Source organism: Metopolophium dirhodum, chromosome 7 (assembly GCF_019925205.1).
Source record: "Metopolophium dirhodum isolate CAU chromosome 7, ASM1992520v1, whole genome shotgun sequence".
NCBI lineage: Eukaryota > Metazoa > Arthropoda > Insecta > Hemiptera > Aphididae > Metopolophium > Metopolophium dirhodum.
The window spans coordinates 34,041,790-34,113,878 of record NC_083566.1 but is presented as its reverse complement, the minus strand read 5'-3'; the positions used below and the strand labels follow the sequence as shown (position 1 = coordinate 34,113,878).

General features: G+C 33.9%; 1 protein-coding gene across 1 annotated transcript; it reads right to left on the bottom strand.

The window, feature by feature from the left end:
• Positions 1-25,247: 25,247 nt before the first annotated feature.
• Positions 25,248-44,552, bottom strand: LOC132948600 (polycomb group protein Psc-like). Its single transcript, XM_061019139.1, has 9 exons — positions 44,018-44,552; positions 38,952-39,091; positions 35,083-35,179; positions 34,827-34,979; positions 30,034-30,094; positions 29,803-29,901; positions 29,147-29,227; positions 26,715-29,023; positions 25,248-26,020 (listed from the first exon to the last, which is right to left on the bottom strand). Exons 2-9 carry the CDS (start codon positions 39,061-39,063, stop codon positions 25,969-25,971), a joined length of 2,964 nt encoding a protein of 987 aa, XP_060875122.1. The 5' UTR covers positions 39,064-39,091; positions 44,018-44,552; the 3' UTR covers positions 25,248-25,968.
• Positions 44,553-72,089: the final 27,537 nt, after the last annotated feature.

Here is a 72,089-nt window from a genome sequence, read left to right as displayed (position 1 = left end):
AATATCGTGTAATGTGCAATAATAGTCTATCGTCGTAGGTTATATACACATCGCCTGGTCACCCGCGCGGTTGGATTCAAATCAAACGGACGAGAGGCGCGAGCGGACGGACTCGTCGTAACAATATCGATGTGTGTCGTACATGCGCATCTGCAGACTGTAGGCCACTGTTGTAAGGTTAGGTTCTGCGACGACTTACAGATCTGTTGCAGGCGCGTTGACGGCTCTGCAAATGAAATCAGGTGTTGATTGAACGGTCGGTTAGGTTACCGGCTCCGTAAACTATCGGCTACCCTGACCTGTAAACCGCAGATAGGATTTTGCATCTCCGACTACTTACGGATCGGTGAAATTATTATAACGATAAGAAAATCACATGGTTTACTATGGTTCAATTTTTTCGGTAACCACGGTTGTCAACAATTTGATATTTCTTTATGCAACACTGGCATGGTTTACACAATCGTTAAAACCTCGGTAAATTACAGAGCCGGTAAACAAATGTACAGGGCCGGGTTTTTTCATGCGACCCGGCCCAAGTATGAATAGGAACACCAAACAAATCTGTGCGATACGCGTACGTGGATATAAATCATAAACGTATGACATTGTATTATGTAAGAGGTATATACGATCCAGGCCACGTGATGCGCAGTAGTGAATAGTAATGCGGTAGTTCAATAATCGAACTGTATATTTTATGATGCACTGTGTTTAATTCAAATTGTCGATAAAAAAAATTACAACATACATGCTATAGGTACATAAAATGTCAAGTGAAACTGAATAATATGCGATGTACATATTTTATAACAATATATTATGCACGATGAAAATAATCGTGCGGTACACCATATACATACACGCTGCAGGGTCTGTGAACTTGTGCATTTGCATATTATATTATTTTTTTTCTCATTTTATTTTACCAAAATATGCGTATGATGTATTATATGCGGTAGATTAGATTTGAAATTTTAAAGTGCACATTTTTGGATATTTAAACGGCAGAGTTTTTTTTGATAATTTTTGAATAATTGGTCGATTTGTTTGATAAATTTAATTTTTAAAAACGCCCAAATAAAACGGGATTTGGGAGTAATATCTATTCTATACAATATATATTCTATACTGTCAATTATGTCATGTAAAAGTTTCAAGTGATTGGAGATATAATGTGACACAGCATATTATTATATATCGAAACGGGAAAACACCGTAGTAAACGTATATGGATCATTGGTCAAAGCAAAATCTTAACAACTAATTGGACCAAAACTGGGACAGGTTGCCAAGAAAAATCGTCATTCAATAGAGATTTGTGTAAAGCCAATGTTTCGTTTAGTAAACTTGTTAGATAATAGCTACTTATTTCAATGCGTTTTTGGAAAATACTTCGGAAATTATTCTTGACGAAAGTTGTACCTACATTACGCAAACTTCGCGTCACAAAGTAAAACTTTTCTTTTGTTCGTTCGATCGAAGTAGGTATCTGTATATTCAATCAAACAGGTTATCGACATCGGAGAAAAATGTTTGCACATATTTTAATATTGTTTAGCGGTACAACTTCACGGCCCTGCACGTACGTTTCAAATGAACTGGGCTCTGGCCAGTTGGAGGATCCATCGATCCATGTCTGCGATACACTATGAACATTACAATATCGATATTATATTTTGTGGTTTATTTTGCTGTAGAGATAAAACCTCCGCACTCCGCACCGGAACCGCGGCGAAACGTGTAGATTTCCCGCGGTAATGCGATACAATTATATTATTATTATTATTATTATTATGATAGTATGCGACAATCGTCCCGTCGCGTAATAATAATAAAAATAATAATACGATTGTCGACGCTGTGCGAGTTGTATTATAATAATAATAATAATAATAATAATAATAATATAGAGTTGCTCGCGGCTGCAGTAACTCAACGGTGCCGCGGCCGGCGTGCACTGCGTGGCGTCATCACAAAACGCGATACGTCTGTTTGTAAGTAATTACACACGCACACACGCACACACACACACACACACATACACACACACATACACACATACACACACATATACACACGCACACGCACGCACACACACACACACACATATAATACTATCATGTGAACACATACGTGCCGCCGCCGCCGCCGCTTCGTACAATGTAGCCGATAAATTTGACGTTGTGTGTACAAATATAAATAACGTCAACGAATTAACAATGTCATATTATACGAGCACACACGCGCACACACACGCTCGTGTATACACATTTTCATAATACAGACCACACGTACACACACAGTTGTTCAAAGCTTGTCCTTTGTTCGGGGCGTCATCGTCGGGCCGCGGCAAACGGACCGGTTCGGGTCGTGTACGGACGGCGCCGCCGTCGGTATAACCGGTCCCGTTATCAACCGGCGCGTGCGTATTGATAACGGACCCAGGGCCACGACGACTTGTTGCGCTTGGTGCGCTCGGGAGTTGGCCCGGCCGATCATAGGTCCGGTCCGACGCGTGTCGACACGTATCGGATGAAAATCCAAGAAGTCAACTCGGCGTGCTGTGACATAATATATTATGACTGCGTAAGCGTTCGGGGGAGGCAAGTATGCAAAACTCCCCCTATCCGTTTAGGAGTCCGCACCACCCGATTTCTATTCGAGCTTGAGGTGAGGCAGCGATCACACAAAATCGCGGATGTGGATTGAATCATATTATATATTGATCTACCTATAATACCTGTATGGTTATACGTAAAAATAAAAAAAAAACATCACGGCGGTTTTCGATAGGTGCCTACTTTTTAAATTGTATAATAATAATTATGTCCGGTATTATCATAAATGTTATGTTTGTACTGTTTATACTGTTTCGTATTATTAGAAAAACAAATAGGTATATTATATTATAACAATAAAAACACGATATTATCGTAGTATTGGCCATTTGGATTGCATACAGAAAATATTTGAAGAAAATATAGTTAATACACGATGGTAATACCTCGGGGGGGGGGGGGGGGGCGTGTTAGGGCTCTTGCTGGTTTTCTCGGCCTCGACTATACCTACAAACGATACGTACAAAAAAACTGTCCTGAAAATCTCACTTACGAATTCGTGTACAATCGGCAATGTATAGGCTATATTATAGACTATTATTGACACAACGATAAATTGTAGCTTAGCGGTTGGATCTTGCAGTGCAGTGTTGCAGACATGGACTAGAGTATTTTGAAGCAAGTGAAGAAATATGTAAAGATGGTATTCAAAAATAAACTTTGACTTTACTCTTTACGTACATTTTTAAGAATGATTTCATCTACATAATATCACATTCATTTTTCTCAAGACGCTTAAATAATTGTCATTGCTTTTGTACAGTGAGTTATATGCATCGGATTAATATCATCTGAGTTGCGCTATAGCTCCCAGAAGACCCAAATCCCCGGCGGTCAGCGCCAAAGGCCAGAGTAGGGTGCAGTGTTCTGGTTTAAAATAAAAATTGTATTCTTATAACTATTATGTATAACTGTATAACTGTATGAGACGTTACGACGGCACCTATTATTATAATATTATACTCTCACGCGTTAGACAATGCGTGTGAAAGTATTATTTTTTTTTTCGTTTAAAATCGGTACATTATTCTGGTAGACGCGGTGATACATCATACATTCATACGTATATCGTGATAATAATGTATACGGGCCACAGATGTACGTAACGAAAACGTTCTATTTTGTCATATTTTACATTTGTCACGACCCTGCGTAGGTACATTCTGTTATCCACCGTAATATTATACTATTATTTATCACAACGATTTGTTAATGATGGTAATAAACTAATAACACGATGTCATGATAAGTAATAGGTTTTCGACACAATATAGGTACCGGTCACTATAGTCGGTGGTTTAACCGTAATCGAACGAAATAAAATGATATTACGTGATACGCGGGCATATTATGGACGCATTTCTTCAATAATTTCTACTAATTTGATAGAAGTATAACCTAAAAATACAACTATTGAACAAATCTTATCGGTTTTAATACTCAAAACCGTCTGATGTTGCATGTTACATAACATACACAGAGTTGGTAATATAGAGTTAGATAATATTACAATCGTGTCCATACACGTAATATGTTTGGAGTTGTTATTTTAAAGATTAGATATTATTATTGGGAAAAAATTAATACAAATCAATCAGAGGATTTTCAAAAGTATGGTTTAGTTTAGTGTTACCGCAGGCATTGATTTATGGTACGTGCAGTAGACGAACATAAGGATTAAGTGTCCAACCTTATTCAATAGCTACCAAAAATAAATAAATAATACTATGTAGCTGATTGTAACAATATTTAACAAGTTATTTAAAACCATAATAATATGTACAGCGGAACTGCGGAAGTGAAGCATCTTTTTTGATAATATAATTTTGATACAAAAATACCAACTCATATACCAAGCCACTGGCACTATAATTCTGTACCTAACGAAAATGTAGGGCTTTTGACAGTAAAATCACCAATAAACTATAAAGAATAAGACATTTTATGAAAAAAAAAATTGTCTATTTCATTGGTCGATATTATCCGTTACAAACAAGAAACATTGTCTGGTGAAATCCGACAAATTATGTATGAAGTTGACGGCTCAAACAAATCTACAAACGGTAATAGATTTTGAAAAGTTGTACAGACGAAATTAATTAATTCAGTTATGAAAAAAAGTCTATGGTAAATTGTATAATTTATAAATTTGTTTATTCGTTTTGTTAACCGTTTGTATATTATTTTAGAAGTACAATCGATAGTTAAATTTAAAATTTAAAAGAATCATAGACCTACCAATGAAATCGGGTTTTTTAATATTTTGCTATCTATAAGTATCTAATACGGTTTGTCGTCGATTGAGACTGAAAACCATCATAGATAATTTTATTAGAACTTAAAGGATGTTCCATATTTGTCATGATTATAATTATATACCAATTATTATTAATGAAAGGTTATCATACATATTGTTTTATATTTCTGTGTGAAAGTATGAGACCTGGTGTCAATCTGTAAAAAATATTATTGTCGGGTGGTTTTGGAACCCCTAAAAATAGAAACAAAAAATCGGGCTATACGCGTTGGCGCCATAATGTAACGTATATAAGTATAATATATTATATCAAAGTAATAGGAAGAAGGCAGGACAGCGAAGCCCCTACGTCAATCTATTCAGCCAATTTAAGCGTACTTATATGTACTCATTAAGAGGATGTCGGCGCACTATTATTGTCTTCTCTCTCTACTAGCCCGCGCGCAACATAGACAAAATTCATTTGCGCAGAATCGTTTTTTCTATGTTTTTAAGTAATCTTAGAGTGAAATCACTCATCACAAGAAAGACAGAGAACAATATTGTCGGGAGAACGACATATCGATCGATTTGAACGTAATTTAAATTTACAACATTTTTTTGTTTATTTTGAAAATCGAATACAAAGTCAAACAACAATACAATATTAAAAACCGATATAATGTGTCATCCCCTCTAAAATATTGTTCTCCGTCTTTTGTGCAACGGGCGATTTTACTCTATACGATCACTTAAAAACATCGAAAAAACGGTTCTGCGCAAAACGCGTCTTGTCCACGTTGCAGGGTCAGAGATAGAGAACAATATTAATAGTGCGCTGACACATGCTCTTAAGAATTACGACTACATCACTGGACTACTACTACCAAGACCCAAGTACAGTACAATATTATTATTATCTGTGTACACGAAACGCGCGTGCCGATTTCCCGGCTGTGAGGGGGACGGGACGGGGACCAAGTCATCGGGACCGTGACGGACTGGCCCGCATCGTTTGTGGCTGTATAGCAGACAATACGGCGGCGGCGGCGTCCGAGATTACACACCTGTAACCGAACCGTTACGTAGCGCGGCGTAACGGTGAATACAATCGGCACAAAAGTATACGCGTATACAATTACTACTATTATTATTATTATTATTATTATACTCGTCCGACGGTATTATATCTCGTTATAATAGTAATATAATAATATGTGGGCAAAGTGCGTGCCTCCGACCTCGTCCGTTCGCCCGGACGAAATAATAGACGCATATGTAACTGCCGCACACGGAACATAGATAATATAAGAATGGATAGGACATGACTATACCAGTTCCATATGGGGGGGGGGGGGGCGTGTGCTTTTTTGGGGAAGAGAGAACGTAAAGAAAGAAAGACGATATGGGGCTTTTTAAGGTTATGTGCAAAACTATTTTATTAAATAATAACGATAACAATATGATAGTCAGTTATATTTAGATATTTGTCAGTTTTTATTTTGATCGTTGTGCCACACTTGTGCCTGGAAAATATTACTCTAAACTTTGTTAAATATTTATTATTATTTATCAATTATCATATTATCAATATTTGCCCCATTTAACCTTACTAAATAGTATCACTAAAGTTTCATGTGTCATAAGTTCTTATGTCCTATCCATTCTTGTGTTATCTATGACACGGAATCGCTCAGGTACATCGCAGTGGATCTCGTGTGGAAGTCTACGACTGTGCGAGACGCCAGTGCGCTGCACCGCACCTGCACTTGTATATTATTTTATTGCGGTGCACTGGTGCAGGTTACGGCAACCCGTGGGCTGCAAACCTCGCAAGAAAACACGCTGCGACGTGCCCGTTTCGCTCAAACGTTTTCGATCAATATTTCTCGTAGAGGTGGTGCCCGCATTGAATATAATATTATGTCGTTATTCCGTGCATCCCCCGAGGCGAATTCGAAATGAAAAGTTATACAATTTGCGAAATTCAAATGGACGAACCACGCGTGCGATCGCAATGTGCTCCGCCGGGAACGAAACGTTCAACGAACCCTCCTCGACGAGTGAAATGGAGGATAATCGAAGATGTGACTGCGGATAACCACAGGGATCTGGACATTTTCTAGAATTCCTGAATGCTCTACGTAGTAATAATTTATTGTATACATAGCAATATAGCATACAATACCGTATAAGGTCAAAATGTGCTTGAAAAATTGTCGACACAGAAATTGATTTCACAAAGTACATACTAGACAGACATAGGAATATAAGTCTTGTCGACCACACGTGAAGAAGAATATTATCAATGATATTTTTCAAGCACTAATACTAGTACAATACTACATTAGTAGTCGTAACCCCACACATTTGTCCATATTACCGTAACTATGGGCTGAGATGAGAAAACATTACCTTTTTGGAAAAACCAAAATAAATATACTCAAAAAGTTAAATTATTTAAATTCGTTGTGAAAATGTAGAATAATGTCTTATTATTCCATACAGCCGTGTGGGTAATATTGGTACTCCAACGCTTATTAATATATTCAAAAAATGTATTTGCAATTAAGATGACCACTGTCCTGTTATCCCAATCTACTATATTAGATGTATCTACCTATTACTTATGTGGTTATGCATGTATAAACACAAGACGAGACACGCGTATATATGGTATGCGTCTAATAAGTTTTCCGCTCGTACAAGTATATTATATTATATTGTATGGACCGTGTTCTGGAAGACCACCGACCGTCCAATAATAGCAAAACACGCGGCAGCTGTAGCAACAGCATATCTCCTAAATATACGTAATTGCGTTCTGTAGTATTAAATACAGTGTTCAAAAATACAGTTGACATTCCCATAATAAATTATGTTATATTACTGCAGTGGTTTGTTGACGTATTCACTAATGCAAAATAAAAATATTTTCAAGTTCACATTAATTGTTTGTACATGAATCGATTTTTTTACGGTGACGATATATTGGTACGTTTTTTGCGTGATTACGAAATCGTAAAAAACGTACACGATGTCATATTGTCATCTGACATCTGTTTATTGATAATTTAATATAATTATCATATTATATTGTATACACGACGCTTTACAGCGTTTAATAAATTGTCAATGAGATACCTATGTATTTACTATTTTTAACTAAGATGATGAATGCGTGTCTATAGTGACGTGGGCAGAATTTAACGACTCATATTTTAGAAGCGATAATCGTTTTTTTTTTTTTTTACAATTCAGACTTTATTTCACGGCTGTATAGTGTCGTTCCGCGCTGCAGAACACATAAAACGAATACAAATCTATTTACGACCGGTTGTTTCGGATTGCAATGCTATAATATGACAAGACGTTGAGGTCCACCGCATGTGTGTTTATTGATTATAATAAAATAATATTATAACATTATTGTGATGTTGTGTTGCCGGATTTCGAACTTCAAAAAATTTAGGTACAATAATATAATATGTATAGCCTAATTCCTAATTGTTAGCACTCCAAGTGCTAAATGTCAAAACATTAAAAAATATTTATAAAAGTACCTTGAGTTATATACAAATATATAGGTAGGTATATAGGAACTCAGAACGATCTTTAGCTTGGTGAGAAATGAGTTAATTTTTACATTGGTTTTCTAAATTATTATAATTTATGGTATTAATGTATTATATTTTATACTTATTACTTTACAACATAATATTTTTAACTCGAGTCTTGCCGTGTTAATAGCCGATGGAAATAAAGTTAATAAAGTTATAAATCAAATGACACATGCAATTTTATAAATATTTACGTAGTATAGGCACCTACAAATACGACATATATACCATTATTTTTCATTATACAACTCATCGATATATTTTGGTCGAATATCAATAGATCTGACTACGCCTACAAATATTTAAACGTATCAAATGTATCAAATTACTATCAATGATCAATATTAATGTATTAATACCAATACATTAATAATTATATACATATAATACATTTATTAAAATAACGGTTTACAAATGGGACCTTTTTAGTAAAACGGGATATAAACAGGACATTTTTGACAACAAGGAATTTCATTTAAGCTACGGGATGTTACTATATATTATCGTGTTCACCATTAACAATGTTCATCTATACGTGCAGGATTACGTCCCAATCGCGCACTTCACGGCTTATAATATTATGTAATACCTACGACTACATTTTTATTTTTAGAAATAATAATAAGTACTCTCAACTGTTATATCATTCCGCGTTAGCAAATCGACATATTATCATTTCGGGCATGTTTGATACTGTACACGCTTTTGATTGCGCGAAAATTATCGATCTATTATATATCTATTAAGCTCGTATTATAGGGGGAGATAAATAATATTTCTAGTTCAAACGGTACAAAAACTATTATGCAATAACACAATATCAATGCGCGTGATACCCCGCAGGCCCGGATTAAGGATCAATTGGGCGCCGGGACACCGATACACTTAGTGGGGCCCCCTTTCAACTTTAACTTCAAAATAATTGTATCATTACATATTACAACGACTCTATATCATTGTATCATATTTAGTTTTTACTATACAAAAAATATTATACAGGATGTGCCTTGTGTCATTGTACGCGGCTGTTTTTTTTTTAACAATATTATGGATCGATGATATGGAATTTCGTCGAAACAAAAAAAGGACATGTTTCTCTATTTTCAATAGACAATTTTTTATAACCTATTCAAAATGTTTAAACACGCAGTTGTACCAATAATAAAATTGACTTTTTTTTTTCATTCAAATGGTAACCGTCACCATATTTTTTGATGGATTCTGGTAAAGCTTTTTTTCTGATCATTTTGACGGTAAAATAATCAATTTTGGTTCACTATGTTATTAACTATATGGTCCTCTAAATTTTAGTACATATAATATGCATTAATTCTTTTAACTGAAATACCTAATTTACAAGAGCTTAATATTTTTTTCTTATAACTACCTTTTTATATATACTTAAACAATTAAATCGGTAATCTAAAATGATCAAAAAAAAAAAAAAAAAACAAACAAACAAAATTGTTGGAAAACACAGTTCATTATTTATAGTAAGTTTTCGTGGTATAAAATTGAGAACAATTTTATTTTATAATTATTAATAATAATAATTTACCTACATTACCTATTATCTACCAACTTACATATTTTTTTTTTTTTTTAAAACTGTATTAGACGCGTTAAAAAATATGTTTTGGGGATAAATATGGGTCCCTAAAATCAATGGGCCCCGGGACCCTGCCCGCCTTGGCTCCCCCTTAATCCGGGCTTGCCGATACCGCGGTATATCGCATGGATCAATTAATAATATAATGACAAGTCGTACATATATATCATTACTTATTTGTGGTAACCCCGCAGTCGAGGGCCGTCGTATCTGAGGTCTAAGAAGATGTCTATTTTGTCGAACCGCTGTGCCAGATTCACACAAACAACGGCGTTACATAATATTATTATTTATTATTATAATATACTCCGCACGTGTAATAATAGTGCACGCAAAGGCTTCGTCGTCGAGGCACGTACGTATGCCCGCGTGAACGCCGCTTCGGGCGCTACAATATTCCCCTCGACGTTGGAAAAATTCATTATTTATACACACGCTCGTCGTATACAGCATTGTACTCGGTCGACGGTAAAAAATTACTCCCTGTCCGGACGGGGTGCGGTGCGGTGGAAACGCAGCTCGTATTTTCCCCTTCCTTTTAAATCCCGCGCGACTGCGGCCCGAGCGATTTCCGCTACAGGTTGGTTATATATGGGTCGTAATATGAAAAACGATCGGTGTTTTTGGCCGACATTTGTATTATTCCTATGAGTCTAGTGTAAACAATATGAAGTCTTGTCAACTATAAATTAAATTCTTAATATTACGAAACGAATTTTATTTTGTCTGTTTAGCTATTTAATTTTTTTTTTTTTGGTTTTTTTTTTTAAATACATTTTTAACAAAATGTGTTCTATATCTACACATTTTAAACATTTATATATTTTTAAACATTCTATAGTTACGAACTTATGGTGACCAGGTATAAAAATCTAAACAAAAGCACACCTTAAAACGTAGCTCATCTATCATACAAAATGTGTTATGTACATTGGATGAATATAATATTATGTACAGCTGTAGTAGTGATACTATTGTTGTTGTTTTTTACTTGTTTTCATACCATGGTTAAAAACATGCGGTACAACTGTACAAGAGTAGGTATTAGACTAATATAGAAAAATAATAATATAGATATTAGCCAGTGATATTAAAAAAAAAAAAAATGGTACCTATTCAATCTCATGTAGTGAACACTATAATATTGTAAACGTATTGTAAAGTATAGGTACTATATAAGGCAATAGGTACAATAAAATTAAGTTCCTTCCTGGAAAAAAAGTACTCCTGGTTACCATATATATATATATCATAATATTTAACGGTGACTCAAATGGGTTTTAGTTGGTATTGTGTTTAATCTATCAATACAATTTAGGTAAGTAAATTATTGCTTGAATATACTCTAGACTAGTAAGTATTATATTGTTGGCGTCTGCTGCGCCCGTTCGTTTCCCTTCAATTTGTTTTTTAGTGACTCAAGTATATTTTCGTTAATATTTAGTTTGGGATTACCGTGTAGTTTATACTTTGTAAACTTACTTTATTTGTTGAGGTTAAAACAAAAACCACGAGCTGCCGTGGTCATAAGATTTTTTTAATTCATTTTTTTTGTTGATATTTTGATATTTACGCATTGGATCGTATTTATATCACTATTGTTTGAAATATCCGAGCCGCTATATAATAAATAAATAATAGTCAATATATATATATATATTATTATTATTATTTATTACCAAGCAAACTGCCTGCGGCATCAGAAGCCACTGGACGTAATTTTATATTGCAGATATAATTTATAAATAACATAATTACTTAATTAATGAAAATAGCAAACTGACATTTTTATCGTATATATAGCAAATAATGAAAAATAAATAAATTTAAATATTAAGTATTTAGTAACATAATAGTAAATAATAGTAGTTCTAGGTATTGATGTTATATTACTAAGCAGGGTTGCATTACAACTAATTGATCAGTTGAGTTTCTGATATAGGAACTTGATGAGTTTTGGATATTATATACGATGTTGGGTTTAGGGTTGAGTATGTTTTACTGTAGGGGAGACCCTACAACATGAACAAGTAAGGGGTCTATTATACGTGAGTGCGACTGGTGTTGAGGTGTGTCCTATCCTAAGACGGTTGATGATGGTTTCATGTTTTCTTGAGGTGTAAACAGAGAAGAGAAAAGGTTGAACCGATATTTTTATTTCGTTTCAATAGGTGGACAGTTTCACACTTCTGTAGTGTGTCATCTTCAATTATTCATTATAGGAGAAGGTAGGAGAGAAGAGAGCATCTATAGGGATGAGTGAGCTAGTTTCGCGGCCTGTATATCTGCTTGTTCGTTGGCATCTAAATTGCAGTGGCCAAAGACCCAAGTGTATATTATCATGTAATATTTTTGCCAGATTTTTTTGTTATGATATGGGCGTTCTGAATTTTCCTGACGATGTCCAGAGTGTACGGTATGCGGTATGCCTAATGATTTCGGAGCCTGGTAAGGGTATAGAGAGGGAGTCGTTTAAAAAATGTTGACATTGTTGTCGTCGTCCGTCGACTTTGGAATTAATGTACTGAATAGCTTTAAGAATTTCCAGAGCTCCTGCGGTATATTTCAACAAATATAATGTTTGTAGTTTTTAATGCATACCTACATGTAATAGATGATTTATTCTAGTGGGTAAGTATATATCATATTGCAACTGATCGTGACGTATAAAGATATGGGTCAATACAAATTTTTAACTCGGGTACATCGTTGAGCGTATCCAACCGTTAGTGGTCAACAACTGATCAGTAGCTCTAGGGCCGGGTTGCATAAAGAACAGTCTGTACATCTGTTGCCGGCTCTGTAATTTACCGGCCCTGTATAAGGGTTTAATGATTGTGTAAGCTATGCTAGTGTTGCATAAAGAAATATTAAATTATTGATAACCGTGGTCACCAAATAAATTAAACCATAATAGACCATGTGATTTTCTTATCATTATAATAATTTTACCGATCTGTATAAGTAGGTACAGATACAAAATCCTATCTGCTGCAGTTTAGTCCGGTAGCCGATAATTTACAGAGCCGGTAACTTTACCGACCGTTCTGCAAGCAACACTTAATTTTATTTACAAGTTAACGCACTACAGATCTGTAAGTCGTTATAGAACGTTCATGCAACCCGTCCTAGGCGGGGTATCTATAATAAGGCAGTACCATTATACCAAGGCCCAATTACAAAACCAATTTTGGATTAGAATTTTGAAAATGTGATGATTTTATTTCAATCTTACGTAGATTATGTAATGTGTAGGTCTGTTACAATTGTCATTTTCAAGGCTTGAAAATATAAAATAAGTAGAAGATTAATAGCTTAGCTAGGTATATAGGTACCTATAATGAGCATTAAAAATGCACACATAAAAATATCGTTAGACAAGAATTTTTTTAAACGTAAGTATCTATATTCAATATTTTGAATTAGGTTCTATGTACATTATGACAATATTATTTGTTAAAAATTCTATTGGTTTTGGATTTTAAAATCCGGTCAAACATTATAAAAACATAATACATAAGTAGTTTGATGACACAATTAATTAAATAAATAAAACAAAAGCGGACAAGTGGATGTCTTTCTGCTGTACAGTAAGTTACAAGTGGGTCAATGTATAATGAATTCTATGAAACTTAAATTCAATGATATAATATCATTGTATAAGAAAAACGATTCCGAGCGGAGCTGGTTTATCAGTCTGGATTTTTTATTATTTATTATACCCTGTAAGTTGAATTAATATTATAATATTATTATTTTTTATTCATTTCTATGGTGATAAACAAAGTGTTATAAATTAAAATCCCGTTTTTAGCGGTTTTTCGTAATTTGCCGGTGGTTTTGCCCGTGGCATTAAAATAACTGTTGAGAAAATCGAAAAATTACCTCTTGTAAAAAGTACCGTCTTGATCCAATTTGCTAAAAGATGAAGTACTATATGATGAAATCTAAGCACTCTTTCAGGTGGAAATTTAGTATACAGGATAAAAAAAAACAAAAAAATAAACACCATTGTATAAAACCACTAGCTTCCTCGCTCCGCTCAGAATCTAAAAGGTTAGATATAACCTGGTGGTGATATAATATATTAGTTTATTACCTACTTTTAAACTTTCTATATTTATTAAATTTTCAATATTATTCATCATTATTTTTTGATAAATGTATTTGTTAATTTAAATATTATAGCATTACATAATATATTATAACCTATACAAAAAATACGATTATCTACGGACCGATATCATTGAAATATTTCAGAAAGAGTAGTTATAATGTGTATAGTATGTGTTTATCTACCATTTCTTATTATTATTTATTAATCACAATATTATTCTCTTTATCCGTTTATCGTCATAATATGTGTGTATAGTTAATAATTTAATATGATGGGCTACGAGTTACGGCATACAATAATATTATGTATACTATCGATTTAGCCAATATAGGTATTTAAAATTGAATACTTATCTATCGTTTAATGTCGAGTGTGTCCAAAACGCTTTCAAAATTACAATGAAAAATGATAATGATAATTCCTAATTAATTTGATTTATTATTAATCCTAGATTAATTATATTAAAGAATATACATAGAAGAAAAATGTAGGCTATAATATAATTTATTTAGGTATATTTGCTTAGGTAATAACATAGGAACTATTCATTTAATTATGATCAATTATAATTATATTTGATAACAATTAAATGTGTCAATGTTTAATTAATTACATTTTATCAAAACGCAACATTAATTAATGGTTATTTATCGGATGGTTTGTGTCTCCTATTATGTTGTACCTTCTTACTATTATAAAAGACATTTCGTTTACAAACTGTATTTATTATGTAATACAACAACCAAATAAGATAAAATAAATACAAGAATAGGTATAGTAATTATTAGAACGATCAAAAGCCAGGGGTTCAGGGGCCGAGGGGCGGATGAAGGATATCATCCTAGTTATATTTCGAAATTTGTTTTAGTTGGTGTAGTAACATATCATGGTTCTTTTAAAACCATGTAAATTAAAATTATAACCTCGTCGCAGGTATGAATTAATAAACATTTTATAATTAATCCTCCTTGTTGATTGTAATTTTTAGTCCTATATTATCTTGCCTGATGTTTTTGGCATTATGTATTTATCAGTATTCCCCTTATATTTGGTAAGTTTGTAACTTTTGTCATTTTATCTGTATTATTTTCTATAGGTAATATTTAAAGTGAATTTTATTTTCAACGATAGTTATTTTAAATCAAATATTATAAGTGAATAGTATTTTATTATTTTTAAATATTAAATAATATGTAAAACGTAATATTAGTAGTTATTGAATATTTCGGGAAAAAAAAATGATATCGTTATAGGTATACCTATATAAAACTTCTAGTTATGTTTCTATTTACTTACATACCCAATTTATTACTTACAAAATAATCAAATGTATATGCATACCATTATACCAATAACTCATCAAGTACAGTGTTTTTATTTGTATTTTTTGATTACCATAAATAAAATAAATAATTATTCATCCCCTCCCATAAGCTATATTCATGCCACTGATAGGCGTGATTACAATATAATATTATTTACAACAGTTATAGATACCTACATATTTTGTATAGGTATAATATTTCTATGGTCTCCGATAACACATAGTACTAAATACATGCTACCTGCTATACTATACCATAGTTATTGCAATGACGTGAACTGTTACGGACCTTTGACGATTTAGCCATTTATGAACCTACATATATTCTATATAATGCAGCTCAGTCCCTGCGCAGTGGCTGCGGGACAGTTGAGTATTTGAGTGTATATTATCTATACTCGAAGTCGTATAGGTATTTTCTTATTCCGGCTGGCTCAGGAAAATCGGTCGTTATATAGCACTCCAGAGGCTTCGAAGGCGGCGGACTCCAGTCGACACGAGAAGCTACCGCAGTTAAATCGACCTCTGAAGACGGCAGTGTGCGTGACCCCATCTACCACCCGACCTTTTAAAATGTGGTGTTCAAATAATTAATGCTATATTGTATATGTATGATCTGTAGTATGGGTACAATTAACGATTCGGCTGAGGTGGAAGCAATGCTAACGCTGCAGTTTCATAGAAGTCGCTAACCTGACCAGCACCTAACGTCGTTATTATTGTAGATGCTTTAATTTTATTTATTATAATCAAGCCGTTAGAAAATGATGCTCAATGTCGATTTTTACGCCATGTAGTATTAGCAGCATTATTATTTGTTGTGCTTTTAAGGTCTAAATGCGCGTCCTCTGCTATTTGAAAATATACAAGGTTTTTCGATTTTAAAATGATCATCCGAACATTCTGAACCTTTCTGCTGGGTATGTCGACGCTACGGGGGTTTCAAAATTCAAACTTCAAAAAGGTTTGACGTACATATTATAATCGTGTAATAATAATAAAGTTTCACTGCGATAATAATATGTTATAATATATAATGGATTTATTATCATGAATATTGAATTCTGTTTGTAACGTTTATTATGATTTACGACTTAAGAATGAACCTGGGTATATATATATATATATATGAAAAGTCACTGTGGAATTCTTAAATAATTAATCGTGAGTGGTGGTGGTGGGGGGGGGAGGAGAATAAAAACACGTCTAAAGTCTAGACGTTTAGACTCTAAACAGTACACGAGACTATATATATTATATATATGTATATATCAGGGCCGTCACGCGAATACGAATATGGAGGACTATGCGAGAACAAAAACAATCGCTCAATCCCAAAGGACAATCGGCGGATTGCTCGCAGCCGTCGCGAAATCGATACGTGTACGCGTGTTGTCCATTAGCCGAGCGAGCTTTGTGCTGAACATATTATCATACGACCTATAGTCTGTACGGACTTCGCTACACAGGACCTTTTTTTTTTCTATAACTTTCGTATTACACGCATTTCGGCACATCAGTACATACACGGTCGTGCGGCCGGTCCTAAATATCTTTTCATTTGAAATAAAAAAAAAAAATCGGTCGGGTTCCATCGCGGCAGGACAAAAAATCTACATGGGTAATGATGATGATGGAAAAATGTCAAATCGATTAAATCCACCACGGGGAGGTGGGAACTAATGCCATTGCATTGCTGACAATAATCGTTGTTGTACCTACTGTACATTGTGTTACACACCATATCAGGTTTGTCTATATAGAGAGCGCTGGCCACCCGATTCCACATATATGAGGAGGTAAGTCATATTAATATCCTGCAATGATATTGTGTCCACGGACGTGTTAAAACGACAAAGTATGATATTACTATCGCGCGCGCACTGCGCGGTTTGCCGTTTTGAAATCTATAATATTTCTGCGTCAGAACTTCGAACATTACATATATATTATAATATGTAATTTTCACGGACTCGAAGTTCAAACTTGATTTTTTTCCCACGTGTGGTTTCCGCGTTTTTAAAAGTTCGCTCGACCGATCCGGCGAATCTGCAGCAGCTCCCGTGGACTAATAATCGGTATGGCGTCGGGCGCGAAGCCAGCTGCTATAAATCGTATATCATTATATGTACGAACCGTCGGAAACGACGACGGCGTCATTTATTATATCAGAACGGTCGATGAGATTGGGAAGAAAAAAAAGAAAAACACCAAACATAAATCGCCCGGACAGCGATAATCATAGATCGTCCAATTAAGAAACGAAAAGTCACCTTGACACACGCCACACACCCAACCAAAAATTTTAAGGGGACGCTACACAGACGTTTGAATTGTATCCACGCCTTACAAGTGCGTATTAATTTACGCACTGCAGATCACGTTTGAGCCAAACGCCAGTTTAAAAATTAGAGTGAATCGACTTCTTGTAAAATGTAAAGGTAAGGCAAAGGGATCTAGGGCATCTCGTAGGATTTTTATTATATTTTATAAATTTAAAGCGAGTTGAGTATTTAAAAATCGTAAATTGTTTGTACATCTCAAAACACTCATAACTCGCTTTGAAATAATTAAAATTTAACAAAAAAACCTATGAGATGCCTTAGGTATCTCACCTTTACATTTTATAATAGGTCAATTCTCTCTAATTTTTAGACTGACAGAGCTAACTGACGTGATCTGCTGAGTGCAAAATCTGCTGTGTAACGCACCTGTAAGACGCAAAGACATGACAAATGTCCGTGTAGCGTCCTCTTGATACGGAAATTTATTCGACGAGTTCGCACAATTCGGAATCGCATAAATATTGGAGACAAGAGACTATTTTAATTGCGTCTCAGATGACACATTTTGTTCAGGTACATTTTATTCACATGTTTTGTTTGAATTTTGGATGCGATTTAATTAACGTGATTGTTATGATGACATGCGGGTGATCTAGTGGGTATATAAGCAAACGTGTTATATTATTACATTTTTAATAAAGATAAATAATTTTAAAACAAACTTGCATTACATGTTAACACTTATGTAGTTATGTGTTACACCAAACTTATCGTTTTTAATAATGATAATATCCATATTAATATTATGATAACATGATTTTAAATGTCATAAATCATAATACCTAATATTGAGTTTTAAAAAAAAGTTTTTTTGGGAAATGTCCATACCAAATAATGCCTATAATTATTTGTATTTCGTTATTTTTGGTGGGGGATTATTCAGCGGAAATCTAATAGAATTATGGGAGGGACTAATAACTTAAAAATATTTAAGTACGATAAAATATTTCGTATAAATTCTATGTTTACTGTCGAATTTGGATAAAAGAAAATACTTACCAATCAAATCACAGAAATATTTTTTGTGCCCCGAAAATTATCAATATTACAATACATACACACATTCGTATGGGTTTTGTACAATAATTATATTTCTAGCTGACAAGCCCGTGGCGTCACATCCGCATCGCGTACGAGTTATTTGACTATATTACAATTTATATTGATATTAACGTTATTGCTGCGGGTCGAGCAATACGGTACACCACTAGTCACTGCAGTATAGTAACTATATATAATAATAATCATAATAAATTATCAAAACTATTAAACGGCGGCAATATTATAACAATAACAATATAATTATTCAACTTAGCCCGGTGAATTTTACTTTACCATAAACATCGTGAGAGCTCTCTTTTCATAATTAATGAATATTTATAATTTGAATTCTAAGTACGTCCTAGTTATGATTTTAAAATAATGATATAAAAATATGCGTATTGTATTATATTCGTCTATTTTTAAATTATAGATACGTCGCAGTAACTATATATCGATCGCATTGAAACATCGAGTGCAATAACTCCATAGATAATATAAGAATGGATAGGACATAAGAACTTATCGCATGAAACTTTAGTGATACTATTTTTAAGGTTATATGGGGCAAGTATTGATATGATAATTGATAAATAATAATAAATATTTTAAATATTTTAAATATTTAACAAAGTTTAGAGTAATTTTCCAGGCACAAGTGGCACAACGATCAAAATAAAAACTGACAAATATCTAAATATAACTGACTATCATGTTATCATTATTATTTAATAAAATAGTTTTGCACATAACCTTAAAAAGCCCCATATCGTCTTTCTCTCTTTACGTTCTCTCTTCCCCAAAAAAGCACACGGCCCCATATGGAACTGGTATAGGCAAGTCTTATCCATTCTTATATTATTATCTATGAATAATTCGAACATTTTGGTTTTGGTAATAGATAAGGAGTGCTGTGTAACAATCTCCAATATTCATCTGCGATCTATGGACGGAGGCGCTCGGCGATATTCGTTGGTTAATTTCTTTTATCGCATTGCTCACAATCAACCGACAAGCGAAAAAATGTAATACAATATTATTAATTACGGGTCGCGACCTGCAGGTGACATGTATTTTGGAACGCCGCCACAGCCCACTTGATGTAAAGGAAATATGAAAACACAATATAAGTATATTATATGTATTACTTGCATATTTTGAAGTGCACTTGTGAATTTCCGTTCGTCGCACTATCCACGTGGTTATCGCTTTCTCGACGGGAAATGGAATAATAGCGGTGCAGGTTTGCCGTCACCGCCGACCATCAATCGCCCAATACAGGAATGTGGTCTACATTTCCACAAACGTATCGATCGATATAATGATGCGGTTCTGAAAACATTTCGTACCCTCATTTTTCAGATCAACTTTCCACATTTTTATTTTTTTGGCTTTAAATTGATCATAACATTGGTTTGTAGACATTTATAATAGTTCGATTTTTTCAAATTCACTTTTGTGTTACTATTACAGAACAGAGGTGTAAAATCGAAAATTTGGAAAAATATATATTACCTATGTCCTCTATATGTTGACGACTGCAGTTTCCAATTATTCAAAATTATAATCCGGTACATTGCTGCAATGACTTCAGACTTACACCTAGCTGAAAAAAAGTCTGTTTTGTTTGGTGTGAAATGAATATTAATGTACACTATACAGTGGCGTGCACATGGGGGGGGGGGGGGGGGTCGGGATAAATCCCACCCCCCCAAGGACAAAAAAATCCAATTTTGAAATGGTTAGAATGGATAATATACACGTCATGAAAATGTCATGATTTGTATGAAATTAAGGATATTGTAAATTATAATGGAATCGCAAAAATATTAATTTTTCGTCCGAGGAGGTAAAGATACAAATAAATGTTTATTATTTGCTGTAGGTACCTATAGTATAATAATATTCAATATGTCTATTTTAGATTTCGAGCGGTGCAATGAATGTATTGATAATGCAATGATGTATGTTTTGTGTTTATTTGTGTCTGTGTGCACGATAGTAGTCGAAATATAATGCTTCGATTTTCAACTTCAGAATCTTGTTCGACGAGAAAGTGAATCTAGTTGGTGCATTGAGGAGGTCAGATAAAAAAATTCCTAGTAATTTTTAAAAGCGCCGAGAAAAACAAAAAAAAATTAAGGAAAAACGGGAATCTTCACGGAAAATCGGTTTTTGACAAAATCCGATTTTGGTTTTTGGTGTAACTCTAAGACACACGACCGTGAAATGTTCACTGGTTGTTTATATTAATATTTTCTATACATGATACAATTTTCAAAATATTGTGATGTGTTTTGAACTTTATATACAGACATTTACAGTTTCCAATTTTTTTAGTTTTTTTTTCTATGAATGTCAATAAAATTGTATATGTTAGGTAAAAAAAGCTTGAACAATTAATACAAGGCTCTTAATATATTGTTACAATAAAATTTGAAAAATATTAAAAATCCATCGACACAATTTTTTTTTTATAAGCATTTAAAATTCAGATGTTGACAAAACACGTAAATATCACGAAAATGTGTAAATTATTTTGTGTTATAAATTCATAAAAATTTTTGTTATCAAATCTAAGATTTGAAAATTTAATACAAGATTTCTTATATGTTTGTCTGCCTTTATCAACAAAAAATCTCTATTGAAAAGTCAAATTAAATTTTTATGAGCGTTTAAAGTTCATGTTTTTACAATATTGGATATTCACTCGATTTATCATGTAGCGATTTTGTTATTTTGTTGTAATTCAAAAACAAATAACTGTAAATACATGACAATTTGACTAAATATTTAAATACTCAATTTCTATACACCATAAAATTTTCAAAATATTTTAACTTGTCTTGTGCTGTTTAAGGACAATTTCAAATTTAAATTATAGTTTTTTTTTACTATAATTATTGTCAATAAAATATAATTGTTGTGCATGGTAAAAATGCGTGAAAATTTAATACAAGGCTCCTGATATATTGTTTCAATAGCAGTTGAAAAATATTAAAAATACATAGGCACGATGAGCATTTAAAGTTCGGTTTTTGACAAAATTTCTCAAAATTTAATAATTATTTTGTAGTTAAAAATGTATAAAACGTTCAACTTTTACAGCTAGGAATTGATGATTTAAAACAAGGTTCCGCGTAAATAGGTTATAATAAAACACGACAACAATATCATCAATTAATATACGTATATACTTACTTACTAATATCATACGCGACCGTCTTCGTTCAGAATCGTCTTTCTTCTGATATTTTATAATTGAATTCAAATTTAACACCACCCATTACAATGACCCAATAGTAACCTACTGTACAGCAGAGCGACACCCACTTGCCCACCTTTTTTAAGTTATATTCGAATTTTTAATAAAAAAATTATTACAAAAATGAGTGTGAACTTAAAATGTTTTAACAACTATATGGTCTTTCGTCTTTGATATAACATATCGTATTGAATGAAGCACTCTGATAAACATGTAGGTATATATATATTATATAATAGTATTTAATCCCCCTCCCCGTAAGACAATTGAATGTACGCCACTGACACTATACACCTTCTATGTATAGTACTATAGTATTCTATAATATGATTTCCTATGTTACCTATAACGCCAGAAGCTACCTACTGTCAGCCCACGCGTGAAATGAAAAAATAAACTTAGGCACTGTATTATAATAATTCCAATAAATGTTGATGAAAATATCAACTTTCTTAACATTTTTTTTTGAGCAATACCATGCGCAGCACACAAATTAGTAGAACTGATACTTTTTTGATTTAAAAAAAAACATCGGGACCGTGCAGGGTTTATCACCAGTACGCGGTACCTATACAAGGGTCTTAAGTATCGTTATAACTTCTTAAGTGTACTATAAACTCCACACGTTTCCCAGCAAGACTTTACGATAAATATTAATCTGTTTTCGGGACCTTATCGCATCACAAAAGGATCGGCGCAGGCGAACAGCTAATCACCGCTTCAACCACCACAAAGACCAAATTATAGTCGCGCCATGGGTGGTAGACGAATTGCTTATATTAATATTATTGCACACACTACACGGTAGGACATGCCTGTACATCGTTATACCTATATACATACAGGGAGATATATACCGATTCGAGATCGTTAGATCTATACATACCGTAGAGATCCTATACATACAGGCTGCAACTTCTATGCATATAGGTAAGGATTATGAATGGGAGTGGGTTCAAAAGTTCAATTAGTCATACCTACGTACCGAAAGTACGTACATCCATGCATACGTCCGTGGACGTCTTTGTTTTTCGAAATCAAAACGAGAGTGACAACGTCTCTATTTGTCTCTTATGAATTATGATATATACTTAGGTTTGCCTGCCACCCGAAGCGTGTTTTAACAAAAATTAGCCCAACCGTATTATTTTAAGAGTAGATATCGGGAAAAATTAGCATCGAACCGAAAATAAACTGTGTTTGGTGCTCCAAAAATGATTTTCTAAAAAAAAAATACCTACAATTGTACGTATTACAGACTTATTAAAGATATAATATTACATTCTAATGTCCGCCGTTCACTAAAGAGCTGCGAAGCAATAACCACCAATAATATCTCCCAAAAGTATAAATACGGAGCATAATTCAAAAGCTGCAGGATTACCTTTTTCTGTGATGTATAGACGATATAATATTTACCACCGGCCGCTGCTTCTGTCTCCGACGCGTATACTGTGATCGCATGCTCCCCCTTGCCTATGCGTCTGACGACGACCCATATTATATACCTTCGACCCATCGTCAGACTCGTGTCATTTGGCGTGTCGGATTTCAACAGATTGGTATTTAGAAAATTAAATTATGATTTGAAACCGATCGGGGCCGCCTTACAATAATATTATAAAATATCATATCGAAAGCGAACACGGTGGTATAGCTGGTACTCGGTGCTTACCAACGGTCGATGAGCGCGTAAAAAATTATCGATTCGGAGGAGCACCTCCGCCGCCGATGGTCCTTGCTTGCGTAACCCGAGCAGTCCCGAACATTCGTGTCGTACGATAAACAAAAACAATTCGCGTACCTACCTTTATGTATATATATATATTATGATATTATGGTAATGTTATGATTTTTATGACAGTTCGAACCGGACGCGCCTAGATGCGTTCCGACGCTTATCGACCCAGATACGATTCAATTTAAAAGGTTTTATTATTACGTATAGCTATATATAGTACGGATAAGTACGTTATTAACGTCGAATTTATTGTGTTGTGTATAATATAATATTATAATGTTATGTTTTAAAAATCTGAAGTTACCACTTACCAGTTAGTCATCGTCGTCGTCGTATACAGCTGTCGGGGCTGTGCTATAATGTATATTATTACATTATATTATATTAAAAGTTATTATATTTCCTGTACAATTTATTGTTGTTAGTTTAACCACCGTAAAAGATTTTAAGGACCAGTTTTCAACCTTTTTCAGTTTTTCGGCTGTTTTTATTTGGGTCGCGGGCAAGTGATTTCAATTTTCGGCGGCACAAAATATATTTTCACGTGTATGAAAATCATCAAGACGTCCAAAATCAAGGACACTCATTAATCACACAATATACTCACTTCAGCGGGTGTTCATCATATTATGTTTGCCGAAAATGAACGAATAGTATTGTTTTGTACGTCCGTGATCCTGCGGAGATTCCAACACTGCGGGAATGGGAAAAACCGATCGCACGGGTAGAGGATATCCAACGGGTTGTACCTATTTGATCATGGAGATGTTTTTCCTCCATTCGACTTGGACAAGCAGACAGGGGCTTATTTGCCGACATTTATATCGGTTGCGATAAATTACAATTATAAACGGGCTTCGGACAGCGGCGGCGGTGCGCGAAGGTGTTACCGTCGCATGTCTCATAATATATAATAGACGATGGTGGTGGTGGGTAACGTTTTTTTTTTCAGGGGCGTCTTCAGGTCAATTCCATGGGGGGGGGGGGGGGGAAACTAATTTTAGTCTTGAATACCGCTGTCCGCTTTTAACAATTGACAAAATGTATAAGATGTATTCATCTATTAGCAAAAACAGAACATCTCACGACCTGCGGAGCTCAGGGACGTGCCTGTCTTTTTTTCATGTGTTATCACAACCGAGGCGGGAACCACGTAAGTATTACCATTGATTATAAATAGGTACTTATAGTAATTATAATCAAAGGTATTAATTGCACCAACATATAGATTGTGGGTCAGGTTCTAGGTTTAGATTATTGGAAGGATTAATGAGCGGAAAAGTGGAAAATTAAAGAAGGGTAGAATCGATGTATACAACGCGTCGTAATAACAATGAAAATCAATTGTATTTAATATTATTTACACACAATAATACATTACTATGGTATACTTAATGCTAAAAATAGTACATAAATAATTGTTAAAATTATCGCGGACACGACTTCGGTAATTATAAAATATATTGTATCCAAATAGTATTACGACTTAATATAAGTATGTATTATAATTTAATCTAACTCGTCTATATGTATTATAATAATACGAGTAAAACAATATTTTATTAATTTAACTATAAATATTATACATATGTACATAGGTAAACGCTATATTACGTTTTTATCAACATAAAAAAATGTTCTTAATTAAAATCAGTCTACATCTACCAGTTAAATGATGAAACCACAATAAAATATAATATATACATTTACAATGTAAGGGATCATATTCGCCCCCTTGATAAAATATTATTTAAACGTTTGTACCATCCTCCTAATAATAATGGGTCGTCTTCAACAACGCAGTGGATTAATAATAAATTAGTTAATAAATAAATAAACAAAAAATAATAATAAACATCAGTGGATATTGCAAATTGCCCGGCGCATTGTCAGTCCAGCCCGACAACGGAAAAATATAGTTTGTTTACAATAGACTTAAAACATTATAATAAAAATAATAATAAATAATAGTGATATAATAATAAAACTAACAAAACTAATAATTCACCGGTAGGTGGTACTGCCACTGAATGTAGCATTTATAGTACTTCAACTCGGGAGTTCTAAGCGTGCACGTCCGCCGTTCTCGATGAAATTTTGCCTAATAAATATTACACACCATTGAAATATAACCGTGGTATAGAAAATGCATTTAAAAAAGAATAGGCACAGGTAAACCTAACTATTTATTAAGGCATCTTTTCTAAGTATTGGCTTTATTGTTTTTCAATAGAAGACGGCGTACACGAAAGCAGTTTTCGTAATAGCGACATAATGTAATATTCGTGAGTAACATAACAACATTTTACTATAGTCACGGAATTATTTAAACCCGAAAAATCAATCCAACCGAACGGTAACGGAATTATTGTTATTTTGCACAGAGATCGATCGACAACAACGTATCAAGACGCGGACACGTACATACGCATTGCTTTGTACGGGAACAGGCTAGTCACGTCTTCGGAGACGTTATATTATATTATAGGAATGTGCTAATAACAGTGTTTTTATTTTGTCGGAGCGAGATGAGAAAAGAAGACACGAAAATCTCACGCCAAAAACACTACACGAATTTCAAGAACGCGGTCTACCGCCGATCGTCAGTTGACTTTTGCGGGGAAAAGAACGACGAGAACGATAAGAACTCGTCGAGATTATGTGGCCTATACGATAAGAGATGCCTTTTTTTTTTTTTTGTTTGAAAGGTAAAGTAAAGTAGTAGCAGAAGACGTAGAAGAAGAATTTGAAATGAAAATGAAAAAAATAAAAAATATAAACGGTTTTCACATTACTTGTAAAGCGCGTTGGCCTTGACCGACAGCCCTGCTGCGACTTTCTCGATGTTTTTGGTCAGGTTCTCCATTTTCCGGATGGTGTGCAGTGGTATGGCGGCCGGCATCGGGTGCGGTGGTATCCGGGACGCGGCCGGCACTGGTGGGTTTGATCTCTTGTTGCTGTTGGCGGCCGCGGCGTTGGCGGCGGCTGCCGCAAACTGCGCCAGGTGCTGCTGCTGATGGTGCCGAAACAACAGCACCGACGGGTTCGGAATGTGCCGGACGGCTTGGTTGGGGGGCCCATGTTTGGGTTTTGTGTCGGAAGCGCGAGATGCCACCGACACTTTTACCGGTTTGTTCTGAGAGGCGGCGGCGGACGACTTGGCGAACGAACCGGAAGTTGGTGGTACGGGAATCCGGAGCGGTACGTTTCCGTTGTGACGTTTCGGCGAACACGAACCGTTTCCGCCATGGTTGATGTTGTTGTTGTTACTGTGGTGGTAGTTGCCGTACCGTTTTTTCACGTCCTGCTGCTGCTGCTGCTGTTCCTTACTAGACGACGGCGAAGTAGACATCATGTTTCTGATGTGTACCGCGGTGTCCGAAAGCGTCATCAAGTTCCTCATGCCTGGAGGCTCGTATTGGCCACCACCACCGTTTGCGTGTGAAGACGATATACCTTTGTTGTTGTTGTTGTTGTTACTGTTGCTATTGTTTTTGTTGACTATGTTATACTGTGGTCCACCGTCTTTCCTGGACGATTTTCCGGACAAATCTAACGCCGAGTCGTTGTGAGATCCATTTTCCAACGAGATCGTCACGCTGGTCTTAATTTCTTCGAGTTTTGTACCATTGCTGTTCCCATTGTTGTTGTTGTTGTTGTTGTTGATGATGCTGCTAGGACTTCGACTTTGCGGTGTGATGGTTATTGACGGTTTAGCAGATTTTATGGGAATAACCGCGGGCACGGGCTTCTTGGTCTTCGGCCTAGGTGGTGCGGGTTGTTCTTCGTGCAGTTCTTTGGGCTTGGGGCTGGATTTGGGAACTTCGATGGTTATTGGAGGAGTAGTGGGAGGACCGTTTACACGCACAATTTCCAACGATGGTCGTTTGTTTTCGAAGTCGTGATTACCCGTTAACATGAGTGTCTTGTCTTTTTCCATCTTCAACTTTTCTTCAGCCGTTATTATGCTGACTGTGATTGACGACGGAGGCATTATGATCATTTTGTGTGACGGTTCGTTGTTGGATTGCTGTTCGACGGTAAGTTTGGGTTTGGATCGTACAGCTCGAACTTGTTGCGGTGGTTCCGTAGCCAAAGTCTCACACCTGGGAGATTCGACTACGGCCTGTGAAGAAGATCGAGACATTTGAGATTTTCGAACATCACCGACATGCTGCTTTTCATCCGGTAATTTAATTTCTTCACGAGATTTTTTGGGTAAAGCAACACTGTCGCAAGATTGTTCTGACAGTACAGAGTCGTCTTCTTTGTAAGACGACCTGCCCGGAGATGACACAATTGACGATGCTGACGACGCGCTACCGTTGTAGTGTTTGGCATGCCTATGATGTTTATCGTCCTTGTGTCGATACCCTGGCAATGTGTTCAGTTTTACCTTCAGCTTCATTATATCTCTATCGGGTGAGTGTACGATGGTAGCCGACGGAGGAGGTGATTGCGACAGTCTCCGTTTGTGATGATGATGATGTTTTGCCTTCTTACTCTTTCTCTTATTTCGTCCTTCTGGTTTCCAGTGCTTTTCCTTGATTACTTTTTCGCATTTTTCTTCTTCGAGGACTTCTTCGATAGCTTCATCGATGACGAACATCTGACTAGTTGTTTCGTCATTATTTACTTCATCTTCAGACATATTTGATGATATCCTTAAACGACCGATGTCATCATCGTCGTCTTCCTCGATGATTTCTTCGATATCTTGTTCATACTTAGAATAATCTTCATCTGACTCTTGAAAATCCTTATCCTCGTTTTCATTATTATTTGTTGTACTTTGTAGGAGACTGTCAAACAGACTCTTCTTTGGTTCTGGTTCTTCATCAGAGATCACTCGATTTCGCTTTCTCTTTCGGTAAATCTTTTCTGACTCCAGTCTCTCAAATAAAGGCTTTGAATCCAAACTTGTATTTGAAGCATCATCGCTTTCAGAAATACTTTTGGATGACAAAAAAGGTAAAGAAGACGAGGCTACACTATGAGTGTCTTCGTCCATATCAACGTCCTCGACCAACTCTACTTCTTCTGTCATTGGAACGGCAATAGTAGATTTTTCTAGGATTTGGAAACATAATTCCATCGGTGCAGTCTGAAAATAATTAATGAAACTATTTTACTATGGAATCTAATATTGAAAAACCAAATTGACATAAGTTGAAACTTGACAAAACGTTTAAATACCTACAAATTATTAACTATAATTATAAATTACCTGTTTCCATTCGAAGCAGTAGGCAATGTCTATTAAAGATAAATCATCGGACAAATTTTCAGAAGCATGAAAAATGTCAACCTGTAACATAAATTTAACAAATTTCAATAATTTATCTTTAAAATTATATTAATTTGTTTACAAACACTCAAGACTTGATTTACATGAATTTTTCTCACCTACACAAGAGCATATAGGCTACTTAAATTAAAGCTATTGTAAATAATAAAATAAACATTTGCTCACAATTTTCCAATTTGTGTCATGGATACATAATAAATGAAGAAAATTATGTATTTAAAATATGTAATTATGTATGGCTCAAATAATTCCATAAGTTTTTGCTATATTTAGTCAAGCTTTTTCTTATTACGAAATATTTACCATAATTTTATTATTCCACCGAAAATTCAGAATTTTGATATTATATATTTAAATTTAATTAAATACAGTAATATTGAAAATGTTCATAATTAAATATAATATATGGACATTGGATAAGTTACAGCTACTGTATCTATAAAATTAGTAGATAGTTAGTATCCTCATATGCCACATTCAAGGGAGTAGTACACACAGTGTTGACTATGTATTCACAATTTACTTTTGAATTGATTTTTAAATAGACAAATAATTAATATGTTTAAATTAATTACCTGGTGTTGTTCGGTTAAATTGTATTTCAGTATTAAAAACTTCTTCAGGTGTTCCACAGTAACAGCAGCTGGACATTTGAGGAATTTTTTGTGAGTAGCCTGTTAAATAAATATAAAATGTATTTAACGATAGGCACTCATTAGAAAAAAGTAAAAAATAAACCCATCCAAAATAATATAAATCACAACCCTCCTAAATAATGGCACTACATTACAAATCAATTTATTCACCTTTAAGTTTTGGTTCACTGCATTGTTGGTCTCGTTCTCTTCAACATTCATTGTTTGGGAACTGTAATAAAAAAATAAGATAAAAATGAAAATGGATTTGTTTTTAGTTTTGAAAACACGACGTGTCGAGGGGCGAAACCTGTAATTTTTATGTTACAAACGACCATCCATTTATCCCTTGGGGGTTTAGGACAGTTACTATATACTACGATAACCCACGGGCTTATCAATAACAAGACTAGGGCTGAAGATTTCAGTTGACTACCCGCGACCGCTGCTTTTATTGCATTTCCGGTTTTTTACGCACGAACAAACTTTTCGTTTCCCTTGTCAAAAATAACTTGTGTGTACCAATCGCAATACTATTCCATATTAACCACTTAACAGATTAGTTTTCATTTAACCAAACAAGTAGGTAAGTAGACACGTAGTATGAACACTGCGTTATTTGTCGAGGCATGACGATAATATGTATAAATTACTATAATGCTACTCAACCGGTCTCATGATAGAAAAAGAAAACAACACAGTATTTAGTAATATCGTGACATACCTGCATACATTGTTTTTCGAATTTCTATCATTAAAACATAATTTAGGTATCATAATTCGGACTGAGTTTATAGGTAATATTATAAACGATAATAATAACAAAATCGACGCGTAATTGCATAACTAAAAGGAATAAAAACGTAGTTAATAAAAAAATAAATATGTATCGGTACATTAGATCTAGGCATTAATCTAACTGCCCTTCGGGTCAGGACTACAGTTCCGGCCCGATAAATTACAAACGTTTATCATCACTATCGTTGGCACAACGTTCCACTAGGAATAAATACATATTTGTTTAATAACGTAAACCCAATATGTTTCATCCAGAATATATTATATATATATATTTTTTTTTATACACACACAGTAACCCCTCGGCACATAAATTGCTGACATCGACGTCAGAGGGGCGATGTGTTCGAGTTTAAAAACAGCTCCCAGAGGGTTGGAAGACTTTTAATCAAAACGCATATATCCGTATCAGTTTAATACCACTATATACTGTCTACTATACTTCTTTCACATTTTTAATTCAAAATCCGACACAAGAATACTCTGACAGGATCAAAAGTAGAAACCGTTGAAGTGTGAGACACGGTCTAATACACACAAACCAAGATGATTTTGATAAGCCGTGAAAACAATTAATGAATGTACCATAAATAAAGAGTATCCGCTGAATAGTTGACTAAAATGTAGTTCATAATTTATAGTTTAATAATTATTTAACTTAGTTCAATGTAAACTCATGTTAAACTTGGTCGACTATTTACAGGACATCCAGTACTTTAGACGTTTGCAATTACACGTATAGGTAAAACATGACGACAATCATATTATTTAAAATAGATATCAGGTACCTTTTATACCTAAATCTTTAAAATATAGATGATATAATTACGTAGAAATATTCAGATACGAAACTCAGTAGAAACTTTGTTTTTATTCACAAGAGTATATACAATCGCTATTTACACTTTAAAAGTTCGATTGACGGATTTAAAATGAAGTCAACAACATACAGACCATATAAATATGCATTTGGAAATGGTCTATAGTTATTGCGTATTTTAGCTTTTTTATCTGGCCAACCTCCAAAACTTATCACGTAATATTTGCACCTAATCGCGTGTACTAAGACAGCCTTTTTTATTCCATCAAAACATACTAACTATTCGTCCTAAATAATGTCCATACGGCAAGAAGTCAACGATTAGTTTTAGGCCATTCGCGGCCACCGCACTACGCGACGACCTCAATACACCAAGTACGTGTCGTTCGCCGCGATTCACTATTGTACGGACAGTTTGTCGAAGCGTAACAGACAAAAACCTCTATACGATTAGCCGGGAAGTGACATTTAATGAACAATACTTGCATAAGAAAACCCGTACTGCGCGTTTGAATTAGAAATATTTTTTATTTTTTTTTTGGAATTCAACTTATTACATATTATTTTCCCATGTTGGTCATTATAGGCATCAGAAGCCCGTGACGTCTGGTCCGATAAAATGTGCACTATTATAACAAACGTTCATAACGGCATTGGCGAATTTAAAACTGTCGATTTAACGCTGCAGCAAAATAATCTTGACCCATATATTTTGAGGAACGTTTGAAAAAAAAAACAGCTTCCGAAAGAACAACGACTGCGGCAGTTGTTGTGCGGGGAATCGCAGTTTTCCCATTTCGATTTTCACTATACACGCAAATTGAAATATCGACGGAAATTATGGACACCCTTGTTATTGCACGAACTGCAGGAAAAATGTATAAACATCCCTATACAAGTCACGCGCCACTTGACCCTCGACCAGCGCGAGAAAAACGTTTATTGTTGTAAATTATGTTTATTATAGATATTATGTACGTATACCTAAACCTATAACCGTATAACCTAACCTAACCTATATATGAGAGGTTTGTTGTGGGCACCGATTCACTCATGACACGCTCCGTTTGACAGTGCACGCGGTTTGCGTACGTTTTTTTTCCCCTCCTTTGTGTTTCCTATACTTTGCGGTCACAGTACGAACGAGCATAAAACGAGACCCTTTACCGACATGCATATTTTTTTTTTTTTTCAATCATTTTTCTTTTTTTTTTTTGTTGTTGTTTTTGTTTGTGTTCCTAAATAGTCAGTTACAGAAACGATCGCGTCATCTTCAAAATACGAAAACCCTCACGAATTAATTACGCATCGCGGTATTATTATTATTTTTTTTTTATCCCAAACAAATATCCCGTTTTACGTTCTAATTGTAATTGGACAGTATCCGTTATCAAAAATCCAAATAATGAGAGCAATAATTACAGCAAAAAATAACGTTTTCTATAGTCCTTCGATGGTCGGACATTCGACTGGATAATTATTATATGCACAAAAACGAAAATACCTTTTGTTGTTTTGTACTTATGCATATGTACTTAATAAAAATCAATTAGACTCATCATGACTATAATGTAAGTTTGGTGTCGGAGTTGTACGGTAATTCTCTTCTGTAAAATCGCAGACGTTTAAGTATCAGATTAACTGTTCGACTGTTATATGTTTATTGGTTAAATAGTTTTTATTAATGCAAAACAAAAATATCAAATCCAAAGGAGTACCCTTGTATATATACCCTCGTATATACCTATGTTTATATTTATGTATCCCCCCTCCCCATAGCTCTCATAAGTTTAATATAATTACATGTTTAAAATCACTGATTGGGATTAGGCCTTGACGTGAAGGGGCGAATGAGTCCACCGTCGACGACTAGTGTTTGAAAAAAAACCCTGCTCAAAATAAAATCCAGCCACGCACTATACTCGCCGCAAACATAATTTATTCTATAAAGAATAGTGACGGGACATCGTACGTGATAGAAGAAGGACACAGCGATGAATATCAATATTGTGTTATATAAATACATGACGTATGGTATTTACTATTTTACTATTATTGCGTTATTGTTCGATGCACGAACTCATAAAGGTCCGTCGTCATTGCAATACTGTGCGACGACGATACAGTCATAAACTTGTCCATGCATTTCAATAGCATAGGATGTGGACGAAAGTATTTACTATGGATTTTCGTAGAAAATATAATTTTGACTATGACACTTGCAGTGAAAAAGCATATAATTGCTTAACATTTAATGTCTGTCAAGAGACCGGAGTAGACACTATCGAAATATTTACGACTGGCCGTTACTACTCGATAAAAAAATAAAAATGTCATTGCAATGATGATATTATGCACAATTACGATAATTTCTCCGAATATTGTATAATATTATACAGTCGACAAATAAAAATAAATAATTTATAGTTCCAAACCGCAGTATATAGATATAATTATATTAATATTATCGAGCATAAACGGACCGATAAAAAAAAGCGTGCAACCTGTATTAATTATATTTTTAATAGGATAAAAATGTATCTTTTGCATAGTCTCGATCGCGGCAATTATTTTTATTCGATTCGGAGTCTTAGACAAAAATGGTTGTTTTTCATCGGTTATAAGTCGAGATGTTTTAAAATTACGGCCATCCGAGACGTACACAAACTCCGTCCATGCTCGACTACAGTAAGATGTGCATAATGCCATAATGTAATATTATATTTAATTATAACTGCACCGCAAAACCACGTCGCGGTGAAAGTCCTCCAGTGCTAACGACGGACGGACGTGGGCGGTAATCGTTATTTTTCACAGCAGTCATATTGTGTCTGTCGGAGCAAATGTCGTCCTGGGCCGCATTTTTTATTGTTTTCGACAGACGTCAAATTATCAGACCGACCCCAATTATTCTCCTGAGCCATTTATATTCTTTATTCATGCGATTATTGGCTTTGGACCAGTGTACAATGGATCAATAATCGGATCTGATACACGACGTCTATATTATATTATACTATACCTATATATATATATATAATATATAACGACAATCTTTTTTTTATAAAGCATTTTTATGAACGAAAAATTACAATTAAAAAGTAGAAGTGTGTTACTTCTAATCGTAAGTAGTTTAACAACGGGCGGTAATTTATTGAAAACTGGAGTACGTATGTAATAATCGCAACACGGTAAAAGCCAAAAGGTTTAAAATCAATTTCCACAAAATCGCATTCAGAATATTATGTTTATTGCATCGATTATATTAGGTATACCTACCTATTCAGTTTTCTGTTTAATGTGTTTTTTTGTTATGATTTATTGGTTGCACGAAAAATATATTTACCTAGTGCCTTCGATGTGGTACTGCAATACGAGACTGATGAGGTCGTCCGGCGATAAATACAATTCAACGTTCGGTAAGGCCCTGCGGGCCATCTCTTTGGCATGTAGCCCGGGCACGATTTTGTACACGAGTCGTTCCAATATCTTGTCCCGTCTGCAAACGCCAACCACGTTATTACATATTATTATTATTATTATTATTATAAAACCACAGCGGTACAAACCAACACGCACACAATAACAATAAAGTTTCATACCTGATGCTCAACAGCGGACGGGTCTTGTGTAGTTGTACGTCGCATATCGGGCAGAACCGACTTGTGTCCAAGTACTTGACGATGCAGGACCGACAAACTGTACAAAAACAAATCAGGTACCATCAGTATAATATTATAAGTATAATTTTACAAACGATAAGAGGGGTAGTAATAACGACAATAATAATGAAAATACCGACGGTAGAGAGTTATTTATAATCATTCGTATATATATATATAGATCAACGTCTATATTTATACTATAATACATATGTATATGGTACACCCTCGTGTACAATCATCCTAAAAAGGTATACCTCTAGAAACCGGCTTGCACGCCCTCCCGGAAATATTATTCTACGTCGTCGTTTCATATATATATATATACGATGAAGAAAACATAGTATACCCACTTGCCAACGCACTCGGGTGATTACTGATTGATGTATAATCAAGTGTCGTACAACTTTAACGCGGTAATAGTACACTTTTCGACAAAACGCCGGGGGGTACACTACTGTAGTATCCAAATCTGCCAAATCCCAGGATCAAAATAAAATCATCGGCGCAATGGTGCAAATAATGAAATGCACGCTTGTCGGATGTCGGCGGAGACCCGATTCCCGAAGATACTACTATATAACCACCACCTTGGTGGTACACCATTGTACGAATGTATAGTAAATTATTGTGCCTGTACATCATAATATTATATTGTTCGTCACGACGAGCATTGAGCAGAACGCACGGTCGCGGGTCGTCGGCGACGAGTTTGTTCGGAGCGAGAGATTTTTAACAGGACGATAATTAAAATACGTGCAAACAAGTGCGTTTGTGACGGTTATTGAATTACGATATTATGACGACACATGGACTTGCAGAGAAGTTCGGGTGATACGAGACACGATCCCGGGGGATTGCGAGTGCGACGACATCGATACGTCGAGAAGAGCAAATTACAATGGTATACCGCGGTTTGCCCATATACCCATGATGTAAAATATGTACTATCGTCACGCTCTCGCGGTTCTTGTGACCGCATCGTACACGCGACTATCGTTCCGTCACGAGCGTGGAAAACACATCACTATAATGCTATACGGGGCGCTTATAAAATATGAGAGGAATTTTTGAAAATCGTAAAAAGAACATTGCCGCTTATCTACGAGATCCACTCACCGACCGATGTATGCGAGAGATTCGGGAGTTATTGATTGGGGGGGTGGGGAGAGGGGTATACGTGTCTAACACCTCTCTATTAATGTTCGACGTGAACCCCCCCCCCTCCCGGGCCCCTACCAGATGCATTAACGACGCATATTCGGTTACGCAAAACGCACCTTCTGCAGTTGCCATCGCGCTAAGAACTGATACGAATACGATTCTAAATATACGAACTATACGATTTTCCACAGCCCCCGTCATCGATACAGCGCACAGCATATACCACGTTATATCTACCGGCAACCCCAAAAAACCCGCACTATAACCTCCCTCTCACAACGGTTGTAAGTGCTACAGTATATAGGCCTCGTCTATAGCCTTGTTTATATACTTCACACGCTATACTTTCTCAGAACTTCCCACGTGCGTTTTGTAAACACCCTGTGCTGCAATGGGGTTGTTTTTAGAGTTGTAGGTATATAATATTATAATGTACTCGGCGATCGACGCGCGCACACGCGATAACCGAAGATTAGACGCGCGGGTACAGGCGTATAGATTACCACGACCATCGGACAACCTATATACACGGGAAATACGCTTGTGCAGGATTGCCGCAGAAATAATCACATCAACCGGGTGCGACGTTCTTATCGTATACAAAATATTTTGTTTTATGTTCGTGATAAGTCTAATGTGGCTGCGCATCATGTCGTTACACGACACCCCCCCCCCCCCCACCATTTAGGTGTTGAACAGTGGTCGGGACACATAAATTATACGGGCGATGTGTGTGACCCCGAAACGGAAAAAAATTCGAATAGACAACTGCGCGAAATTAACTGTGAGGATCTAAATGCGCGTAGTGTATATAGAACGATAAACGTACCTCCTATAACAAAAATATAAAATGTTATCGTCAACGCCGCCGCAGCAGTTGAACGATCGGGAGATCGTTGGACCGTGGGCAAATGACCTTGGCGGGGTAGGACGATCGATTGAAAAACCGACAGATTCCGAAAATATATTCTCTTCCTTTATTTGTGTTTCCACCTGCAGTAGTTGCCAAACGACGGAACGCGATCATTAGCGACGCGGCCGCAGACATTAAATTATTATTATTATTATTATATACTCCGCCCGCGATGCACTGCCGACTGAATGAAATCTCGTCGTGCTCGTCACCCATGTGGCCCAACTGTTTTCATTTACTTGCCCCCCCCCCCCCCCCCCCCCGCACGATAGGCCGTCCGTACGTTATGAACAAAACCGCATCAACAGATATGCATAAAACTCATTTCATAGACAAGTAAACGTCGCTGCAATCTCTCGAATGCAACGCCAATGACCCTTTGCCTCGTCGCGTCATTTCGACGTTATATTATGACGAATGTGAGACCTAAAACTACCTGTACACATCATACACAGTACAACTATTCACTGTCGCACGCGAAAAAAATAACCGACTTCACCCACCCACGTTTCACATTGGCGTGTATACCGTTCGAGTCCGATGGAAATCGTATCACGTTATAGGTACGTTCCCGTTGAATATAATATAGCATACAATAATATATGCCCGGTACATGTAGAACACGCCGTATACAGATACCACATCATACCAACAATGAAATTAATTTATGCACTGCGCATGCGTTTGACCTTATAGTCGTGAATATCGTGGTGGCGTGTTTTTTTTTTTTCGAAACAGCTCGCAAGTATAGAAATCGCTCAAGTTGTGCCGCATTGTGTGTACAACGAGAATAGTAATTACGGACGACGAGGATTCGCCGAGAGCCGTACGACGGATATAATATCGTAGACAAATGTATGTTTAAATTAGCACTGCGAAAAGCGTTGGGCAATGTATAATAATAATATATTAGGTGGTGCACCGCGGTTAATTCGTCACGAGAACAATATTAAAAACCAATTAATTTTATTACGACCGTTGTGACGCTTTAGGTGCAATTAATAATAGACCATCATGCAAATCACAGAATACACGAACTGCAGTCGTTTACATTACTGTATAGCTTATGTAAAGCGATTATTATTTTATTACAGAAACGTATATTATGTAACTAATGACTTGTCAAAGATCGATACGGTCCACAGTAATAACGAAAAACAATTAAACGATGCGTCTTTGATAGTTTTTCCCATAAGCGAAGGGATCGTTCCCGAAAAAAATAAAAAAAAAAAATTATACTGAATAATATAAATTATAAATATGAATAATATACAGCGAGCGTAAAAAAAAATAAACCAAATTTCGAAATCTATTCGTGCAGCATTGCTTGCATTTGACCCGTTATTTTACTTCGGTGTGCTTCTCACGTATGCATAATATAGTAATGTCGAGGACGCCGCCCTCGCTAATCGTCGGCAATTAGTGTCTGAGCTATTCCGACACACACATACGTACACTCAAACTAATATTTCATGAACACGCGCCTTCCGGGCCCGCCGAGCTCTCTGCGTACATTAAATCTCACAAATGTGTGCGCATAAATTTGGTAACCCTTTTCCGCCATAATCCGGTGCATTTTATATTTTATATCATATAAGTATAGGTATACACATACGCGCAGTGCGTATCTAAAATATAAAACCACCGAGAGTGATTTACAAGTCGTATAAGCTCAAACGGTTTATTATAACATATTATAACAGAAGAAAGAAAAAAAAAAATAAATACTTACACGAATGAAGGCACTCGACAATTGTTGTAGGGTCGATATAGTAGCCAGCGCACAGGACACATACTAAATGCGGGTTCAGGCTTTTCACCAGAGTCCGACTTGTTTCTTTCATGGCTGTCGCTGTCTCTCTCTCTCACTCTCTGCAAGGGAAGATAAAAAAAACTGAATAAATATTTTTGTTAAACAAATTTGACACGTTCGTGACTGTAACTGTACGCCCAGACAAACCATTCATAAAACATATATTATATTTTTGATGACTTTTAAAATTAATTTGAGGCCACATGGTTCGTCGGTTATACGAAGGTTTCGTCCCCGGTCTACTGTAGACTATGGTCCAGTCTTCATTATAACGTCACAACTATTGCTGGGAAAACTGTTAGGCACCTTTATTGTTATTTAACTGTATATAAAAGTCACCAGATAAGAATCGATTGTAATTGGTAAGTATAGGTACCTATAATATTATAAGTGATAGAAAAGAACCAACTTAATATAGGTGAAAATATTTGATGATATGATTAATTTAATGATACCTATACTTATTAAACAATACATATTTTTTTTTTATGGAAATATTAGCATATTTTTACAACTTTTAATATATAATTATAAATTATTATAGGCACCTACTTATTATTATTACGTATTAGTGTATTACTTTAGGTACACGGTTTTATATTAGGTATACAAATAAATATTGTTTAAATATTAATATCTTTGTAAGTACACGTATAAAATGTATTATATACCTAATCCATTTAAAAGTAACTACGAACTCGAAATTTTAAAATTTTAGATGCACAGTTTTTCTATTAATTACAATTTCTAGTATACCTAAATGAAAAGTAATGATGACTGACGAGTAACAACCCTATGAAATACTTTTATAAGACTGATTTCAAATGCTCATTATTTTAGCACTTGTTTTAAAAGTTTCATCCATTAAAAAAATGTCTTAGGTTCCGCAAAAATATGAATTTATCAAAGCACTTTGAAAAAAAAAAACCGTCTGAATATAATGCGGAAGATTTTCCGCACTCTTTGTGTTCATGGTGGTGGTAAGGCACACAAAGACGTACTCGCGTTACCCCAGGGAAACGAAATAACGAATGGTGGCGAGGCAACAAACGCGACGGGGTTTCAATGATTCATTTCATTAAAACGTGTAAACGATATTCTGTATAGTGAAAAACACAAGTAGCGGTGGTTTTAGAAACATAGTTTAACGAACCGTAAAGAAAATGTAATACATTCTTAACTTTATTGTGTATCTTTTTTCCTTAAAAATGAGCTCCAATAAAAAAAAAGGTTATTATAGGCTAACTTTTCATTTTACACAATTAGTCTCCATTGTACCATTATGTTCTTGAAAAACCACAAGCCGGAGTTTGAAATGTCTCCCCTCGATCTCCGGAGCTTTGACCGAAAACCATTTTAATGATGGAACGAAATATTGAATACAGAAATCAGTAAAATTGTCTTTGACATACCATTATGGATATTTTCATTATCTAACACTTATAAGTTACAATAACCCTTGTCTACGAAAAGGATATTTTATAAGTCACGCATGCCGCGCCGTCCATTCATCCGACATTATCGCTATTAGATCCATCTATATCAAAGTGACTGATAAATCGACAAAAAATACGATCAACCCTGAAGCCATCGATGTGTGTCATTATTTTTTAATATTATATTAATAAAAACAAGTTATTCTAACTCTTAAACTTGAAAATACCTATAATAGTCGTCAAGACTATGGTTCAAATAGGGTGAATAAAAATAAAAATGTTAGATACATCCGTAATCAATAGCCATGGAGAGTGTATAAATCGAGGTGAAAATGCATATAATAGATTAGTTATTATATCATCGTTCAATCAATCTTCGATTTTGTTTGAAATATAATATGATAGCAGGCAGGTAGGTATAGTTATATACCTACAGGATTAAAAAATAACAACGTATAATATAAAGGACTAGATTATAGAGAGCTATTAAGTATATCCGTATTGGTGCTAGGTGATTTAATTTCTTTAACAACATTAAAACGATATAAATTGCAGAGTTACGTAGTATTTAGGATCCATTTGGGTATGTTTATCCTGAATTTTTTTTTTAACCGAGGGATAAAAACCATAGAAAATATTAACTCTACGTTTGCCCTCTCATTCTCTTCCGCGCCTCTGCCACCACACCGCAGCAACAAAAACAAAACGAAATTGGATTAACGCCCCGCCGCCGACGACAACGGCGCCGAGTATATATAGGGTCGCAGAGTAAAAGTATTATTACAGATAGCCTTTTATTTAATCGCATTACCGAAGGGGGTGGCAGCCCACCGAAAAGTTGGTTTTACCTAAAATCGCTAACGCCCCCGCCGCCCGCACATAAATCATCGTTAAACGCACACGCTGTTATTGTCACCACCACTACCGCGTGGTTGGCGGCTGGCGGGCGACGTCAAGTGACTAGAAAGATCGATAAGAGTTGACGCGTTATCTACGCACCATATTATATTACGCTCGCAGCCGTCTTAACGAGTGACGATAATGTGTGCATGACGATCGTTCGTCTGGTGCACGAGGGTGTGTTTACTTACTACTAGGTTAGGTTTTGGCGTAACCACATATAGCCACTGGCCAGATGTATATACGCGGATAGGACATCCCTATATATACCTAATATACACGGTATATACTGTGACCGAAGAGTCTACTACTTGCCTGCATAATGGTTATACGAGGTTGTGGTCACGGTTTATGATTTCTATATTATTGTTATTTAATATTATCAGTGGTGAGGATACCATGACCTTAACTGCATGTAACCACTTTGGCAACTAGTATATGCGCTCTTCGATCACACCATGTTCTATCCGTGAATATGCGATGTATGCGATATGAACGAAAAGATCTCGGGTCGAAAATTATATAGTCGCCCACATTAGAAACTGTAATAGTAAAAATATGTCATACATGAGTACTACAGTGAATCGTTGTTTATCGTATACCTCTATAGTGGCTGCTACAACACTTGTTATAGGTATACCTCTACTAGACGTATAATAGGTACCTACATTACGACGTTCAACAGCCGATGCAAGTGACTCCCGTTTCCCGTTCAGTCCAAACGCGGACACATTTTCGGTACACTCGGTATAATATAATATTATAATGTACACGTGTACTTAAAACCGAAACACATGAGAGTATCATAATATACGAAACCCACGGGAACGATATTGTGGCGTGCGGTCTACATATGACGGTCGGAGGGAGAGAGCCGACGACGTCGATTTATGTACTCGGAGCGCCACGTGCGATTTATTATCGGTTGCCAGTGCGCTCACTACGTATATTGTGCATATATCTATATCGCCGTGTGTGATAATACACGCCGTCCGTACAGTATTATATACAATAAAAATACACCTATCCTTCTTTTACCACCTCCACCGGGCAGATAGATCGTATTGCGTCATTAATGTATTCCAATCGTCGGTTTATTAATCGACGGCCGCCCCCCCCCCCACCCCCCACACCTCGCCAACGACGACTATAATATTATACCCGTCGCCGCGCACGTCTTGGTCCGTTAAACTTACAAATAGCAACGTAATTACAAATAAGCACGGTCGGATAACCCGTCGTCTGTAATAATGTAATAACCTCAAACGGTTTTTGGCGGTCGAAAATAAACCGTAAGTCGTGTTGTTGTATATCATTACGTTCAGTGTGTCCCCGACACTCGACGCTGACCGTATACACGGCACACGATATTATGATAAAAATGCAATGATGATCATGACGATAGCTTAATAATATTATATAATATAATAATATACTTGGGCTGCAATATACGGGCACGGCAAAGCAGTGTGATCGCCGCCGTAGCGTTGACCGACATCAGCTGCAGTTCACGCGGCGGAGGGACGGTGTTTTTGAATTCTTTTAAATAACAATATTATTATCGTCGTTCCGCAATCGGGATGATTGGGCTACTGCTGTGGCGGTGCATTGTAATAATATATATTATAAACATATAACATAAACCGTGACCAACACCCATGACGGCGGTCGTTCCCATGGAACCACAACGTCAGTTTTTTTTCACGTTATCCATTCTTCTTCATTCTCGACGATCGCGTTTCTGCTCGTGAATTTTCTCTACGAGTACCTACCCCTCCCCCGTGGCTCATACTCGACGACTTTCGAGTTCGGACTCTTAACACGTCCGAACTCAACACACCCATATACAAAAAAATATTATCAAAATATTAAATTCGTTTCGTACACGCAGTTTGTCCAACTCCTCCCCCACCCCCCTAACGAACATTCAACGGACAAAGTTGTAAGCTTTGGAATTCCACCAGCAGTGGGTAGTCGAATCAAGTCTCCGGCATTTGAGTCGTTTGGTGCAGTCAGCGAGAATGGTGCGATCGCAGTGTTACCAACCGGACGCGTGTCGTCGTCGTCGTCGCTGTAGTTTCCCGCGTGCCGGAAAAATCGGCCGCCGCGTTATTGATCGTAGCACCCGCGGCAGCACACTTGCGCACAGCGCCCACTCGCGGGACGACCGGCACCGGGTGCGACGACATCCTAGAGCAACAAGTGCGGAGCGACCTTTTTTCCTTCGTGTATTTGTATTCGCCGGGCGGCGTACCGATCGATAACGACGACGACCCAGGCGGACGGTCTTTGGCCACACAAAGATATTATACTTCCCCGAAAAAAAAAAGGGTTCCATTCGCTCATAGCATACGAGACGAGTGTAAAAAAATACAACGACAATAGTCGGTCGTCCCTCTATACTAGTTCCGGAGGGTGTATTCGGAGTCGTCGAGGGAGAGACGACATGAATCGGTGGATCGGAATTCCGGTCGATTGATAAGACGTGCCATGCACACACGTAATAATATTATAATATTATGATATAATGTCGTACCGCACATACCTATTGTAATACACAGTCCTATACGAAAACGTGCAGTGTAATATTAAAACAATACGATAATAAAGCTTCGAAACAAAAAAAACATTGTTGTTAAAAAATATTACCTGTTATCAACTGTAATAATATATTATCGTAATATTATAATGTGTATCGTACGCAGGTAGGTACAATATAGCGCGCGGCGACGTTCAACGGCGTGACATTGCAACGTTGCCGGGCGGGCTGGACGAGCTGTAGACGAAGCGGCGGCGGCGGCGGCAACGTAGCGGGAGCGCGCACACTACACTTTCCACCACGCGAAAAGCTACGCGGCGCTCACACGCGCACAAAACCACGGAGCACAGCGGCGGACGTACGGACGCACAAGCGCGCGACAAACGGACCGCGAACGGTGTACACTGTACCACACGCGCACGCACGCACGCACGCACACACCACTACGACGGCCGTCGGTAAAATTTTATGTTATTCGGCGCGCATGCGCACGACGGAACAGCGCTCTGCGTGAAAAATATCACGTACATACATATACATAGATGTTACGTACGATTGAGCGTACTACGAGACTCGCGGACCGACGGCGGCTACACAACGCACTACATGCACGGACGGATAGCGGCTCTCGACTCTCGACGGCGACTGGCGACGCGCGCGACCACTGCCGGCGGCGGCGACGACGACGGCGACTACGACGACGGCGGCGGCGGCGGCTGCAGCGGACGGTCGGTGGGTGGCGGCGGTGGCGGCGGTCGGGTCACCCCGCCCCCGCTCCGCCGTCAAACGCATCGGTCTACTACATTATCGAACCCCTTTCCACCGGACGGCCGAGCGGGCGGCGGCGGCGGCGGCGCGGACGCCACGCCTGTGCCCAATGGTAAAGCCGGCCGTGACGTCAGCTCGCGGTGGGGATATAATACCGTCAACGGTGTGCGTGCGTGCGACGTACCCCTCCGCCGCCACCGTCGCATTTGGTCGCCGCGTCTGTATTTTTAGTGCCGAAGATGTTAATATTATGTGATTTTTCACGTCTCTCCACCCGCGCCACCCCGACCGCCTCCTCACCCCTTCGCCGGCGGCCACCTCGCGCGCGCGTCGCCGCCACCGCCGCTGCAGCACCAGCAACAGCTCAGCTCTCGCGGCGGCGGCGGTCGTCACCCTCTCGCTCGGGCGACTCGGCCGCGGCGACGAGGGGCGCGCGCGACGGGGATGGATTTAATGGCGTGGAAGGAGGAAAATGAACGCTGCACATCGAATCGTTAGGGGTTTTTTTTTTTTTCGTCGATTTCGTCGAATACACCCGCCGACGACGCGCGTGCACCGGGAAATAAGATTCCGATTGTATTACTTCGTACGCGTATGTCACATTGTTATGCCGTACGTTCAACGCCTACAGAAATTACATGAAATATATATAATATATTTAAATGTGGACTGCGGAATCGACTGCGCGCGATATATCATTACCTACGACGTGCATACGATTAATATTGGCTTCCTTGTATTATTATATTACATTATATTATTTTTCGCTCTATTGCCACGGAATTTGCATACCCCAGAACAGTATAATATTATATGCGAATGTTCAAAATAGTGTTCTCGATATATAATATTATATGGCTAATATAATTATCTTGCCGCAGCAGTAGATCATTCCGTACTTGCTACAAGCGATAAAAGGTATTTTAAGTTTGTCTGAACACCTATTTGTATGTATTAATAACAGCGTACGGACGTTTAAACAGTGAGTAAATAGGTAACTATATTGTTTTATATTTATTAGGTAGTAGGTACTTATAAATATAACAACATTTACTAAACCTATACAAAATTGCTTATAGGTATAGCCGTATAGGTAATGTAAACAATTGTATAACTATGTAGATAATATTATATCATCTATTCTTAATGGCATCTAAAAAAAAAGTTAATATACTATTATAATACGTCTGCAAATATATTTTAACAAAACTTAAAACAACGTCTATAATAATATTATTATAATATATACTTAATATATAATATGATGCTCCTTTTAAAAATATTAATTGTACTTATATTTATATCGTTAATTTACAGACAGTCTTGTACGCCTAAACTGTATAGATATTAGATAAAACTTTTATAGCTATAAGTGGTAGGTATAAAACATTATAGACTTATAGTATATTATTCACTATACATATACTCTGTTATAATATACAATAAATAGATTTTGTTAGCCTGAGTTTATCACTTTTAGTATCGAAATAAAAACCATAAAAATAATTAATATAACTAACCAATTTCCGCCAATCACCATTATATACTATTTTAATTATAAATAATAAATTAAAAAGCTCTTTTAGTTTTTAGATTAGGCATATATGTATTTTATTTTTGATAATTCTATACACATTACAATATAATTTCCGGTTACGAATATGCGCACTGGTTATTGCCAGTTATTGGGTTGCAAAAATATATAAAATTACATTTTATTATAATATCAATAGGTATCTATATATACTATCATTTTACGATTTTCACTCAATTCCGTTCACGAATGTCAGAATGGTAAAATGATTAATATTTGACTAATGTTTCTCTAAATTCTAAATAAGACTAAAACTGTTTGGAAAAAGCCGTAGCTCAATGACAAATATACTATAAATAATATGTTATAGTTTTATAATAAAAACCAGAAAAATGAATACCCGCATATTATGGATATTAGAAAAAAAAGTCCAGGAAATAAAAGTCCGAGGAAAAAAAGTCCGAGAAAAAATTATTTAAATATAAATTAATTATTAATTTAAAATAAAATTAGTAAATTTAGTAATAAATTATTAAACAACAATGTTCTATTAAGCTTAGTAATTTTTTTCAGATAATATGTTTGCATCGCTCTGTAATCTGTATACTCAATTTTACTTACTATACAGACAGGTTTATACTTTATACACAATGATATCTCGATTAGGGTCTAAGGGTATTTCCATATACAACTAACAAGTAAAATTATTACTTATCTAGTATACCTACGATATATAGCACTACCTAGTAGTCAACCGCGTGCCATAGGCCATAGCAGTGTTCACGGTGGTCAGTGTTTATAGTGTAATACATACTTTTATAATAATGGATAGTGTAGTGGGGCATAACCATCCTACGATATGGAAGCTAATTGACAAAGTGCGACAGGAAATAAGTGTCGATATCGCAAAAATGGAATTAAATGATATTGGGCTAACATCAAAAAGGAAAGAAAATACTTTGGAACACCGTCTTCGAATATTATGTCAAAGATCTGCAGATAACGAACCAGTCGATCTGATATTACAAAATATATCACATTGTTTACGAAAAAGGAGTAGGGAGAAGTAACGATAATGGTATAAATTACACGTGACAATTAACTTATATGTTCCTAGTTATAATAATGATAAATAATAAAATATTTTATTGTTAATTTTTTACAAGCAATGCAATTACATTTATATAATATATTATTCTACATTTATACGTCAATTTTTTAATATTAAAATTTAATATTTAAGTAATTTTGAAATAATGATAATAATGAATGCATAATTAATAATTATGTGTTGTACCTAAATACCTAATAAATAATATTATTTTTTTTCGGACTTTCTTACCGTTTACCCATATTATGATCGTTATATAAATCGAATACAACTATCCGAACTACGATTGCACAATTTGAGATGTGACAAACCACAAAATTAGGCAGATAAGATAAATTGGTATAGCAAAGTGCATATTATACCTACTAATCATCAAATATTCCCAGTATACGTACCTATATAAAATTTGCGAAATTCAGCTCGATTATTTATGGTCTCTTAATCTCATTGTGAAATTTAAGTTATACTTAATACTTATATGCAACCAAATTGAACTGTGAATAATATTGAAACCTAATATTTGAATAGGCTTTTACAGCAGGATGTTTTGTTTCAAATTTAAATCACTAATGTAAAATACAAATTGGTGATCATTGGTAATCGTCATATTTGTTGGTTATACATATAAAGAATATAAATTATTAGGTTTACCGTATACCGTTTAATATCGAACATTGATTTTACTCAATAATAAAAATAATTACTAATTATTGTTAATCTAATTATGAATTCAGCCAATTTTAAATATGTTTATTTACTGACAATTACTGACTGATTATTAAATGATTTTCAGAAAACAATCGTGTACCTACACATAGCATGCCATATTACTGTTAAATAAAATTATGCGTGCGAAGATGCTTTATACATTTTGCATATAAAATATTAGTTATACCTATTGTATCCACATGAAAATTTAAAATCATATACGTGTATATATCATATAGTTTAATATTTATTGTCAGTACCTATATGGCTATAGCCTATAACGAATAATATGATTTTAAAAGTAATTTTGTTACTTATAATATTTGTACCTACTCATAGGAATACCTGCATATTATTATAGGAATTCCGAAAATTCAAAACATCAAGCGGAATCCATTTTCCAATTACTAATATATTAGCTATATTTGAATTTACATACATAGGTAGATAATATTATCATCATTGTATAAATTCACTGTAGGCCATAATAAAGTATCTATGTATACTGCATGTCCGTATAGGTATACTATTTAATAAGTAGGTACTGAGTGCCTAACATAAAAAAGCAAATGGCCAATATTTATGAGTAGCTAGGTAGTATAGGTATCACTATATATACCTATGTATAGTAATAGTAACTATAGATAAGAGTTAAATATATAAAATAGATTTAAACTCGCAATTGAAATTTTCCTATGTATTTACCTTCATGACATTTATAGCTACCTATATACTAATATATTCAAATAATGTCGTATATCGCATATTTTGTTTGTCGCATAACGGTATATATTGTATAATAATGTATATACTAATATAGATAATATAAAGTATATGCTAGTATACATATATATATATTATACTCATTCGTAATATATATGTAACTATGTTCATGTGCAGTATCTCAGAATACCAGAAACAAGGAAATTATATAGGAATCGCATTATGTACCATATAGTATCATATTATAATATAATATACTATCTACCCATGTAATTTATATCGTCGTTTACTCGTTTCACAACCATCATCGTGGCCAAATGCCAATATCGAAAAATTCGAATATACATTTTTTATATCAATGGATTCACATATTATATTAATTATACGCGTGAGACTGTGTCATTATAGTTTGAGGTTAGAACAACATGTTCACTGTGAAAATCAAAATGTCATCATGGACTATTCTAAATCGTTTGTTATCGTGCTCACTATACCAAGCCTCGAGGCCAATCTCACGAATCTTATTTAGTAAAAATGTACATTTTGGGTAATTTTATATTTTCTGAAAGTCACAGTCGGCCACCCGTTTCAATTATTCCAAGAGACACAATCTTTCAAAATTTATAGCAACAAAACAGTTTTTGTTCCTCCTGAAATGTCGGGAAAACTTATGCGAGACCGCATAAAAAATCGTCGATATTGTGCCCGAACCGCATTTCGGCCGAAAAATATTTTAGGTAAAACAATTTTTATTGGAGTTGTGTATTTTATAGTAGAACCATATTTTAGCCAACAACCATTTCAGCCAGCAGTATATATTCTAGATAACATTATTTCAGCCGATAAATTTTTCGGCAGACTGTATTTAAGCTGACAAATATATATTTTGGCCGACGGCTAAAATACGGTTGGCAAAAAACACAGCCCGGACAAAATATCGGTCGGATAAAATACTGTCGGCGACTTATGATTTTCGGACGTTTTATGTAAGCCACTCGATATCATACAATATATTATAATAATTTCAACTTTTCGTGATGTGATCAAACCCCTTGCAATTGTTTATAGGTGTATAATTCCGTGTATATATAGTACGGCACGTCTGTTATTTATAACATCCGTATATTATTGCGTACCCATGACCGATTCTTACTGCGCGCAGATAATATTTTATATACATCTACCTACAACATTGATTATTTTTACATGGATAATGGTATATAGGTATACATTATACGCATGTATTATATAATGTGCGGAAACGGAAGTAGTAGAGTTCCACGCACGCACGCATGGTATGCATGTAGGTATAGGTGTATAAGTACTACCTATATTATATTATAATATAATACGTGTTATGTAACATTATAGTTGTTCAATATTCAATATTTATCAAAAACGAATATCACGTTCGAAACACCACCGCGGCGTGATGGACGAGCTATATTTTAATGTTATGTACCTATATATTGATATCTGTATACTTATTACCTCTACCTATACCTCTACGTCTCAAGCAGTTCAATGTAGCGAAAGGACTTATAAATTACCCATATTATATATACAGCCCAGTGGTATATATTATATATACAGAGTGATTCACCAAGTATAATCATCCCCGTTGTTCCTTTATACATATAATAATTTATTTATTAAAATAATTATGATGTATATGCGTAATTTATATGAGCATAAACCGTATTTTCAAATAGTTAAACTTGACTATCGTTTAAATTTTAAGGTGTGTCCAATTAAAGTCGTAGATACAAACTTCTTTTTTTCTAATGAGAATTATATCCATTTCTAACTTGCAGGAGTAACTACAATTTTTTTTTAGGGGAGAGGGGGTGAGGGGGAACTTATTAATATTTTTCCTGTTGTGTGTAAAATATAATATATAGTGGTGGAAAGGTCATGTTCTTCTATATTCCTCAAATATTCTACTACAGAATCGTAAAATTATTGAAAATACCGATATAAAGTATATATATAGGTATATATATAGATTATAGGTATAGGTACTACATCAATAATGTAATTATTCATGTGTACCTATACAATTTAAGTATATTTTTGATTAATTGATAATTGCATACGATGCAAGCAGATAAAATATAATACCCAGAACAATGTTAAAAAATAAATATATGTGTTGTAATATATTATAATTCATCGGTACTTTATAAGAACCCCATCATGACTCCGCCTTACGTTGATATTAATTATGCCCATCATCGTTTGATCGTGAATGTGATTTGTGACTATATGACGTATGTAAAGCCCCTTCATAATTTATGCAATACTATTGTGCAATTATGCATACAGTAGTGATATGACTCTAAAATATAATAAGTTATAACGTATAACCGATAATACCTGTTCTTTATTTGTATTCTAATATTGTTTTATAGTAGCTGAAATAGTTCATCTACTCGTATTCCTACGATTCTATAAAAGACAATATAAAGTCAACGTTTATTTGTAATATCATAAAAGTTTAACTCTAATCTCTAATAATCAAACAATTTATTGTTATATTTATGTCCACAAGTGCAGTATAGGTACTTAAATAAATTATATTTTTTGTGAACAATAAATTAATTCGGATTTCATGCAACAATTACTGATTTCATTTTAAATTGCTTAGTGTATAGTCATAGGCAATGCGTCAACTTTTCAAAGGGGGTGGTGCCACCCCGTGACTGTGGCGCAAAATACATGCTAAAGTCAGACCTCTTGGCTCTTTTGATCACATTTTATTTACATCATAACTTTGTTATAAGTAAAAATGGGTGGTGGTGGTGGTGGTAAGTACTTAATTATGAAAATGCGTCATTTAAAATTGAAGTTCAGTCCGCCACTGGTCATATAGGTCATAATTTCGGTATTATTATTATTGTTGAGCTGCAATAGGGTTATCAAGCTATTCTCCTTCATCTTATTATATTTATTTATTTGGGAATACTATCTACCTATACATTATATAGTTACGATTACAATTTACAGCAACACTACCAGGAATTGCAGGAGTCCCGATAACTTATTATGATATTACTGATTGAGCTGCTTACGCCTTACACTCCCTGAAACGTGTTCATTGTATCTATAGTGTATCTAAATAATGTATTTCGTTTAGTGCATACTCTAGGTATATGGTAATACTGTAATAGTATATATATAGGTACTAATGTGCTATACACCGTACGTCCGTATACACACACCGTATTAGCATCACACGAAGCATAGTTTTTATATTAGTTCGTGATAGTTATAAGTATATTATACCTGTAAAATAAATAATAATTTAAATAGAAAATTTCGATTGTGTATCCTGATTCGTGGATAAATGAAGATTATATTGACGAATTATACTTTGACTATTTACAATCTACATGTATATCTAATAAAAAACCAGACATTGTAAAAATAAACTTCAAATTGTAATTATATAAATTGATTAATTTAATTAATGTATTATTGTGATGTAATGAGATTATGAGTATAATATAAATATCTAATAATAATAAACCCATTAGAACTATACAATTCACTCACAATCGGTAGCAGAAAAGTATAAATTGAGGATTTCAATAATTATCATATAGGTACTTTTCTGTGCGTGAATTTTAGTTTTAGTTATTATATTGAGTATTTAAACTTTAAACAAAATTGAAAAGTTATAAAATAATAATTACTAATTCAAATAACGAACAGAAATAACAATAAAAGATTATTTATTCTGTATAATAATTATCACATATAGAATTTTTCACTGCGTGGATGGTCACATGACCAGAACACCAATAACATTATAGTATTAAACCTTTATTCATTATTGTTTCTTAAATTTAAGAACTTATTATTTAAAATATTATAAGCATTGTAATCTATAATTAAAGGGTTGAATAATGGTGTTCCCACTACTTCTGCTCTTATTTATACTTTGCTAACAAATAATAATTTTGGTAACGTCGAATGTTATATATTTTTATATTCAAATAATATATTTTATAGTATATAAGTAAAATACAGTGTGTGTATATGTGTTGAACCTCAGCTTGAACAGTTGAATGTTACCATATTATTATTGTTTTAAATTACTAGTTTTGTTATCTTGTAACAGCAAGTGGTATTAGCATCATTGCATAATCTTGATAAACCATATATCAATTAACTAATGAATAGGCCATCTAGAAGAATAGAATTATTTAATATTTAAGGTTTCATTGATAACCCGGTTATTATACCAGTTATGTAGAAATTATATTATTGCCTCCTCATGTAGTGGCCTGCTTAAATGTTGAGAATTAATAAAATAATCAAATGACACCACTACCTGTATATAGTGTATAAGTATAAGTATTAATATATTAAAAAGTAAAAACCATTATACCTATATGACAATGGCGGCACAATATATACAATATTGCAAATAAAACAATCAACTAGCGAATTACATAATATTATCTATTATTATTATAACATAATTTTTCTTTTTTCGTTGTTGAGTTTTAAAACGTCCGTATTCAAAGTAAGAAATAAGTTCGATAATAAGCGCTTTGGATAAATTCAATTTATAAAATGTATGAATACATTTTAACATGGTTTGTATCTATAGTAAAATTTGTTAAAAATATATATGAATAATACATAATATAATATATGTTGGCTTATGTACCTATATAAGAAAGCGTATAACTATGCTGAATTTAAATAAATCGGGGCGGGGGCTAAATTTGAATTGAGGGGGAATGTAAGCCCCCGTCAGCCCCTTGTGATTTGACGTGTGTGTAAGTCTAAATTGCCCTTTCACGCGCTGCAATATATCTATATATTTTATATTATATAATATATATGTATATATATAGCTATAAGCGTATAGGTACAGTAATTTTAATATATACACGTATATAATATAGTGTATACAAGTACACAACTATATATGTACATATAATAATATATTAATATATTATATTACGGTCTTGCTGGTGCGCGTATATATTATACATATAACGACAAGAGAGAGCGTATTATACTTCGTTGGTATAGGACGTTGGCGCATGTGTGCGTGTGTATATACTATACGTGTGTGCGTTCGTCTGTCCGTAAGTGTACACACACATACATATATGTATAGAATCGAACGCTCTTGGAGGGGGTCCAACCCTCTATATTTGGCGAGTGCGTGTATATATATATATAAACACAAATGCATCGTCGGCAGTGCTGCTGCTGTGCACTCTCACCCCGCGCGTTGCAGTAGTCTCGAGGGAGTCTGTTCGTTATATATATATATATATACGCGACGAGAGGACCGAGACCCCATATATTATATATATATATTATAATATATACGCCTATACACATTTCGTATATACGACGTGGTTTTTATACAAACGAGTATAATTTATATACGACGACGTCCGAACGAGTAAATATATATATATACATACAATCGACATTACGTATAATATATACCCCACCCGAGGGCCGAGATCGTATCTAAGTATACACTATATATATACACGCACGTCGTATACATATATATATATATTGTATACGATTATATACGCCTACCATATATAGGTGTGTGTGTGTGTGTGTGCGTGCGACTGTATTTTTCACGTCGTTATTTATCGTCTTTATGCGTGTATACACTCGTTCCGACGGCGGCCTATTATACGTTCTATGGGTACCTTTAAAATATATGTTATGTACAAAAGCGTATAAAAAAAAAAATCACATCGTTATTATGGGTTATTACCTGCAGTGCGTTCCATGTGTATACTGCATATACATATATACATATTATAGTATATAGCATATACCTACCTACGTGACCGCAAGCGTTGAACAAAACAACTAAAAAAAAACTATTATTTTATTTAGGTATAGGTTTTTTTTTTTTGTTGTTCGTATTCTTTTATTTAACCTTCGGACGTACCCGACAACAAAACCGGTATAATGCGGTTAACTGGTTGGTGAGACGAGATTTTTTTTTTTTCATTTCGAATCGTTCCACACGGAATAGATTGGTTCAAAACACGAATACATATTTTTATATAGGTACGTAGACACGTCTGTTCATCAATTCAAAATCATTAAATGAGAAAAAATGAATAAGCAATGAATAAGAATATAATATATTATATAATATAGTGTGCGCTGTGTAATGATCATATAATAATAATAATAATTATTAATAACCAAGATCTCATAGATGAGCCCGACTATGTTGATATTATTATGCTATATATTATTACTATTGTAACAATAGTATTATACTATTTTTAATTACCGCAACAAGTGCGTTCCCTGGACCCCTGCAAGGTCAACATTTTGACTTGCAAATTATTCTTTATTGTGTTATTGATAGAATATAGTTTTCTTATACAATCGTATATGTAATAACATTATATGGCACTTGAGTGCTTGATATACCTTGTAAGTGAACATATATCGATATATCAATATCGATTATTACCGCTATATCTATGTATGCACTATGTATTATCACCTAAATCCGAATAATATGATACATCGGAATTGCGGTCAAAAATGTACATAAACAGTAGAGTCAGTACTCGTTTCACTGTAAAATTTGAGCTGTAATTATATTTTACTGTAGGAATCGAAAAGTTAGGTTTGACATGCTTGCTCGGAAAATCCACGTTGGAAAATCAGATGAAAACTTAAATAGATACTTTAATCGACGATTAGGTCAAAGATAATAATCGTAACAACTTTAAGTAATGCAAGTATTTTATTTTGCAGTACCTATTGCCGTATTATTATTTTAAGCTATTGAATAGTAGGTAAGGTATATAGCTGCGGGATCGCAAGTCCGCAAATAATAAATAATTAGCAATAAATATCTAAGAGATAGGAGTATTTAAAAATATAATTTGAACAGTTTTCCTATTTTAAACATGACATATACATATATAGTGCATACTGAATATTGAATTTCGTACATTTTATACTTAAATATATATTTTTGACCATCATATAGGTTAGGTTATCATATAGTTAGGTCTGTGACAGATAAATAATTTTCCAGAAAAAATTGAACTAATTGTTTATAAATATAAATTAACTCAGTCATTATATACATTCCTATAATTACATTTTTACACGTATATACTCATACTGTATACTGTATGTAACCATAATATAGGTAAAATCCATATTGTCGGAGGTACCTAAAGTAGCCAAAGTTATATCCATTATCACCTATTGTTTAAAAATATATATTAGTGATGCATAAAAAGCGTTATATAAAGGTATGTACCTACTCGAATCATCTCCAATGATGCGGCCAAATACATTTTAACTGAAGTGCAAACATATTTTCAATGATTATATAGCCGCTAATCGCTACATATACAATATACATATTTGCATATGCAATTTAAATAGATAACCTGCGATTGGTTTGAAAACATATATTCTAGATTTATATTTAGAATACACTATACGTCATAAGCTGTGTATAAATTAATAATCAACAATGTTGTTGGACGATTTTGGTCTATAATATTATAAAAAATATGAAGAGCACTGTCTGAGCACATGTTTTAATCTATATACGTTACACAATATATATAAGACTTAAGAGGACTTTATACCCGCATGTGTTGTCTCCGTCTTACAAGTGCGGAACATTGCAAATTTTACGCTCAGCAGAACACGTGTAGCTCCGTTAATTTAAAAATTAGAGCGAATTGACCTCTTATAAAATCTAAAGGTAAGATTATAATCCACGCAACCTCGTGGGCTATCGATCGTAAATTTCGTATACATCTTAAAATACGCATAACTCGCGTTAAAATTAAAATATAATAAAAAGCCCATGAGGTTGCCTGGATTATAATCTTACCTTTAGATTTTATAAGAGGTCAATTCGCTCTAATTTTTAAATTAACGGAGCTACACGTGTTCTGCTGAGCGTAAACTTTGCAATGTTCCGCACTTGTAAGACGGAGACAACACATACGGGTATAACGTCCTCATAAGACATAACCAAATGACAAGATAATTAATTAAAAAGCTTTGCTGTAACAGTGTTGTGGGCATCTACTTTCAAGTATGACGATGGTCCTACAAAAATCTAAATTCTACTATAGTGAAGTATTTAAGTAGGTACGGGAAATTTTAATATGTATATAGTATATTATATATAGGTATCAGCATTTATGGTGGTTGGTATACCCTAACAATGAAAACAATTACCTACTATAATATATGTAATATTATATTATGTTATGTGTATATAGAAAATAGACGTATGTGGAATATATACCGCGTATATAGATACATTTATGTATTTTATATATTATTTAAAGTATATTGTTTATCATATGCATTTTAGATTAGAAAAATACGTATTTTTGCACAATATGTAATAATAAATATTGTCAAAATTTGATGTAATGTAAATTTTACTGCAACTTGAAACTAAGAAGCTCAACAAGAAATATATATATATTTGACTCTATAGGTAATAGGTATATAATTCATATTTCAGACACATGCAAAATGCAAATTATATAATTGTTTTAATTTTTAAGTACCTATGCTTATAACTGTTCGAGTATTGGTTTTTAACAGTAAAATATAATTGTTAATTGTTTATGTACATAAAAAATAGGACACTCGTTCGTGCACATTTAAGATAACATTATATTATTGTGATACGAAAAAATATGTACAACAAAGACAATTCGGTCAGATTTATCTGTCCCCCATAACTTGGAAACTATATTTTTTAACAAAATTATAGTATTATACCAATTAATATTTATATCCAATTTCTAAATTGTTGAACCGTCTGCTATGTGATATATGTGAATTAACATAGATATTTATATGTTTTTTTTTAATAGTTTTTGATGTTTTGTCTGTATTTAAAGAATCAGACCAGTCATCAGAGTATTTAAAATCTTTAATGAGATTGATAAGTCTTTGATATTGCTACGGTTTTGTTGTTCATATCGTGAAAGGCGCAGAGACGCTATAAAAGTGTTTAATGTTGTACTTTATTTAACGAGTCGACGATCGGCCTTAACGTTTCCGATACTAATGAATACCGGAATTCCCGTATTTTAATGTTAGTTGTTATGTACTTATATTTAATATTTCCTCTGGCTTAAATTAATATTCACCAAGGACCTAGTACACAGTCAGCAGCCATGATTGCGAATGACGTGTTTTTATGTTAAGCATTCGTTTATATAATATTATAATAATACAAACGGTGCTAAATCCGTGACATAGCCTGTTGTCGAGCTCAATTCAGTCTTTATTTATATAGCTATATATACTTATGTATATACTCAAATCTCCCCTTACACCAAAACGAGGTTTACATTTATTTTAAACTCTGAATCATAGGTATATTCATACGTTACCCGAACAATGTTCCGCGAGTACATGATGCTTTAAATTTTAAATCACTCTCAACTTATCTGAATAATATAATAAGATTGGATAACATTGAAATGAGTCCGGGCTACTTTTAGGTGTTTAACTTGAGTCCAGTTTATTATCTTAATATACTTGAATCGAGTCCATTGAACATTGAGCGGCGTGCGATACTCGACGAATGACGATAATGTAATATAGGTAATATTCGTGGTGGTGTATTATATTTGTTCAAAATTACCACGATTGTGCCGAATACTTCGCGAACACGTAATTTATTACGTTTGCGAATTCATGCATTGTATGTCAATTGCAAAAACAAAAAACGATTTTCTCAATTTATGGGTTAAAGTTTCGATTTTAGAAAAAAGCGGGCAAGTCCCGCTGGTGGCTTACGGCTGCCGACTGGATAATAATTATAATCATATTGATAATATATTAATATTATAATGTATTACAATAATATTTCGATAGTCGATGTAATTAATATATATAGTACCTATGTATATTATAAAATCCAACTGACTTAATTGATTCCATTTATATAAATAACTTGTATTTCAGCAATTAATCACACGAAAACCAAAACATTTTAAACACTGCAACCATAACTCATATAAGTTGTCAGTTGCGTCCTAACTGAATAAACCAGCTGATCATTTACAATGAATCTGAAATAATTTATGTAATTTTGTGTAGGTAAACTGTAGGAAATGACATTTCAAAGTTTAAATCATAGTTTATAAACAAACATAGGTACATAATATAATATTTTCTAGTTTTTATCTGTGTTATAGGGATAAAAACTTACACATGCATGTGTGGTTCAACTATAGTATTTCTCAAAGACTACAGTAATTATTAATTAGGTACATTATATTAGATGCGAGTGGTTTGATAATATTATGCATACTTGTAATTAAAATAATTTTTTTTATACCTATAGGTTAGGTACGTAGTATTATTTTAACCGTTTTTATAGCTTTTGATAACAGTGACATGATGTAATTAATCTGCGTACAAAGGTCAGTTATTCGGTATAGGTATTGTGTAACCGATTACGACATACGTGGATGAGCAAACAATTTTGTGACGATAGTGTGAAACACATTTTAAAATAGCACAGTGTATTTCCCAAATATCATACGTAATACTACTCATTAGAATGTTATTTTTCAAATTGTTTTTTGCTAAAGATCGTTTTTAAATCATAAGAAAAGTATGAGAAATACGTATATTCCCCACCTTATTGTAATAATTATCTTTCCTGTCAACACTTTTTGGGAAATGGTGGATAAGAAAATTGTGCTATAAACTTTGATTTATCTACATAGCTAACAAAATCGAAAACCTAGTTTGGACAGTATAAGTATTTTGAAAAGTTAGGTACCTAATATTATAAATTGTTGTTAATTGTTTTCTGATTTATTTTAATTTGATAAGCACGAGGGAAAACTACACTACAGACAGGCTAGACAGCTGGTGACAATATACCATTGTAAATGAATAATGATTAAAGTAATGATAACCTGCAAATCGATTTCCTGCATAGGTACTGTATGAACTATATAATTCCCTCCAAGACGGTTTTTATTTTATGTCATAATGATAACTAGTATATTCTAGTATATATTTATATATTTTAGTTTTAAATGTATATATTGATATATATATATAATGTGATTCATGACAACACATCACCATAATTTGTATATTTTACCGACCAACCGACGTTAGCCAAACATGTTCTAGTCTCTGACCTCTGTATTGTGATATTCATTTCCGGCCTTTTAAACGTTTACGATAGGTATACTTAATTAATTGTATAGGTATACTAAAGTTGATAAACAGACTTTACAGGGTTCGTCCAAAATTAGATAAGATTTTATTATAAATGTGTAGAATCGTAACATGTATATTTATTTTGTTATGTATATATTATAATATAATATAATATACATAATACAATTATATACATTACAAGTGTATTACCGTCCTCTATGTTTATAAATATACCTAAAGGTGCATATATACTGTACTACAACTGTTGCAATTTATTATGAAATGTTTATCATATTATCAAACATTATTTTAGTTTTTAATATATTTATATAATATTATAACCTATCTAACCTAACTGCATTAGATAAGTACTTACTTATTGGTATTTTATAACCACGTTAAATAATTTTAAATCGTTTACTATTATTTCATCATTTTTATTTAGACTGTCTGTTACATGCATTGAATAAGCTTAATGATAAATAGGCCAAATTATACCACTCACTCACTTATTCATCGCTACATTTCAAAAACATCAATACGTAGGTATACAAATCAGAAATTTGGAAAATTGGTTCCTCTAATGATCTAGACGTGCAATAATAAAAAGGTTTTTCCGATCTTGAGATTCACGGTGGAAATCGAAAATTATTTTTAGTTCATATACGTTTGCCATTGGTTGCAGATTATAATAATAATAGAAATTAGTATAATTTATTTTTGTATTTAAATGGTTGTCATTGGTTACTCGGGTAGATTAGGAACAAACATGCATCAAATTGTCGCGGTTATGGCCTCGAATAAATATACTAAATCTTAAAACGAAATGTATATGTGTAGCTCATATATTCAAAAACTACTCGATTGAATTTCATGATAATCTCAGGGATTGTTTTTAGATATGTCAGAAAAGTTTAGAAAGTAAGTAGTTTAAGCCACGTTAAAAAATATAACAATAATACTAAATCCAAACCACGATGTCCACCTATGTCGAAATGTATAAAAACCTAGGTAGGTACGCACTGACGCTTATTTATCCGTGAACTTAGTCCGTACACTAAAACTGAGGTACGCTCAATCCAAGAGCTACATAGCTCTAATGGCTATTAGCGTATTTAGCATGATAAAAAACTGGCATTAAAAAATTTGCTAAAAAAATGTTACGGGTAAATTTTTGAATAACACAATTATTTTAAAAATAAAATAAAAATATTATTATAATACACTTTTTTAGACTAGTCATGCAGCTGTTCCAAACCTCGAAATTAACGATTGCGTGGTAATGGCTGTTCCAAAAGTCGACAGAGGGCCTACAGATCCACCAAATATTTTATGTTTAGTTGTTGAAAAAAAGAATAAACTGTATAAGCTATAGGGACTAAACATGGAATGATTAAAGGATGGTATGGAGGAGATTGCTTAAAAAAATGTGAGAAGTTTTTAACGAGTGACGAGGTTTTGTTGGACAAAGAGCTAACTGTTCGAGAGACTGTTAAAGTCACAACAGGTGGACAAGGCTTTTCTTCTTGTTCATGTAAATCGAAAAGCCCATGTCAAACATCAAGATGTGCCTGTTTAAAAAAAAAAATTTTGTGCAATAGTCGTTGCCATAACTCTGAACCATGTTAAAATAAATAATAAAATGTAAAATAAAGTTTAAGAAAACTTTTAATTTAATTTTTATCCTTCATTATTTATGGTTACCTATATTATATTATTTAATTATTATCATATTATACATAATTACCTAGTGCAAATCGTACAATAACCCAATAACAAAAATACTCGTATATATAAATAGTAATATTACAGAATGTGGAAAAAATTTCATCCACTTCATGAAAAGGTCAACAAATTGTCCATATAGTGTAGTAAAACGTCATTTTCACTAAATGGATACATTTCATGAAGTGGACATCCACTTCATGAAATGAGCGATTTCACTAAGTGGATGCGACATATATACGTACCTAATTAGGTTATTAGATATTAATAGCAGTTCGATATTATTATCTACAATTCTAACTGATAACTTCAATGTAGGACTGTAGACGAGACAAAAAAAAGACTGCAGGCTTTATCGATTTTTTTTTGTTTAATTAGATAATACGAAAATTATACTATAATATTAATATATTATGTTTATTCAATTATATAACTTTTTTTATATTAATAAAGCACGCATAAGACATGATCATTATTCATTTAAATAAAACAACCAGAACAAAAAAAAGCAAACATAACTTGTTTGCACAAAAATGTTGTCCCTACTCTCTATTAATTACTAAATAATATAAAGTTTAAAATATAAATGTTAATTTAACGATACATTATTTTTTTTTCAAATTAAACTTTACGTCTATAATAGTATATAACGCGTAATGTGCAATCGTGTTGTAATGTTTTTCAAATAAAAATTGTCAAGTGCAACATGCCGTGCGGTTGCGCCGTAGCGGATATATAATAATAATTTAGCTAAAACGCCAATATTGACATTGTACAATATATAGCTGCCGTTACAGCGCAGTTTGGTAAGCTGGTCGACCGGTAGACAGCGGGACCATAATATATTGAATCCCTGTACGACAGTGACGTATATACATTAAATCATAAATGTGCGTACATTTTACGGCCGATAAGCGGCGATGAGAGGGTAGTAGAGAAAAGCTAAAAAACTACCCTCGTTTGGTCGGTTTTTGTTCCACGAGGCGCGCCACCTACCGCACAATCGTTATGGACGTATGGTATTAGTCACAGGGTGTATGCCATACATATACACGTTATTCGAACTGAACTGCACCCTTATACTGGCACTGCAGTTTTGTGTTAAATATAACGGTAGTTAGGCGTACAGCTATGTAACCTAACCTAACCGTTTCCCAAACAATAATTATCGGTGGAAACGATAGACGATATAGGTAATAAAAATAGTTTATAAAAATACAATTATAGAAAAAAGAACAATAATTGCGAGCGTTTAAGGTGGACACTAATAACGGATCCACACAAGTACATAATCACAATCAATTTTTATCGCTCCTGTAAAAATATCACGCCCGTTTAAAAATCTGTTCATGCTTTGGTCTGGTCAAATATACATTCAAATACATAATATTACCTAGCCACCTTGGTATACATAAAATGTATTTATGATTCGATATGACTCTTTTATTACATTTATACAAATCTCAACAAATACTTTCTCGAATTCCAAACGAAATTGTGGGCCAACATATTTTTTACGTTTTTGTTCTGACAAAATGCTTGAATGCGATCATGTATCATTGTTTGTTTGGTAGTTCATAAACCCAAAACCCCAATGATGGTGATCGAACTGATTTCGTTGAGGTTTAATTGTTATTAATAAATTTACGAAGAAACTTTGCAGCCCATAGACCACATAATATCTCATATTAAATGGGCTATTAAAAATGGCCATATTAAATCTTCTCATTGAGAATGCCCGGAAATTGCCCTGCAATGCTCTATATACCTAATAATATATAAGTACATTTATTCGTCAAAAACAGTCATCAAGAAAATAAAACGGGTATAATATAGAAAATAGACTTCTAGTTATATTATTATAATTTATTCTCGAACACGAATATATTATACCTGACGCGGGTACCATAATAATTAATATTTATATTATAATGAACATATAGCGATTAATGGCACATACTTTTATAATATTCCTACCGTTTAATACTATTAATAAAAAAATAACTGCACAACTGTATATTATATGAGATAAAACGTAAAATGCGCTTATGCGCAAACACCTATATATGTTTATGATTTATGACTATTGACTTGTATAATATGATGGTGTATACACGGTGTATATAATAAATTGTATACTATGTAATATGTCTTTAAACTTTAAACTATTTAGATAACGCATATTATAAAGATATAGTATTGGTATACATATCACTACGTATACAATTACGTACAACTGCGTAAGAATCTATATTTAATACAATAATATAGTGGCGGATCGTTCGTGGATGATGCAATGTGCCTATGTTCCGTATACATAAATATATATATAAGGATTAATGATTTTACTTATAAATCTTGCAGTTGTACTATACTTATACTATATAAATATTATAATATATAGGTATATATATGCTAAAGCATAGACTCTTCTTTGAGAGCATAATAATTATACTCAAATAAAAAAGTTTAAAAGTATAAAAACCATTTTTCATAATTATTTATAAAATTCTCAAAACAGCCAGTTGGTTACACCACTTACACTGTAATACGATTCATTGTTTGATTTTCTTTGTATAGTCAAATAGCTATACTGGCATACTGCTGTACTTAATTACACTTTTTTTAAATGATTTATGCATATCTATATATAGGTACTTATGTATAAAACAAACAATCAAAGCAATTAGAGTTACCTATAATTTTAATTGACAATCCCCCCTCGTTTAGTAATCCATAAATATAATATCTGCAGAGGTAGCGCAATACTTAAGTAATATACTTATGGTATATTGACATTTATTTATATAAGTGTTGCAATTGTGGCCTCCATTAAAAAATGGAGTCAACAGATGATGACATTTTATTTTATTTGAAAGTCGAAACAAGTCGATATCTGCAGATTGGATACAATAATTACTTAAGAAATAAATTATTTAATTAACTTTTCTCGAAATATGCAAAACGTGTCATGAACCAGCTATTGTGTTATTAATGCTATTATAAATTAGTATTATTTATTAGTTATTACTATTTAGTAATTTAGTTTGAAACTGATAAACAAGTATAATTTATTATTTATATAATATTATATAAGTAATCATTTTTCATCATATTAAATTTTTTTTTTTGAAATTTTGTTCAGATTATACCTATAATCTATATATGTAATATAGGTACACTATTTCTAAATGCGTTGGGTTCGTTAGGCATATGTAAATACCTATCATGTTGACCTGGCGTAGCATGCTGGGGGAGGGTCTTAATGGAGACTATATTATCTCCCCCTATAGCATATTATTTAGTCCACCTAATTTTTTTATTATGATTTAACCAAATAATTTACGAACATTTTGATACTGAATATTCAGCGTATATATATAAACCATTTTGTATATAGAATGATTATTTATGTGTTATATTGTTGGAGATTGGAAAAAGGAGAATGTATGTTTGCAGTATGTGGCACAGACCTTTCTGTATTGAATATAGAACGAGACATACGAAAAAAAATTAAGAACACACATGTTTTGAACATATACGTATATATATTCAATATTTACCTATATTTCGGGATATATATATATATAGGTAAAACGTGGGATATATCTATCTTTGAATAGATCGTATAATATATAATTTGCAATCCGTTTCAAACGACTTTATATTATACCTAATATATATATATATTAAATGGGCTGTTAAAAATGGCCATATTAAATCTTCTCATTGAGAATGCCCGGAAATTTCCCTGCAATGCTCTATATACCTAATATAATATATAGGTACATTTATTCGTCAAAAACAGTCATCAAGAAAATAAAACGGTTATATATAATATAGAAAATGAGTTCTATAACTTCTAGTTAGATATATATTAAAATATGAAGACGTGCAGGTTTGGTTAAAATAATTTATCAATGGTATATATATATATCGCGCGAGCGGTGCATGCAATAACAGCTTGCGCGTTCGGCCATTTCACGTCGGAATCACGCACCCTCCCGTGGCGGCATTTACTGCGTAGTAGGTAGGTACATACTCTGCATAATAATATATAATATTATATACAATGTATAATACTATAATACACGAGTACCTATGTGTGGTGTGTGTGCGCAGCGCGCGACCCTTCGGTAGCCACGGCCAATCGTCTGCGCGCGCGTCTCCGGACCCTCCTCCTCGTCCGGTTCGTCGGACCCGACACGACCGGGGCGGTGGCGAGCGGGATCAAAACCGAAAACCATCCCCTCCGCGGCGGCCTTGTACGCGCTCTGACAACGATACCATCCGTATTAAACACGTACCGGGACCACCCCCCCTCCAAAATAACGGATACGATATATATAGGTGTTGTATTATTATATTTTGCCCGTTTTGCCACCACTGCCGCCGCCGCTGCTGTCGCTGCTGCGACAAACATCTACCAGGGGGCATTAGTTGTATCTATCGCTGTTATACCGAGTGGCGTATAGATGATTGTATAATGGGTACCTTATTATAATTTATATACACGATGTACAACAATGTGATGGAAGTATGTACTATATATACATAGTTAACACAATGGTAATATGCTGTGATAATATGCGGTATTAATATATTCAATAGGTATACGCTATTTATAAATAAATAAAACAATTTTATCAACCCCCTATATTGGTATATAGGTATACCAATCAATTTTTGAATTCGATTAATTTAATCGTTATTTTGTAATAAATATATGAATATTATATAATTTGTCATATTGTGTTTTAACTTTTAAAGCTATACCTATATTATATTATATATTATTATAACTATTTAATATTATAATATGAATGGTGCTAGGATATCGGTCACTATACAAGTTAAGCAACCGCATATAATTAAACATATTGTGACCGGCACTTTGGTGACTACATATTATAGTACCTATAATATGACATGCGCTCTTCGATAAAGCAGGGTTCGCACAATATGCAGCTACACAGTGACTATATATATATATATATAAGTACTTCCTGTCTCTGCTAACGGCTTTATTAAATAAAGGTAAATTGTAATTCCATATACCGTTATACGTCCACCATAATATATTGTATCATTTCATTTTATATTATTATCTAATTATCTAATTATCTAAATTATGCTAGAATAAGATACTATATATTGTAAACCTTATCTATATTATATATTGTAATAATTGTCGAACTATAATAGTTAGGTATATACTGGAAGTTCTAATAAAAAAAAAAAAAAAAATATATAAGTACTATAACTATACACATGTTCAACCGGGAAATGTCCAGAGTTGGGCAGAGCTCAATTTTTGCACACGACCAGACAAATTACGTAACTATAATGTGAACCCGGCTTAACGATTGAATACAATGCTTGGTCCCGACCATTTACGTATAATATACCTTTAGGTATATTATATTATCTACTGGGCGTTTGGCCGTTTCGCGTAAATATCTGCAGCGGCGGCAGATGTTTATATTTCCGTGTCCCTTTCCGTCGCCCGTCCTTTGCTGCGGCTTTTCGCCGCTATATTATACCGCAACCCCCGCTGCACCCCGTCAACGTGATCGTCATTTGCAGCACCTGGTTTGGCCGAGGCGCGTTCGTCGATCGCCCTTTATTATGGATATATAATATATGTATATTACGTATATGACTTGTATGGAATATATTACATTATTACACATATAATCAAGGCTGGGCAAGTTAATGATTTTTTTTAACTCAGTTAAGTTAAGTTAATATTCACCAATAACAAAAAGTTAAAAGTTAAAAGTTAATACACACTTTTTGTTAACTTTTTTTTAAGTTAAAAAAAAGTTAATTTGTTTATACAACGCTAGCGCCGTACTTAATTTTTTTCCAACCCAAAACTAAATTATAGGATATAGTGTTAATACTCCATTCAGTATTTCCATATAAGTTAGATTCGAATGATATAAATTTTTAACTTTAAACAATTTACGATACATATTTTTTGACATGAAAACGAAATAGACTGAAATAGTGAAATATTATAAAATTAAAAAAAAATAAATTAACTTAACTTACTTCTTAAAATGAAAAATTAACTCGTTAATTTCACGTTAATTAAGAAAGAAATTTAGTAAGTTAACAGTGAAGTTAATGAAAAGCCAAAAGTAACTAATTAAGTTAAAAAGTTAAAATAAAATTAACTTTTTAACTTAACTTTAACTTTTTAACTCGTTCATTGCCCAGCCTTGCATATAATATTATATTATGTTCGTTTATACGGGTATATAGTGATTTCAGTAAAAGCAAAAAAAACTGCAGTGTGCGCTGAAGCCCTGGCACATTATTATACTGTAAGTAAATATTTATTCACAGTTTGGGGTGCTTATTCATTACTAGGATTGATTAGCATCCCCCATAGGCTATAGCACTCCCTAATGGCCATAATAATTGATCGTAATGATGTAATGCCCGAGCTTATTTTAGTATCATAAGATGTTATTGTTTTTTATATACGTATATCTAATATAACAATATGTACCGCTGTATGCCAGAGTAGGAAATTTATGTATTTATGTGTATTATAAATATAAAAATATTTATAAAGGCAATATTATAATAATCGAAGTATAGGTATACAAAGATATGTTTTATTGCGTCGTGGCGCGTACCATATTAACAATCTGCCGATAATTCGATTAGCCGACTCATTATAAATTATAATTATGATATATTACCTATAATATAATACGGTTAAACATTATAATTAAAACTTATTGTATTTAATAAATAATAATAAATTATCACTTAACAATTAACAATTAAAAACTATGAATATTATACCTAATAAATGTATTATTTCTATTTTATTATAGTAAAAAATTATGAATAATGTTGAAGTTGACAATTGTTTTGTAATGATTTTATCATATAGCTAAATAGCTTCACATTGCAATAATAATATAATATTATATTATGTGTTAATACACTATACAGTTGTATAAATAATATAATACATTAATTATGATTTATGAATGTCCAAGTCAGAGTCCGTTGCACAATTTTCTTCTCTCGGTAATATAGCTCGACCTCTACAATTATTATCAATACATTTATAATATTGATTTGAACATCGAACCTCTTATATATATATTGTTCTATAGCAGTACGATTAATTATCAAAAACTAATCATTTGCAATCAAGCTCAAGATTTATTTTCAGCACTCGTTAAACTGACGATGCATGATGCAATGATTATTAACCAACAACAATATTATATATTATATAGTATATAGTTTCAATATTTTATTAACATTTTGATAGCGTAGCTGGTATATAGATTGTAATAGATATATTATATTCTAGATTTCCAAATGAAGATTAATTTTCTATTTTGAGAAATTGAGATATGTCAGCGTATCGGAACTCATCTTCCATTATTACCAAAGTCTATGAACTATATGACTCTACGAGTCCTCGAAACGAGTATAGTCGGCTATAATACGCTATCAATGACTGCCTATACTTAGAGGGTGATTTTTTATAAGCATGCTTACACCTATGTTTATGTTTAAACTATGAATATATTCAAACCCCGATTTTTGGAATTTGTATGTATAATTAAAGACGATGTTTTTGAATGCTTAGATTTTTATCAAAACTTTAAGAGTATCCTGTGACGATACCAACTTTGATTTTTCAAATGACAACATTCATGTTTTAATGCAAATTGTGAATCTGATGATTTTTTCCCAAATGTTATATAGTGTATTGTATATAATATATAGGTACATTATTTTTGTATCTAATCAAAAATTTAACGAAAAATGTATTATAGTTATTCTGTTTCAAAAACTAAGTATAATAGTTTATTAAAATTATATTACTTATTTTTGTTTTGAAAATATTCAATACTAAATCAATATTAAAAAAATTGTTCGAGTATATTATAATTAATAAAGTAGGTAGTACCTAACCAAGCACGTATCCATTTACAAAATATTTAATAGACAATTATCCTTAGTAATTAAAGTAGAATAACCCAGAACCTTTTCGTTAAAATTTAAATTATATGGGTAATACATACAAACATTTTCGGAAAAATCATCTCATTTACAATTTTTATTGAAACATGTATATAGGTTCTCCTTCTCCTTTGAAAAAACAATGTTGGTATAGCCACAACATGTATTCCTTAAATGTAGTGAAAATCAAAACTTTTAAAAATAACAGCTGTTTAATTACTATACACTCAAAAATTTGAATAATTTAAACAAAAAAATGGTGTGAGAATGCTTAAAAAATCACTCTGTACCTAGTGCATGTAAACACTTTGGACACTCACATTATTATAGTTCAATAATTGAAATTAAAAGTACAATCGTAAACTATTGTAATAAGAAATATAGTAATTTTTACATTATGTATAAAATAAGCATTTAAAAAAAATTGAGATGAGCTGCTGTTGTCGAGGTGCATCTAAAAAGGTTTATGAGGATGGATATTTCCTATCACTATATATATAGGTAATGCACTTGTCACAGAGGTCGGGTAATATGTTCTGCCAACCAAACACCCTTTTATGAATGCATTTGTGTTTAATAATAGAAGTTTCAAGTTATAAGTAGGTTTATTGTATAGGTATATGTCTATATATAGTATATTATACTATATAAGTGGGTGGCTTATAGGTATATGCAGTGCTGCATTTAGACATTTTGCGCCCCGGTGCAGTAAAAAGAAATTGGCCCCCACCAAAAAGGACTTACCCACGGGAATTATGGGAGATACTCATGAACATTTTAGATTTTAAGCAATCAAAAGAATATTTGTTTTACAAAAATGTGTGCTTTTCTTAAAAATATTGTTTAATAATTTAATGAACCTCCCCCCCCCCCCTTCACGGCAAAGAAACAATTGAGAGTACCTATGCCACTTGAGCCCTGCTTATAATTTATCATATAATAGTTGTTTTTTTTTTTACTTATTTAAGTGCCCATAAGGTTTTCAAGGGAACTACTACAGGGTGTAACTGCAGGTATACCTGACAAAAAAAAATGTATGCTACTTAAACGTATAACAAAAAATTGTGAAAAATAATAAATAATTTAAGAAATATCATGTCAGGAAAAATAATATTTTGAAAAAAGTTATTACGTTCTAAATGAATGTACCTACCTATATACTCAAAAAATTGATATTTAAAAAAAATTCTAAAAAATAAGCTACTCAACTTAGATAAATATTTTTTCTACCAAAATTGTTCTTATAATGAGATTTACAAATTGGCTAATTTGAATTTTTCTCAAAATTTTGAGTATTAAAAAATAAAAATAGTTTTTTTATACCATACGTATATAATATCTCAAGTGTCTATAAACTATAAAAAAGCAATTTTAAATATTGATTAGAACAAAAGTTATTTCATCTATCAGGTCTTCCTGTTACAACCTGCTGTATAGGGGCTTAAGTGAGGTAAAAATATTAGCTAAAATGTTAGCACAAAAGTGCAGCGCAAATTTACAAACAACATATTATTATTATCGCTACAGTAATAAGAACTATCGAGTGCCTATCTACCGGTCGGTCTAATGTTTACCTATATGGCTATATTATAGTCTATAATACAATATAATATTATAATATGTATTTATGATGCGTAGGCGATCGGCGGTAGAGCACTATATTATTTTAGCACTGTGTACACAGTATTAATTTCTACCGACTATGATTTACGATCCTCGCAGCATGTGGGTGACGGTTCGTCGCGATGAGGGCGTTTTCCCCGCGTATCCATGCACCCCCCCCCCCCCCCCCACCTCCACGGTCGTGGAGGGTTTCGATATGGGGTGGCAATCGGCGGGTAGCGACGGCTGTCATTCCGACTCGTCGCGTCCACCACCTCCCCAGCCCGCCCGCCTATCGCTGACGCGGCGACGTTCGTCCCGGGCGCGCGCGTACGTGTGCGCCGTGCAAAATAATACTTTGCGGTACGGACGTAGCCGACGGCGGCCGACCGCGGGGACGACGTCAGCCGACCGGGGCATCGCCGCGACGTTGCCAGTTGTGGCGTAACGGTTTCGCCGGACGGACGGACGGCGGTCGGTCGCGGAGCTGTTTGGCCGTCGCGGTGTCCGACCTCGCCGCGATGCTGGCGCCGCACGTACGCCATTTTGTGCTGCCGCGCACGGTCGCTGCTGCAGCTGTTGGCATATTTTTATTATTTTTTACATTTAATCTTTAGTGTCTACTTGTAGACGCCGCGTGGTAAACTTGGATTCCCGGTCACCTTTTGAAAATAATTGTACCCACTTATTAAAAATTACCATGATTACAGTATATGTTATATTATTATAAAATTATTATTGTTAGGCACGTTTTGTGTATAATACTATGCACGTCATGATATTGTCACGACTTTAAAACAAC

Bases quoted from the DNA above. Each gene is read 5' to 3' on its own strand.
- LOC132948600 (XM_061019139.1), bottom strand. From the start codon at position 39,063: ATGAAAGAAACAAGTCGGACTCTGGTGAAAAGCCTGAACCCGCATTTA. The intron at 30,095-34,826 runs GTAAATATATTT...TTTTTATTACAG, and splicing joins TACCACATCGAAGGCACTAG to TTCCCAAACAATGAATGTTG. The intron at 26,021-26,714 runs GTAATGTGAAAA...AATATTTATTAG, and splicing joins AAGGCCAACGCGCTTTACAA to GCAAAATTTCATCGAGAACG.